General features: G+C 34.7%; 3 protein-coding genes across 3 annotated transcripts; all 3 read right to left on the bottom strand.

Moving 5' to 3' along the window:
* Positions 1-30661: 30661 nt before the first annotated feature.
* LOC145639997 (protein FAR1-RELATED SEQUENCE 5-like) lies at positions 30662-31892 on the bottom strand. The gene is made up of 2 exons (XM_081691305.1): positions 30804-31892; positions 30662-30712 (listed from the first exon to the last, which is right to left on the bottom strand). Exons 1-2 carry the CDS (start codon positions 31890-31892, stop codon positions 30662-30664), a joined length of 1140 nt encoding a protein of 379 aa, XP_081547431.1.
* An 18-nt stretch (positions 31893-31910) lies between these two features.
* LOC145639996 (protein FAR1-RELATED SEQUENCE 5-like) lies at positions 31911-32624 on the bottom strand. Its single transcript, XM_081691304.1, has one exon. The coding sequence runs from the start codon at positions 32622-32624 to the stop codon at positions 31911-31913; it is 714 nt and encodes a 237-aa protein (XP_081547430.1).
* Positions 32625-41254: 8630 nt separating this feature from the next.
* LOC145640909 (DNA-directed RNA polymerase I subunit rpa43-like) lies at positions 41255-47888 on the bottom strand. Its single transcript, XM_081692139.1, has 7 exons — positions 47613-47888; positions 45622-45776; positions 45199-45308; positions 45032-45117; positions 43996-44082; positions 43721-43891; positions 41255-41454 (listed from the first exon to the last, which is right to left on the bottom strand). The coding sequence occupies exons 1-6, from the start codon at positions 47720-47722 to the stop codon at positions 43780-43782; spliced, it is 660 nt and encodes a 219-aa protein (XP_081548265.1). The 5' UTR covers positions 47723-47888; the 3' UTR covers positions 41255-41454; positions 43721-43779.
* Between the last annotated feature and the right edge of the window lie 24201 nt (positions 47889-72089).

Here is a 72089-nt window from a genome sequence, read left to right as displayed (position 1 = left end):
TCAAGGTATGTTTAGGTGGCTAAATGTAGGGAATTATAGGTACTACGCAGCGGAAAAACATGAATCATATTCATACAGTACCTAATCCCAAGATCTAATGCATAACACATAAAGAACATATAATCGTACCTTTGAAGCGTGATTCCACGTGCGATCGAGCAAGAACAATGGGAGATAAAGAACCCCAAGCGTGATTCTTCTACTTAGTCCACGAGCATGGATTAAACCTCCACTAATGCTAGTTAGTTGTGACTGAACACTTCAATCAACCTTCAACGGAGATTTGAGACACGAACACACCACAACACCACCCACGCGCCACCACACGCGCCATCTAGGGAGGAGGGCCGTACGGACAGGGAGGAGAGAGAGAGGGCCGAGTAGAGATAAAGAGAGTTAGGGTTTTTGGAAAAAACTGGTTGCTTGTGTGACAATTCACTGTATGTCAATTGTTGTGTCATGCAACCCTAGGCATGATTTATATTTATAGATCATATCTAGAAATAAAACCATGTCAAGTCCAAAACCCATTAGACTCTTCTAACTATCCAAGCCCAATCATCAACATAGTATGTCATGAACTCATGAGGCCCAATAATGGGCCTCTAACTTGTTTAACCCAGTACTCTTATGTGTGACCTTGTAGGATCCATTCTATAAGGCTTTGGGCTATTAAGATAGCCCAAAGATCAATTGTCATATCTAGCACCAAACATTGACGACCCTATAGAATGAACTTATTATCTCCATAATAGTGATCCTTGATATATCTAGTAATTGCACTTATCGAAGACATAACTCCTTCAATCTCCCACTTATCTGAGACAAGTGCGCAATATTCAAATTCCTTAAGTCAATGTGTGTCGATTTGATAATATGATTGCATCTCATGTTGTGATCATATTAGTCTACAAATCTTTTCTGGAAATACTGAGTGAGATTCACAGAACAAATGATTACTATGTAATGCATTTGAGCACGACCATGCATTTTCTGAATTCTCCCTCTTCAAGGGGCCAAGACACATTCCTAATTAAATAGGTAGACTCAATCCAATCTTGTGGCAACCAAAGCTCCCACTCAACTTCTGAAATAACCGGGAAACACCCTTTATAATCTCCAGTTACGGGCAGACGTTTGAGTATACCACAACCATAACATCCATTGAATGAAATCAATGTTCCACTCATGTCAAAGGAATCCACTAATATATCCGGAAGTTCTATACTTGAACTTCAAAGTTGGTCAATAGTTCGATCATGCATCATTCATGCATATCCATGTGATTGACCGAGCATCATCACTATGCTCCTATAGCCCATGAAACTGCACTATCCAATCAATCTTACATGCTAGTCCATTAATTTAAATCATTTATGTCCACTTTAATGATTTCGAACTAGGAACTTAAATAATGTATGAATTTAGTTCACCTGTGGGGTTTCATTCACCAGGTCATCAACCTGATGAGCCCATCAATTCATAATTATTTTGGACATTTTATTTAATCTTGAAACCACAATTAAATAAGATTGAAACTTTGTTTCAATTGATAAACATAATTCTGCAAATGAATGTATTACACATGTAACTTGTTTTTCCCCAAAAACAAAAACAACTTCTAATTACATCATTTGCCACAATCCAATTTCATTAGCATGTTTCTCATGCTTTGGAAATGGAAGGGGTTTACTAAGTAGAGTTCATGAGACATTCTCATAAACATGAATTTTGCAATTTCTAAATCTGATTATCATTTTCATCTCCATACACTAAGAATTTTCCTTCGTCCTTTTGCAAGGAACTTTGGAATTTCTAATTTGTATTCCAACGTTATATTGGATTTTGATTGAAATCTATCATCACTTGTTCTAAAACACGTGAATCAAATAGATGAGTATAGTCCATGGCATGCATGATGCATCCTTTGCGAATTGCATAAGGATCAGCACTCAAAACCTTAGTTTCATCAACCTTTCTCAAAGTATTGAATCATTTAGCAATGTGCCAGTTACATGGGATTGAAAATCCTTTCAATATAATGTTGAACCTTATAAGAATCTTATCAATATAAGCTTCTTAACCAAACTCAAACATCAATCAAAACCTATCTCTATAGATTTTGAATCCCAAATGTACTCATCATTCTCTTCAAGGTTTTTCATACAAAATGCACTACCCACCACTTGACTCTTCAAGCAATGAATAATTTTCTCTTTATATTAGACCAAGAAGACTTCATAGCTCCCACTAAACATCTTGTACACACAAGACCTTTTCTTCATTTTACGAGAACATCAAACGATTTGATTTACTCACAAAATTAAGAACACTAACTCCATGATGCTATGCATCCCTAGGATTATTGGATCTTCAAACTTTTGATTGTATCATATACAAATATTCTTTCATGAACAATTTCAAGAAAGTGTTTTGAAATCCATCTACCAAATCTTATAAGGTAGAAATCACTGAAACATCTTTAATAGATCTTTGCAACGTGACTAATGTAAAGGTTTCATCGTAATCATAGTCATACTATGAATTAGTTGAATCCTTTAACAAGTCTTTGCTTACTTAGAAAACATTTTTCTTTCTTGTCTGTTTTGCTTATAATGGGTCTCACCCAATTAGGCAAATTATTCAAGTGTCATACACTTACTTACAGACTTAGAATCTATTTCAGATTTCCTGGTTTTTAAACCACTTGGAGTCATAACTTGTCAAAACATATTTATTACTTGCATAATCATCATGTTCCAAAATGAATATTTTAGAACTCTTAATCAATATGAAATCATATTTCTTTGACTAAGTTTTACATATGCTAGTCATTGTTGTGGGTTTTGATGCAACAATTGAAACTTATACAACAACTTTGTTTAGTTTCAATGAGAAACGACAATTGGGGATGTGCACTTGGAATGTACTACCTTCGACACATGGTTATTATTCCTATTACACTTAATGAGACCATGCGTTGTCACTTGTAACATGAGGTGAATCATGCTCATATTGTTGCTTTGATTCGATTACTTCTCAAATTTCTTCAAGATTTTTGAAATCACTTTTCTTGAACTCTTTCAAGGCTCTCGAACTTTTCGAGATTCTTATACTCCCACTTGCCTTTTTGAGGAGGCACATTTAGCATAGGGTGAACCGACCATGGTTTGAGCCATGTTTGTTTGTTGCTTTTCTCGAACTCTTTCGAGATTTATACTACTCCCACTTGACCTTTTGGAACAATTTCCATAAGGGAACCTACTTGAGCAACAAACATTTTGTGCTAAGTATGATTTGTGTAGTAGTACCCCGTGCTCTGTATAGGAATTGATCGTGCATTAAACGATTTAATACAACTTTTATTCCTTGCTTTGTAGAAAGACTTTATAAGAACTCTTCTTATCCATATCACATATGGAGTTTTTGCTACACTTGATTTGACATATATAGTTTGTTTAATTTTGTAGCTTATCTTAAAAGTATATCCCTTGAACAATGGTTGGAAGATAGGTAATTTTCATCCATTATCAAAATATATCTTATATAGATTGATAACTCCCTTCATAAACACTTCACAAGGTTTTCTTTCGGAGTATGTTGTAAAATGATTTCACAACTCTTGGATGTTCATCAAGGTCTTAGCTTAAATTCTCATTATTACGATCATATCACAATACTTTGAATGTGTTGCCAAGTAAATATCTTGACTCAAATTTTCACAATACAATCATATTGTAATGCAATTATTATCTTGTCAAGTTGATACTGAACTTCATACTGAACATTTTGAACTTTTCAAAAAATTTCACTCTTATGCTTCAACTAAGAACATGTGATCATATCACAAATGAAGTGTCATTGTCCGTCTCTAGCCTTTGAACCTTTGGTTTTCTTACATCGATATGTATTCAACCTTGAGTTCTCATCATCATTTCTCTAAATGGTGACTTTGTCAATACTTTCAAATTAGAACGATATATACATATATCAATGGATTCATAATCCAATGATATTGAAAGTCCATCCCTTTGGATCTTTCGCCTGTAATGTTCATTTTTCATTCGAATTAATTGACATATTAGAGACAATTTATATATAGAAATGGTTTAATAATTTCTATCATATAGAACTTTGAACCTATTTAGCAATCTCAAAACATATTATGACTCAATGAAGCATATAATAAAATTTATTCCACGTTTTTGAATCTTCGATGCTTAGTCAGTACTAACATTGAATGGTGTTTTGATGATGGCAAGAATGAATAACATTTATTTAATTCTAGCCAATAACAAGGTAAGGTGAAATATAGGTTCTACTTGTAAAGTTGCAACTTTTGCTTCCAGACTTGTAGATTCTACTTTTGAAGTAGCAACATTTGCTTCTAAACTTGTAGATTTATTTCTCCCTTAGCCATACTTCTTCATTTAGTTCAAACTCATTCTCAATGAGAGAGAACTAAACAAGACATCATATGTCCAAGAAGTAGCAATGTGCTAATTCAATTTCTATAATATACTTCTTAAATTGGAACATTTCCATTCTTTTACCTTCCAACTATATGAGATAGTCTCTAATAAATTGGAATTGGTCCATTTAATTTGAAACATTTGTTGTTCATAACAACTTTTAGCATGTAAGTAGTTCTAGGTTTGAGAAGTAGCAACTTGTTTGCATTTCTTGGCCTATAACTTCTTAATGCAATCCTCATATATTCCTAAACCTTTCCCATTTGAGCCACTTAGAACACTTCTCTTAGGTTCAAAATGATGCTTTGCTTAACTACTTTAAGCTCTTTTCATGATTTTGCTAAGTCTATTCAATCATAATTTATAATAGAGTTTAATCAACAATTTAACTCTTATATAAAGTGGGTGAAGAATAGCGTCATTTGATCAACTTTTGATCATAGAGATTTCCAATCACTTTCTTATATTCAATCATATTGAAGATAAGAGATTTTATTGGACTTTTATACTTGTCTTTTAGAGGGTTTGTACCTCCCATCTCATTATATCCCTTGAAACACTTTTCAAAATGAAGATGTGTTGGTAATTTACTCAAACATTTTGAATAAAGCCAACTTCAGACATATGACATGGGTTTCTAAAACTTGCTTTTTAGATCCATCTTAGCAAAATTGGAATATAGGTTTATGGATTATCTTTTAACCTTTTGAGAACATTTCTCAACTTTATTTTCAATCGAGGAGATTATATATAATAATAAAATTAGAACGACATGTTACTTGTAAGTAAACGCAAAATTCAATTATGTTTAATAAAATTTAAAGTGCCATAAGCGAATTAAATTGGCAACTTTAAAACATTCATTCAATTTAATTGATCCCTATTGAATAGAATGATTCCAAGATCCTTTATTTGTGCAATAATTGACCGGACTTTGGCCCTACCATCAACTATTACATTTTCAAGGTGAGTAAACTCTTTACTGATTACAACTCTTTGTAATTCTTGGTTGAATAATTATCCATCACATGTTTAATTATTACCCTTAGCTTCAAGATTCTAAACTCTTTAGGTAACCTTGTTGAGTATAACCAATCAAAAGTGTAAAATTTGTTTTACCCCCACTCCCCTAAGATATAATATGACACCCTGCTTTGGCATGACCCATCATAAATATCGAAGGTTTCATCGGGTTTTTGATTGGAAAAGCAACCTCAATATTACTGGGACCTAGATTTATTATGTTGTGATTAAATAGTTAACTCTAGCGCATCATCACAAAACATCAATAAAATCTAACATGCATAATAAACTGAATGCATAAACAAGACATAGCATGGCCCCTAATCCTAAGAAACTAATAAAGCAAAAAAAAAAAAACTCTCACTTGAACCTTCATGGATCTCATCCACCTTGCTCCTTTGGGCCTTCACTTCATGGGCTTCTTGGATTAACTGCAACCTGTAATTTTACTCTATTCTATCTACTACTTAAATAAAATGAAATAAAATTACAAAAATACTTTATCAGTACGTAGACCGTATTAAGATTACAAAAATACATCACGATGCGTAGATCGTATTTAGTAATCTACTGGGCCATACTAGTCATTATATAGCAATAAATAACATCATATATTATAAAATTGCCACATAATAAATCACTCATCATGCTTTTCTAAACTACAACATCGAATGTTCATAATTAAGGAAACATGGCACCAAAATATCTCATATTTTAATTAATGCGATTAGATAATATCATATATTATTCATGACCATCATTAAAATATCATATATTCTAAATTAGTCATGAGATAGAATCAAATCTTATTTTAATCTTAAAAGATAAATCATATTTATCCTCAAAGATTATCCTAACAATGTTAGGAAATTCTATCCTAATTACTAGCCAATCACAAAATTTTAAATCAATTATTATCCAAAAATAATTATGGGATAATCACATTATTTAAATCAATTATTATCCTTTTGGAATATGCTCAGAATATCCTAACAAATCTTATCCAAAATTAACCACTTTAATTATGGATAATTATCAATTTAACAACTTTAAATATGGATAATATCAAATATAACAACTTTGGAATATTTGATTTTATCCTAAAATAAAAGATTTTATCCAAATAAAATTGATTTTATCTTTCAAAATAAAAGATCATATTTTCAAAATATTTTATCTTATCCAAAATAAATCATATTTATCTTGAAATATTTTTAAAATAAAATATTTTTTTTTTGAAAACCGTGCACCAGCCACCGTGGTGTGGCCATCCGAAGCCGGCCACGGTGGCCGTACACCGTGAGGTGTACGCTGCTCTGCAGCGGTGCACAACAGCAGTAGTATTGTCGTGCAACTGTTGCACGGTGCTGCTGTTGCTGCACCCCTGACCCGACCTGCTGCCCTGCCCCGCCCTTCCCTCCGGACCACCTGTAGCGGCAGCCGCCGTGGCTGCGCCACCCAGCCGCGGTTGTCGCTGCTAAAAAACTTTTTTTTATTTTTAATTTAAATAAAACAAAACATATTTTGTAAAATTAAATTAATGTTAGTGTGGTCCAATTAATTTCAAAATTAAATCACATTCAATCTTGAAATTAGGATTCTTCATGAAATTAATCCCAATTTAATTCTAACTTTTAAAATTAAATTGATGATCATACACAAAACGCTTTTATGCATAAATCAATCCGATTAAATTTATGAATCATAAAATAAATCGAATTAAATCAAAATCAAGCACAAAAATCATATTTTAGGGCTAGGATTTTCGAAAAAATTCGAAAAAAATAGGGTGGGGTTTCGAAATTTTCGAGTAATCTAGGGCAAAATTCGGATCTCTTCATGGCTATTTTGAGCATTATTAAATCACATTTAATCAATTCCAAGAGTTAAATCACATTTAATATAATAATTGACCCATAATTAAATTATTCTCCTTCCTAATTGAATTAAAATTGTGGACTATCAAAGAATTATAGTCAATATGCGTAAATGCAATAGGCTAACTGATACCACTGTAGGGAATTATAGGTACTACGCAGCGGAAAAACATGAATCATATTCATACAGTACCTAATCCCAAGATCTAATGCATAACACATAAAGAACATATAATCGTACCTTTGAAGCGTGATTCCACGTGCGATCGAGCAAGAACAATAGGAGATAAAGAACCCCAAGCGTGATTCCTCTACTTAGTCCACGAGCATGGATTAAACCTCCACTAATGCTAGTTAATTGTGACTGAACACTTCAATCAACCTTCAACGGAGATTTGAGCCACGAACACACCACAACACCACCCACGCACCACCACACGCGCCACCCAGGGAGGAGGGCCGTACGGACAGGGAGGAGAGAGAGAGGGCCGAGTAGAGATAGAGATAGTTAGGGTTTTTGGAAAAAACTGGTTGCTTGTGTGACAATTCACTGTATGTCAATTGTTGTGTCATGCAACCCTAGGCATGATTTATATTTATAGATCATATGTAGAAATAAAACCATGTCAAGTCCAAAACCCATTAGACTCTTCTAACTATCCAAGCCCAATCATCAACATAGTATGTCATGAACTCATGAGGCCCAATAATGGGCCTCTAACTTGTTTCACCCAGTACTCTTATGTGTGACCTTGTAGGATCCATTCTATAAGGCTTTGGGCTATTAAGCTAGCCCAAAGATCAATTGTCATATCTAGCACCAAACATTGACGACCCTATAGAATGAACTTATTATCTCCATAATAGTGATCCTTGATGTATCTAGTAATTGCACTTATCGAAGACATAACTCCTTCACTAAATACTTTTGAAAGTGATTGGTTTAAATAACATGTTTTGAATGATTTTATGATGATTGAATTAAATTGATTTGAATTATGATTTATGAAATAAATTATGTTTGGAGATATTGATTTAAATATTTGTTTTAATAAAAGTATTTTGAATGATTGAGTTTTAAATCGTGTTTTTAAATGGTTTGAATTTTTTTTATCATGTTTAAGTAAAGGAATTGATTTGAAAATTTTGTTGAATTACATAAAAGGGTTTTCAAAGAAAGTTATTGATTTTGAAAAGTTATTAGACGCTCTCCAATGCTGAGACTAAAGTGAGTATTTTTAAGAAAGAGAGCGTATTTTTTGCAATGTATACTAATAAGTTGGTATCTAAACTTAGAAACTCCAAAAGAAAGTTGCTAAGTTTAGATTCTCAACTTTGAGTCTCATTTGACAAAAAATGTGGGCCCTTGTTAATATTCTAATATATTTTGTAATTTATTTAAGCTTTACTTTTTTTATTTTTGTTTTTTTATCTTACAATATTTGATATTAAAAATAAATGGATTTGGTGAACCATAAATTGAAAGTGACATTTGTATACTTTAGAGAGTCTCACCATTGAGAAATTAGACTTTACATGAGTTGCTAAATTGAGAAGTGGATATGGTATCACTATTAGAGGTTAAAAACAACTCATTTTGTATTTCAATACTTAAACTTGAGTCTCACCATTGGAGATGGTCTTAATATGAGATTTTATTCTCAAGTATTTATTAAAAGGTTGATTTTGAAAGCATGATCGAATTGAATAAAAAGGGGTTTGATTTAACCTATTATAAAGGTTGATTTTATTTAAGGAGGAATTATTGAATTAATACTAAATTAAAGCTTTACAAGAAAGCATGCTAGTAATCCCAATATGAAAATTTGGTTTGATAAGGCCTTAGACTTTGTATGACCGGATCTTTCCTCAAGACTAGCCTTGAAATAGTAGGCAACTAGCTTGAGGGTTGTGCACACTTGGGTGAGGAATTGGTTTTAAAAAGAAGAATTGGTTTTATAAATCATATTTATTGAATTATTGGAATTGTTTTGAGAATATTGAGAATTGGTTTTGAATCATGAGTTTTGGAATTATTGGATTAATTATTGAAATTGGTTTTAAAAGCATATTTGCAAATAAATTGAGTTTACATCATCTTGCACTTATCATACGTAATATATTTTTCTAATTCGTATTTTTTAATTGTTTGGTTTGCCCTTTTTACCACAATGGTAAAAAGTATTGACTATTTTCATGTGGAGTCATGAATGGGCATATGGGAGTCCCGATATTTGCTTCACCTAGTTTAGGAACGTTGGTCTCGTCTTTATTTTGAGTACTCATAACAATGTTACTATTTTTATAAGTATTAATAAAAGAAAGTTGAGTTTCTACTACATGTTTTGTTATTGAGTTAAGTATTTTGAGTGGCCTTGCGTAATCACGCGGCGGTAATATGCCTAAATCTATCTCTACAGTATAATTATATGTATTATACTAGTATTTCCTTAGAGGGAGATTTTGGGGTGTTACAAAGTGGTATCAATTTTAACGGTCCTAAAAATATTAAAATTGGGAATAATAAAAATTGTGGGTATACTTAAGAGGGCATATAGGATAGATAAAGTTTCGCATTTGTGTATGAAAGTCAAAAACTTTATTTTTACTACCTCCGGTCCAATTTACTCATAACAAAGGAATATTTTATGTCTCACAAATAATACCCCTTTGTTGCGAGTAAATTGGACCGGAGGTAGTATATAAAACTATTTTCCTATTTGAGGAAAGATGAATGAGAAAAGGATTCTCGAGTTCTATACGGAGGCCTATAATGGGCACGCCTCTATGTCTAGGAAAGGCTCGCCTCAACGCTGTAGGTAACTTTCCTGGGAGATGCGGGCTCAACCGTCCTATAATGACTCAAGTATGTTATTATTATTTTCGAAAACAAAAAGAATTGAAACTATTTGAAACTTGAATTGTGTGATTATGTGTGAATTAAAGTTGGTGTTAAAACACCTTAGAGTATGGTCATAAGGTCTTTTTTTTTATTTTATTATTGAGTTATTACCCATGGTTGGGTGATCTTGAGTAGGCTTGGTTTATTATTGAGTTATGAATTTCTTAATGCAATTGGAATTATGATTTGAGTTGCTTATGTGAAATACCATTGAATTGATAATTTAAATGATTGATGTTATGAGGAATAAATTATTTGATTTGTATTATTTGAAAGGTGATGGAAGGTTTGAAAATTATGGTGTCTTGATGCTAATAGTTGAGTCATCGATCTTAAGTTATACTTGTTAATTTATATTTATTACTTCATATACAAGGAATTCATTGAGTTTTGATTTGAATAGCTTATGTGGAATAACATTAATGTGTTTATTGAATTAATTTATTTATATGTTTAAATAGATTTTGGATGAAGTAAAGATGTAGACTCTTTAATATTTATTACTTAAATAGCAACCTTGACTCGATTCAAAAGTGATTTATACTACCGTGAACGTGAATGTGAACCTAGGAGGAGAGTTGTCGAACCACCAAAGTTGAGGAGAACCAAAACTGGAAAGAATTTGAACAACTTCATTACTTGAACTTCCAACTACTCTTTTGTTTATCCAAGACTTCACAAGGAGTTTGTTTCCTCCATTGATGAATCCATACCACCTTCTGAAAGGCATAAGAATTATCCTTCTCCTTTTCTTACTCCAAGTTATGAGACTCCTACCTCGTGTAGGCATCCAAGCCCAAAAGCCAATTTTTACATTGTAAAAGGCCTAAAGTTCATGATCTGATGCTTCATATTCATATATAAGATTACCAAGTCTAAAGTACCATCCACCTCCTCCAAAGGTCCAACGTTATTTCTTCTAAGCCAATTTGTGGATGTGCTAGCCTACACTGTAGCCCAATTTTTAACCCAATTCAAAGCTAAAGCCATACTCCAAATTATAGTGATTACAACACATTTTACCAGCTAAAAATCCTACTACACTAGACCCTGTTATTAAAGCTTATTGAATGAATGGTAAGGCAAACTATAATGATTTAAATTATGATCTTTTCAATAAATACTTTTATTATGACAATTTTGATTAAGTGGTTGAATTACTTTTATATGTTTTCAATAAATGTCTTAAGTGAAGTGATTATTATTCGATTTTTCTATATTTTGGAATGAATTAAGTGTTTTCATGGTGTATTCCTTTTAATTTTCAAGAATGGTATGAATAACCAGGAATTATGTTTTCAAGAAAGGGAAATAAGCGATCTGGTTCCAAAGTAGGCAAGGGCCTTAGAAAGTTAACCCATAACACTGAAAAACATCACGAAAGTGGTGAACTATGAGAAATCAAAATTATGGACTTAATTGTTACAGTGAAGTCTTTAAGAGAGTTGCTGCAACAAAACCACTTGTTTACTTAGGAAAGGAAGACCCGACCAATATTGAAAACTGAATTAGGGAGTTTGACAAGTTGTTTGACGCCATCAATTGCCCAAGTGAGTTGAGGGTGAATAATGGTGCTTATTATATAAGGGAGAAAGTTGAATTGTGATGGACCAAAAAAAAAAGGTTGAGTTATTGAAAAGACTAAACTTTGGGTGGGATGAGTTTAAGGAAGCCTTGAGGGAGAAGTTTTACCCAGCCTACCTAAGCTAAGAAAGAAAAGTGTATGGAGTTTACTAATCTAAGGATGGGAAGTATGTCTATCAATGAGTAATACAACAAATTCATTGACCTAATGAGGTTTGCACCTAAAGTTATCCTAATTGAAACCATCAAAGCCCAGAGATTTAAGCAAGGCCTAACCTTAACCCTTCAAGGTAAGTTAAGGGGGGTGACTTTTGAAACCCTGGGTGAAGTATATGGTCGTGCTGCCCATTTGTAAGGGATTAAGGGAAAGGAGATTGAGAGTAATGGGGAAGGTGAAAAGAAACGCATGGGAATTCTCAGGGGAACGGAGGCATTAATGGAAGGAGGGAGAATAAGGAAACTTTGGGAAGGGAAATGAAGGACAAGAAACCAATGTTCAAGGAATATGAGGATCAAAGAAACAATGAGAAATCCAAGAGATTGTATTTTTTTAGGTGCGAGAGGAACCACCATGGGAAAGATTGTGAAGGTAATCCAGTGACTTGTCATTATTGTCAAAAGCTAGGAAACCGTGAGAGTGCTCTAAGTAGGAATTTGGTGTCAAGGCAAGGAAATTTCAAGAGAGTAAGAACATATTCAAGCCAGGCCACCTTAGTCTAGTGGACCACAAGATGGAACCATTAGCAATGGAGAGAATGTTCAATTCCAAAGGGGCGTGTTTGTAATGAATAAATATGAATGTGAAAGCTTTAAATGAATTAATATGTCCTCTATGGTGCAAGATTTTTTAATCCTTCTATGAGACTCTCATTAATAAAAATTGAATTATGATAGCATTTGAATTTTCAAGGTTCATGTGAAGTTTTCATGAGAAACATAATTGTTCGAATTCTGAGTGCATGTTGAATTTTTACGGAAATTTTATTCCAAGGTGGAAGATACATATTTGCTCATATAAAGTGGAATTTGGATATAATTATTTTATGTGCACATCATGAAACTGTGTGTATATATGATATTTACATGATTTATATGACGGGATATATGAATTCAAAGATTGTTGGTGGAATGAGATTATTTAATGAGTGTTCCTAATGTTGAAATTGGTAAATAATTTCCTTATATGGAAATAGATGTTATGTATTTTTGTGAAATATTTCTTTCGTATTTTGGAATGATTGTGGGTTCAATAAATTGTTGTATTGTTTTATCCATTTAAATGTGAATTTTGTATAAGTTCGACATAGTCTATTGACTAATTTCTTTGATCTTATGTGATATAATTAACTATGTGATATGTGGCAAGTATTTGGATCATACGAGTTTTACATGTGGTCAATATGGTTGAGTTGTTATTTTGATATTAAAGGATTTGATGATTACCATTGAATAAATGAGGGGTTATTTTGGATTGTTATCATGAATATTTGGAGGATTTGTGCTATCAAGTCTTTACTAATTTTTGGAATATGATTTATGTTGAACAAGGAAATATTATTTGTGGTAATGATAAGTTGAATTAGTTCTATATAAAGTGTTGGAATAACGTATGTATTTTTGGGAGATATGAATTGGATATTAGCGTTAATTCATGATCGTTTGTATCTAAAGGTGGAAAGTATCCATATTGTGTGATGATGAGTATTGTGGTGATTATTTAAAGCAAAATTGTTGATGGTTGAATCTTTGAAAAAACTTAATACAGAAGTTAGAGAATCTTAAGTCAATTCAGGTGAAAGGATGTATTTGAGATAAAGGTATTTGTTTTAAATCGAAGTTTATTTTGAAGAAATTATACCTTGTGAAGGGAATTATTGAAGTTAGTTAAAGGAATGATTGTTTGGATGATTACTTAAAGGATTTTACTCTAAGGGGTTGATGACTAGTTAATTGATATAGAGAAGCTATTAATGATGGAATAATCAATGATTGCATTGAGATATTAATGAATTGCCTTAAAGATGAGTTATGGATTATAGCAACCAGGTTGAGGAATTTGAAGTTATGAGAAAAGATGATCGAGTTTTTGAATGTTTAAAACGAAGTATTATGAAGTGACCAAGAGTTAATGATTTCGATTTAAGGATGTATTATCAGGATTTATGAATGTGTTGGGGAAATTGTAAATACTTTTGGAGGATACCCCGAGACAAGTTATTTATGGCCGATAAGAAGGTCAAGATTAGATGTGTTCCTTTTATGCTTAGTACCTATGACAGTGTTTGCTATGAAGTTGAATATGTGATTATTGAGTTTCTTTATGAAAAAGTAGACTTTTATTGAAACAAGTATATTACAACAAGTATGCAAAATGAATTTTCAAATATACAGTTTTCAAAATAAAGTTTTGTATTCCTTATTTTTAAATAATTGTTTAGACTGTAAATTTTCATAGATCATTTAAAATCTTTTATTAAGTATTTTGATTTTAGTTCATACCTTGTAATTAAATATATATGAGACTTTTATAGTGTTTTCAATGATTTCTCCTAATTATAAGTATTTTAAATTTTTTGAATGACTCATAAAAATATTTTACGAATTTTCTCACTAGCTACTTTTGTAAACAAATCATTTTAAAACCTAAGCTCTTTGGATGTTTAAAACTTTCTAGCTTTCCTTACATTTATTGATGGTTGTTTATAATGTGTTAATATAGTTGATTCAATGAGTTAATGTGTTGGTCGAGATACAGGGACATAACTCCTTTTAAGGGTGGTAGAGGGCGATAGGTTTCGCGCATTTACTTTTAGAGTCATTTTTGAGTAATTTTGATTCTTTCTTGAAGTTAATTATGATCTTGAGTCTGGTTATTAGGATGTGCATGAGCTTAAGAATTTAGAATCAATTTCTTTTTATTTTGGCTAAGATTTGGGACGAAACTTCTTTTAAGGGGGATAGACTGTAATACCCCGTATTTTTTAAATGTATTTTTTAATTAATTAATTAATTAAATAGTATTATTTAAAAAAGAGTATTTAAAAAATTTATTTTACTATTTGAATTTTAGAGCCAAAAGGATATTTGAATTATTGGCGCCAAAAGTCTTTTAAAACTCAATTATCATTTTGGATTTTAGATAAGATTTATTATCTATTTATTTTATTTAAAAACCAGATTATTTATATATATTTTGAATATTTTAATTAAACAAAATTATATTGTATTATTTTTGTAAAAGGGCATAAAATTCCTAAATTATTTACTATAATTTTCAGATTTTCTATGTGTAGAAAATCTGATTTTCTTAGTTATTTTATTTAGTGAATAATTGGTATTTTCTTAAATTAATTATTTTATACAATAAATATTTTTTACACAATTATTTTTAATTCCTTAAATATTGTAAAAACATTCCCTAATTACTACAAAGGAAATTCAAAAATTTGGAGCATGGAAGCTCAAAATATTCGGCCACCCTAGTTGCATTTTAGGTAAATTACTTTGGTAATTTGTATTTTTAATTATCTCCTTAATATCTTATTTTCCTTAATTTTATTTTTCCATCTCCTAAAAATTTGATCATCTTATTTTCCTACCTAATATGTTCCTTTATTATTCTCCAAGTAATATCTTTTGCCATATTATATTTCATAACAACCCACCTTCCTTAAATTAATAATTCTTAGTCACTTTAATATTAAATTTCCCATAATTCTTTAGCTCTCTTCTCCAAGTAATTTTCTTAATTCTTTTTACCATAATTCTTTCTACATTCTCCTACCATAATTCTTTCTACATTCTCCTACCATAATTCTTTTATTCATATAAATACCCCCTTCATACCTCTCATATTCTTCACACCAAAACCCAATTCTCTTCTTCTTCTTCTTTTCCCTAAACCTTTTCATATTTTCTTCTCGTCTTTTTAGACAAGTCGGCCCGTATACCTTTGAAGCCACTTTTCGGGTACTTTTAGTCAGTTTTTGAGGTATTGACATTTCACTAACGCAGAAAGACTTGCGTGGATTATTGTGGACCTGAGATTTATACACACGTAACTAACATTATATTGAACATAGTGACCCTTATGTTTAACATAGTAACCTTATTTTTTAACATAGTAACCTTTATTAAAACTTGTATAACGTTTAATATTATTGTGAATTTGAATACGATGTTATAACCTATTTGACCATAGTGACTTTATGATTCATATTAATCAGTATATAAAATGTTTCATTAAAAAAATTAACCTCCTATATAGTACAAAAATGACTTTTATTTCAACATAGTGACCTTGTTTTTATTATAGTGACCTTTTTTTATTGATAAAACAACCATATTTTCTCTAATACTAGTGGTCCACAATGAATTAGTGTGAACCAGGTTCATTTAAGAATTTGTGTCACTAAAGATTGTTCATCTCGAAAAATCCTTGAGGTTTGGCTCAAGAATACTCAATTCGGAGTTATATTGAAGGAGTTATGGCCTCTGTAAGTTTTGCGTATTCTTTCCAACGAAAATTCAGTTCTCTTTAACCCTATTCCTTTATCTTCTTCATTGTTAGTTTTCTAAAGTACAAGTACCTAATTCAAAGCTATAATTTTATATTAAATTATAAATTTAAAAGATTTTTATAGTCCATGCACATTAGATTTGAGTTTATGTTGTGGTAACCTCATGGTTATGTTATTTGCAAAGTGTATTCGTGATTGAACTTTGAAAGTGCGAAGTGTTGATTTATATTCAAAATCAAGGTACGTTTAGGTGGCTAGATACCTTTGAAAGTGATTGGTTTGAATAACATGTTTTGAATGATTTTATGATGATTGAATTAAATTGATTTGAATTATGGTTTATGAAATAAATTATGTTTGGAGGTATTGATTTTAATATTTGTTTTAATAAAAGTATTTTGAATGATTGAGTTTTAAATCGTGTTTTAAATGGTTTGAATTTTATCATGTTTAAATAAAGGAATTGATTTGAAAAGTTTGTTGAATTAAATAAAAGGGTTTTCAAAGAAAGAGTTATTGATTTTGAAAATTTATTAATATGAGGTTTTATTCTCAAGTATTTATTAAAAGGTTTATTTTGAAAGCATGATTGAATTGAATAAAAAGGGGTTTGATTTAACCTATTATAAAGGTTTATTTTATTTAAGGAGGAATTATTACTGAATTAAAGCTTTACAAGCAAGCATGTTAGTAATCCCACTATGTGGATTTGGTTTGATAAGGCCTTGGACTTTGTATGATCGGGTCTTTCCTCAAGAATAGCCTTGAAATAGTAGGCAACTAGCTTGAGGGGTGTGCGCACTTGGGTGAGGAATTGGTTTTAAAAAGAGGAATTGGTTTTATAAATCATATTTATTGAATTATTGAATTGTTGGAATTGTTTTGAGAATACTGAGAATTGGCTTTGAATCATGAGTTTTCGAATTATTGGCTTAATTATTAGAATTGGTTTTAAAAGCATGTTTGCAAATAAATTGAGTTTACATTATCTTGCTCTTATCGTACGTAGCATATTTTGCTAATTCGTATTTTTTAATTGTTTTGGTTCGCCCTGTTTACCATAATGATAAGTAGTGTTGACTATTTTCAGATGGAGTCATGAATGAGCATATGAGATCACGGGGTTTCCTTCACCTAGTTTAGGAACGTTGGTCGTCCCGTATTCATTTTGAGTACTCATAACGATGTTACTATTTTTATAAGTATTAATAAAAGAAAGTTGAGTTTCCGCTGTAAGTTTTGTTATTGAGTTAAGTATTTTGAGTAGCTGATAGGCCGTCGTCGAGCCTACCAAAGATAAAGTCCTATCTTAGTCTCACTAGCTAATAGCAAGGGTAAGAAAGGGTCGAACCCAAGAGAGGCGTTGAATCAACCACCGAAATACAACCGCATAAATAAGCTAAATGAAGTCGAAATTGGTTTGGTTTTATGTAACAAGTGCTAGTTCAAGTCAACTAAAGCTAGGGGGAGATTAACAATATTTAGAGAGTTCTAGGGCTTGGGATATACCACTCAATTTCGTCACAAATCACAATTAGCAAGTAGCAAACACTGGTAATTAAAGGGGATAATATAGGGGAAGTCATCTAAAGCACCCAACTACTCTCTCAAGCTAGAGGGACTACTCGAATTATGAATACAACCTACTCTCGTGGTTACAAAGCATAAAACAAGTATTAAAGCATAATCACGATGACAAAAACATTCCCTTGACTGGAAATTCCTATTCTCATGGTATTTCAAGTCAATTAAGCATAAGGGAGCTAACTCAAGTTCATCTCTCGATCCTTCGTTGAGAAAGCTTAGATAATAGTTCTAGCAATGGCCATATACAAGAACTAAGAAATTAAACCACTTAAGCTCAACTAATTAATACCCAACAATTACCAAATTAACACATGCATCAAGTAATTAGTGACTACATTGAGGGTTTTACCCAAACCCTAGAAAATTAGACTACTCACAATCCATGGAGACTAAAGCAATTAAGGATTTCAAGTAACTCATGAACAAGAATTAACTAAAGATTAAGCTAAATAACAATCTAAGCATACAAGAATTAAGCAAGATAATTAACAATCAAAGCAATTAAAATGGAAGAGAAGAGTGAGAAAATGTTACTAGAAGCTTCAACTTGAATATCAATGGTGGAACTTGTCTTCTACAATGATTGAGAATGAAATTTCCATGCTAATAATTATAATCTAACTAATGATTTGAGAATATTTGTGTTTCTACAATTGCAAACTAAGAGGAAACACTAAAAACTTGGATGCCGTGCAAATGAGCTCCCAAGGTTATTTATAAAGACCCCCAAATAAAAAGGACGGAGAAAACAAGAGTCAGGCACGGCTACAGGTCAGCACGGACGTGCTGAGGTTGGCACGGACGTGCAGCTATACCTGCACGGACGTGCTGAGATTGGCACGGGCGTGCACCTGGGAGGCAGAAGGTACTGTTTTTGTCAGGGCATCCCGCACGGACGTGCTGATATTGGCACGGGCGTGCACTTGGGAGGCAGAAGGATCAGTTTTGGCTGAGCAACCTGCACGGACGTGCAGGATCAGGCACGGACGTGCTAAATATCCTGCACGGACGTGCTGAGTTCTGCACGGACGTGCAGGCCTTGAAAGCAGTAGGCAGTAGCTTCTGGTCGTGCTGGAACACTTCTGCACGGACGTGCCATTCATTGCACGTCCATGCAGACTCTCTAAGGCCTCTATCTTCACTTTTCTTCGGTTTTGCTCCATTGTTTCGCCTTCTAACCACGGTTTATCATCCAAATGCCTCAAATGGTCGTCTTTGAACCTAAAAACCCGACAAAAACACTAACAACCCGTGAAGCAAGGGATACACAAAAGTTGAACAAAAATAGAGCAAAAGTGAACCAAAATGCCAATATACCAAGTAAACAAGGTTCGAAATCACTCTAAAATCGTATCAAATAACAAGTTATCAGTAGCCCTGCGTAATCACGCGGCGGTAATATGCCTAAGTTTATCTCTACGATATAATTATATGTATTATACTAGTATATATCCTAAAAGGGAGTTTTGGGGGTGTTACAGAGGTCTTTTGTTCATTAAACTTGATTGGATTGGTATGAGATCTCATACTAGGTAGATATAAATTCTAAACCCCTAAAATAGTCTAAAGTTGTTTGGTTTATTTTTTAGAATGGTTTTTACATTTCCTTAAAGAAATGGATTGTGAATATTAGGGGATAAGGTGGGTTTGGGTTTCCAGGGAATTGATTGAAGTTAGAACCTCTTAGTTTGAGATGTCATACCTAAAATGCATGATGCCCAAATAAAACAATAAACAAATGAAGCGGACCCTAAGCTAACTCCGAGGCCTTCCAAAGGGAGGTTAGTTATGTATGAGTAAATGCATAACGAGGGGCATGTGAGTCATTTCAAGTAAATGCATTTATGAATTTAGAGTAGTACCACTGGGTGATCAATTGTATCACTAGATGATTAAATGGTATCATTGAATATTTCAGTGGTACTATTTATGTATGTAGTGGTACTATATATTCATTCAGTGGTACTCACTACGTGTAGAAATAGTATCACTACGGTAGAAATAGTATCACTACAGTAGAAATAGTATCACTACATAGTCAATGGTAATATCTAAGCTTTCAACAGTACATTTAAAAAGTGGTCTCACTTACCCATCTCTCTCCTCCTTTCTCTCACCCCCCATGTGCTTTTTAATATTTTAGTATTTGTTATACATTTGCAAATGCATAACTAACCTCTCTCACTACTTCCTCGGTAACTCCATTCCAATCCATTTTAAAAGGTCCAACCAAATGACCCCTAAAAGATAATTTCAAAAACTACATCTTTTGTGTGTAAAATTTTCACATAAACATAATTGTATTAGACACTTAAGAAGCTACTGTCATATATAGAGCCAAACAATACCTTAAGAGATAATATATAATTATAGTTCTAATTTAGCCTATTTAAACATCTTGTAATTAATAGTTCAACAATGAGAATTGAATTATCAATAATAAATAGATTGCAATCATCTTGGACAGGATTCATACCAGTCTTAATTTTGTTTGTAAGCTTAATTCTGTATTAAGCTGCCTCCTGTGTCACTAATCATAAGCACATGGCATATATAGCAATGCATGTAGCTGCTCTTCAATTCCTAATTATTGATCAATGTTAAGCTATCCACCTAATTATGTCACTTATTAAGTTACATGTATCTTACTAAAAACTTAAACTAATTAACAATAATCCAACAATTAGAAAAAATAAAAAAAAAGTTGATTGAAACATTATCAATAACCACTACAATTATGACACCTATCAATCCCAATAATTTTAATGGGTCTACCCAAGATCGAGATTCAGAGGCGCAGTCATTTATGTCAGATTATATGATCTTGCATTCATGCATAAATATTTTGTTTAATCTCAACCATTAAAAGTCAGGTTCTTTTCGATTGTTTTTTTTTAGAAATATAATTAATTTTACTAAAATGAAATTACTTTTATTGAAACATAAAATTGAATTAACACTGTTAACATAACTTATTTTTACTGAAATAAAAATATATTTATTGAATTCTATTATGAATAATGTGAGAAGAATAGGACCTACGGCTTATTTTGACATATTTTAAATAAAATAGTTTAAATAAGTGAAAAAGTGTTTTTAGATAAGTTTTAACATATTAAATTTTGTAAAGACTAAATCATCACACACGACTTTTGAGTAATTAAGAAAGAAAAAAAATTCTGAAACAAATAAATTTTCTCACAAGTTCAAAAGTAGGGAGTACTAACTTTGAACAAGTTAAAACAATTTCAAATTCTAATAATAATTTTGATAAAATAGGTTGAACCATACAGAGTTTCCAAAATAAAATAAAATTATAAAAGATATATTATAAATCAAACAACCAATTATTATATTCGGTAATTTATAGTTATTGCCTATTTGGTTTGGACAATACCCTATGTCATTACATGTAAAAGAAATTAACAATTTTTAGTTTAACACTATTGTTGAATGTTGTTGGAAAATAATTATAAATGATCAAAAACTTTTGTATACATTCGGTTTACACTAATATTAGTGTACATCGAGCAGTATAGGGGTAACTTTAAGCCAATTTAGGGTAACTTTTTGCCTTTTTTTGGGTAACTTGAACATAATATGATTTTTTTTATAAATCGAACAAGAAAAGTTTTATAAGGGTGATAAAATTACTTTCAATCACTAATAATTGAATTTTAGTCATTTAAAATGTGATTCCTTACCAATAAAACGTAGATTATTTTTATTTGTATTGGGTTACTTTTATACATATTTGGGTAACTTTTATTCATTTTAGGGGTAACTTTTGATCACTTTAAGAGAGATTTAAAATGGATGTACAATAATTATTGTACACCCGATTTTTTTAAAAGTTTGTGATAAATGATACACCACCAGAAATAAAAGTGTAACTAATAAAAGCCAATAAATGTAATGAAAAATAATTATAAGTGTGTAAAATCTCCGAAACACATAGTATAATTTGGGTGAGGTGTTTATACTTGTTATATAACTAATAAGTAATAACCATGACTAAATTACTTTGCAATAGTCATCTTATATTAGTACGTCTTTATAACTATAATAACTAAATCGTAAATATATTATTGAACAAAAGGAGTATATACTTTTACAGTACGAGCATTATTTAATACTTGTATAATAATGTATAATGTGAAATAATTTCTGCTGCAGCGGCAGTGTGATGAATAATAGACCATTACATAAATTATACAACTATATATGGGTGGATTGACTGTATGTAGTCTAACTGTAATAAGCAACTTGGTGAAGAATTCATGCAATATGAACAACGATAGTATGATACTTGTATTATTATATTTTGTTTTTTTTTTTTTTGGGGGGGGGGGGGTGTTATTATTGTAAAGTTATCTAATAATCTTATCTTCATAATTTCTTTCTGAGTCATAAGATTCTACTTGTGCATGTATCTATCTATTATGATAATACTAATGCAATGAATTTCTTAGGTAAAACAAGTTGGATGCATTGCCTGGATCGAGCTATCTAATTTTAACCAGATGAATTATTTTTTTATGGATGACTTGATTAAAACCCCTGGCCAATTACCGGGGCCGACCCGGAGGGGTAGGCCTCGAGTGCGACCGCCTAGGGCCCACGCCAGAAAGGGGCCCAAAAATTCAAAAAAAAAATCAATTTGCATAGTGTAGAATTTAAACTGTCTAAACTGTAGTTTTACTCGTTAAAAAATAAGCTACTTTTAAAAAAGATAATAAATGCATTTAGTTAGCAATTAATATTAAATTACTTAGATGTCAATTAGGTGGAGATAATTATGCAATATAACCTCCTCTTCTTCTTCTAATCTTCCGATATTTATGAGTATCCGTTTCAAAATATTAATCTTTTCAATTACACCGTTTCATATTTATTCAATTACCGAAATATTATGCAAAGTTATTACTCCAGTATTGTGTATGGAGACTTACTATTCAAATAATTTAAGTTATTTTCATTGCCTTATATTTAAAGCTATTGCGTGTAAAAAAAAATTGTTTACGTAAGGGGCCCTTTTCTTACATTATGCCTAGGGCCCATAAATTTCTAGGAACGGGGCTGCCAATTACTACAAGTCTACATTGGTTGTACATAATTCGGCTAATGGTTGTCCAAATAAAAAAAATGAACACACTTTAAGAAAGCTTTTCCTAAAATTCATGACAAAAGAAAGAAAAGTGTAACTAGCATGAAAAAGCAGACAGAAAAAAGAGTGTAACCAACAAAAAGGATGGGATGTAGTAGAAATTTGTAATACTTATTACCATATACTCCCTTTGTCTCAAAATATCTGACACAGTTAACATTGTATTTATGTCAATATGCACTACTTTAACTTTATTTTTATATAATTAAATATTAATGATTTTTTTTTAAAAAATTAGATTATCAAACTTTATATTAAACATCATATTTAATGATAAAAAATGTTTTGTTGTTAAAAAATATGGTTAAATCTAATACATGAATAGTGAAAAAAAAAAAAAAAAAAACAATATCCCGGATATTTTGGGATTGAGGGAGAATAAAAAAATTATGAAGTATTACCCTTCAAATTTTGCATATCCTCCAATAGTTCTTGATAGATAGAGTTATTATTCGTTGTCAATCTCATTGAAAGAGGACACATGCAAAGGTTAAAAATAAGTCATTTTGATTAGTCAACCAAAATGTATTATTCAAATTTGAGTTCGACGACCTCTCATTCCTTGGATTATTACAAATTTACAATCATCATAAAATGTTATCAATGTTAAATCATAGTCATGTTCTTATCTAGTTGAATTACTTAATTCAAATCAGAACTAATGAATTTGCATTACAATCATTAATCACAAAATTCAATTATATAAAAAAAATATCGACTAAATTAGGTTATTTCGAGCCAAAATTAAATAACTTCAAAATCATTAGAATTATTATATAATGTCTAGTTAAATGCATCCCCTCTTCCTCTTGACAAACCTTATAGTATATACTCATAGTAGCTAAAAGCCATTTAAAAGACATAATATTGCCTCCAATTATTTTTGTCAGGAGTTTTGTAATTCTATTGTATTTGACCAGACTCCTGAGATTTTAATTTCTACCAGATTTTAATTTATTAAATTCCTTTTAAATTTCAAATTTTTATTCTTCAAATCTTCCAATAAATCAAGAAATTTTGTAATGTTACACCTGACAAATCACATGTTCATCATCCTCTTTATACTGTGAACCACAAAATCTTTGCATAATCTTCACCCAATTATATTTTATCATATCACATTCGGTTTATTCCGTTACTCTAATAGTCTAATATCACCTTTTGTTGTTTTCCTTTTTCAATATTTAAATTAAATATAAATTTAAAAATCAAAGCTGCTCATTCACTAAAAAAAAATAAAAAAATTGTATCCAATAATGTACAGCAGTTCAGCACCTAAAAGGATGCGATCTCAAATAGATACAATACAGTAGCTACAACAAATACAATATTATCTTACTTATTGATTGCCAAGTACAAAATTCGTATTCTCCATTTAATACTATATGTATTTGTAGGGAAAGTGTATTTCCTTCGTTGTATTCATTGTCATTTATCGACTGATTTTGATGCTAGTCGGTAAAATCGGTCACTAATATTGTCAAGAACTACTCTAAAGGTAGGCAATTTCGTTAATAACTATCCGGGTTTTTTTTTCTTGTTATAATCTATAAACAATTACCTCTAACCTCTAAGATGTCTAAAGTTTGTTTAGTACTATCCACTAACAAATTTTGTCCTATTGAACCGTTTTGTAGGGCACACACCTACGTTTTTCTATCCAATTAACTTTTTTCCCACTTATTTAAAGTTATACAGTTGTTCTTTCCCTCCAAACTTATCCAACATCCAAAATTTTGAGCAATTGAATACAATTTCTCACCAAATCAAGTAATGTTTTACGGTGTTGTTGTAATCGCGGCCTATTGAATTGGTTTAGGGGTTTTAACTAACTTCAATTATCATAATTGGGGATTCAATTTAGGATTTATGACTTCAATTCAGTTTGGGAATATTAATTTCTAGGGTTTAGGATTTAAATTGAATTAGGGGCTTTGCTTTAATTATTGGGGTGTTAGGGCTTGAATTCAATTATGTTTTGATTAATAAGTAGGAAAGAGAGAGACCGTGTATGAGAGGAAAGAAAAGGATTTTTGCATAAGAATTTCCTTCTCTAAGAATCGCTTTGGTCAAATAAAAATGGTGAAAGGCTAAAAGAGAAGGAAAATGGAGGGAAAATTTAATGAAAGAGGACAGAGGTAGTTGAGAAGGGGGTTGATTGAGTGAGAAAACGTAGGTGTGGGCTCCAAAAAGGCTCAAATAGACGGAATTCATTAGTGGGTAGTGCTATATAAACTTAGGCATTTTAGTGATAATTGTTCATAAATATAAAAAGGGTAGTTACTCATAAAACGGTCCATCTTAGGGGGATTTAGTTCCTGAAAAATTTTAAAGACAACCTACAGATTGACATTGGCCCTGTTTGGGAGAAAGCTGAAAGCTGAAGCTGATTAAGTTAGCTTATTTGACTAGCTGATTTTATTAACTGATTTGACTAGCTGATTGTATTAACTGATTGTATAAATGTGTTTGGTAAAAAATTATTAACTTAGCTTTTTGGGTATGTAAAATTACCAATATAGACATAGGCATAATTTAATGTTATGGAAATAAAATTTACTAATGTTTTTTTTTTTTTGGTATAATCATGTACATTATTAATAGTCTTATGTGTTAATTATTATAATGAAATTTTACTAATACTCTTATTGAATATTAATCATTATTAAGAATGTTTAAATATACGACTGTTTGTTTTTGCAATGACTAAATTATTCATTACTACAAATTTAGGATAATAGTTTTTTTTTTAATTTTTTAATTATTTATTTTTATTACAGAGTATTATTATTATGGTAAATACTATGGAGTATTAATCAAGTGCCACCTAATCCATACATGTCAAAACATTGAACCCAACCCTCCTAAATAATAAAGCCCATTTTTTTACGCAATAAATAAAGCTCATTAGATGAATTTTATTTTACAAAGAGAGTAAAAAAAAGTGAAAAAAAAAAAAAAAAAAAAAAACCTTCAAACCCCACACCTCAGCCATCTTCTTCCTCCTTTCTATTTTTTTAATTAAAAATGAAAATGCAACAAAATCATGGTGCTGAGTAATTTAATACGGAGTATTTTTTTTCATCATAGATTTTAAAATTTCAAGTATTCCCCCTTTTCTCTTTATTCCAATTTTATTAATGTAGACATTAGCTAATTTTTTTTGTTTCTGATTTTTTATTTTTTTTCCAAATCAGATTTTTACTTCATTCATGCTTTATTCATGGAGTTTTTCAATTGAATTTAGATGGTTATTTATCTCTGATCAAATGGGCAATGTTGTAAAATCTGGTCAAGATTTCAATCAGCTCTTCCAAAACGTTGCTAAACCCAACGTTTTCAAAATTAGCTTATTTCATACAATCAGCCTTTTTTATCCGCCAGTTACCAAACACCCACAATTAGCTGATTAACTTGGTCAACCCTCTAATTTGAGGCGTATCCGCTGAATTTGGCTCAATCCGCTGAACACCAAACACCCCCATTATTGTTCCACATTCTTGAAAAAAGGAGCACTCATGGAACAAGTTCATTGATAATCTCACCCCATAGGGTCCATATAGGGACAACATATACACAACATAAGCTATATTAAGTCTAATTTATTACAAGTAATAAATGTGTATGTTCCACATTCTTGAAAAGGGACGCTCATGGAACAAGCTAATTAAAAATCTCGCTACATAGGGTCCATATGTTTAACCAATGACTCCTTCATAAGAAATGACCCATAATTAGGGTAAGTTTATTGGGGTCTTGGAGTGAGTCTTGAGTAGAGTCTCACTCAAGACTCAAGCGTTAATGTGCTACAAGACTCATGTGAGTCTTGGAGTGAGTTTGTAAAATTAAGACTCTTTCCAGACTTTGCATGTGACCAAAAATGCTGCAACATTTTCTCATTAGTCAACCAATTCTTGCCAACTCATCACCTAATGTTTATAATAATTTTTGAAAAAAATAAATAAAGATATTTAAAATAAATAAATAAATATATTTTTGAGAGGATAAGTGAGTCTGAAGTGAGTCTTGGGATAATGTGTGAATTTGGAGAAACTCTTGTATAGATCTGAATAATAAAAAAATATTTTAAACTTAGTGGAAAGTTGACGTGACAAAGTCTAGAGTCTGGGTCTGAGTCTGGGGATAAACTCACCCTTAGCTTAATATTTGTACCATACATACTACCTTCCAATAAATAAATTAAAAAAGTTCCCCATTTCACCAACAACTTCAACACACCTAGAGTCCTAGACCAGTAGACCACCTATAAGAGATGAACAAGACAACATAGAAGATCAACCAATGATAATATAGCAAATTATCAAGATAGCCTTGGCAATTTGGCCGGTGGAAGACAGTGCAAAATGGAGGTGCACCGCCGCGTACGGCATGTACTGCCAAATATAGAGCAACAAATATTTTGTTTTTATTATTGAAACAACACCTTTTTTTAAATTAAAAAAAAAAAAAAAAAAAAAAAAAACATTTTTTGAACTCAAAAGTTTAAAGTCACACCAAAGCTGAAGCTTCCCGCATAGTATTTCCTAATTCAATAGTCTCATGATCATTTGCACAAATTTTATGTAAATGAGGCAAGTTAGTTAGGACACCCCTAATAGAAAATGGAGCGTGTAATTCGGGACATGCAATACGATTTATTGCTCATTATTAATAACTCTTTGTATTGAAGGTTAAAGACCTTATGATATGAGTATTCTAGTATTGTACGTATTAAATTAAAGGTTGTCAATTAATATTAACGTGAATAAGTACAAACCCTTAATTAAGAATGCTTGTTGGAGATGGTGGAGAACGAACTCACGACCTTGTGATCACCTCATTCGAGTATCGATCGCCATATGCTTATACTTGGGAGTAAGTAATTTTCTTACCTTCCCCTTTACTTTACAACATTGATGTGTGGCGTTGGATTCGTTGACCTATTAGTGTTTTTAGTTTTGTAGAATCCACCAAAAGATAAATATATATAAATAAGGGCAAACCCTCGCTAATACTATTTTTGCCCCTTATGGACGAAATAGGTGTTACTAAGAATAAATATTATGTGAATTTTTTTTTTTTTTTTTTTTTTTTTTTTTTATCATGTCCAGCCCAGGGCTTAGGGCGTTGGAAAATTTTCATGTACAATTATACCTTATAGATGGTACATATTCATGATTAGATACAACCGATTATTATATGAGGAGAATTTTCTAAGGTGTCACTTAACAAATTCTAAATATGCTGTAATAATTTCATTCGGGTCACTACATGAAAGGGATGGATGACCATCATAGATTTAGCATAATTCCTAAGAAGATATGTGTTGTTGATACTTTGATTAAGACATGGCCACAAATGATACACAATATGGAGCATCGATTAATTTACAAGGGCCTTATTTCAAAGGAATCTTTGTCTATTGTGAATTGTGATAGCTCTTTAAACTTCTCTCTTTGATTATTATTCTAGCCCTAATTAAATTGCACATGGAAAAAACATCTTGTCCCTTTCCATTTGGGACTTTTTATTTACTACCCCAAGATTAGTCATACCCAAATATATTCACAATTGTTATGGGCCTATACCTTTTGTTCCAAAGATAATATAATTTTGTTTATATTTATATCTAATTGATTGTTTCAATTAAATTCATCCTTTCATACTTGCAAATTCCACATATATTTGCATAATAGTCAATCAAATGATTGTTGCAAATATTTATTGAGCTTGTCTGGATGTTTGGGAAGATTTACTTAAGAATGATTGATTTATGGGGTTTAGTAATCCAATGATTCTGTTCCAGAATTTATACTTTCCATGTTTATATTATTTGCAGTATGTCTCCTTTAATCCTTGATACAATATTTGAGGAAATGATAGAGAATTAGAGAAGATAATTGGAAATATAATCTAAAGTAATTCAAATTATAAAAAATCTAATAATTTTTTTTTTAATCAGTGATAAAGATATTTTAATGTAATGTATCCATTTAAGCTCTAATCTATTGCAATGCTTGAATCGTATATATGCCGATTGAGGGTGTTATATATATATATATATATATATATATATATATATATATATATATATATATATAGGGATATATGGGATTTGCTAAAATGAGAAATAAGAAATGAGAAAAGAAATCTCCACCCTTAGATTTTAGTAACCACCAACGGCTCAGATTAGAACATTAAAAATTCACCCTTCTCTTTCATCCCCCTCCCACGTTTCTATTTCATATGTATGGCTAGTTTCCTTTCTTTCTCTCTCCTCTCTTTTCTCTTTCCCTTATTTCTGTTTCCTTTAAACTTATCTTTTTTTTCATTTACATTGGCTCTTAATTTATGCAAGCAACAACTCCCACCGTGAAGACCAATTCAAGGTAAATTTGACGGTTTTTTTCCCCCTTTTTTCACAATTTTACTTTTAGGGGTTCCCAATTAAAGTTATTGGGGTTCCCAATTAAAGTTATTGGGGTTTCCAATTAAACTTTTCTTATTGCTTTTGATCAATCATAATTTTAGTTTCAGGGATATGCAATTAAATAAAGTTTTGATTTTTATTTTACAAATTCTACAATATTTGTTAATTATGGTTTTTAAAAATTGTTCTTTTTTACCCAAAATTTGTGTTTTTTGATTCATTTGTTACGAAACCTATGATACTCTTGGAAATGGTTAGTGGCCTAGTGCCTTGATATATTGGTTGTTGTGCTTACTGATTAGTGGAATAAGAAACATATTAGCTCCTTTTTTTGAGATCTAAAATATATACTACGTAATAGGCAGAGTTACTCTTGGTTGTATCATTTTTTTTTTTGCATTCATAAGTTGAATTTTCGGATATTATTAGATAACAAAAAATGATTTTGTGAAACCTATTAGCTCAAACGGTAGAGCATTGTGCATTTGCACAAGGTTGTGGGTTCGATTCCCTCATGGGTTATCAGTTAGTCGTAATTTGTTGTTTCCTGAGTTATAGTTTTGGCATTATTGCATTAATCGTATACTGAAATCAATATAGCAATGGAGCATGTAAAAATGGAGCTGAACCAAATAGAAATGCAGATAATAATTATTCAAGATAAATATATATCTGTCATTCAATCCCAATCACAAAATCAATTACATGTCCATGTGAGACAAAAAATGGAATAACTCTGCAAACATTCAATAGCCAAATTAAACCCAACACCGTCTGAAGTGCCTATATCTTGATAAGCATCACAAGCACCAACCTGTAAGGGCAAAAGATTATAAAATAGTTTAACATAAAAAAAATAAAAAAATAATGCTAACATCATAAATAAGAAATTATATTGTTAATAAGGAATAACTAACCAAAGAAGAGAATCAAGCCTCTTTCATAGGGCAATTGCGACTATCATGTTGTGCATATTTTCCACATGATTTACAGAGTCTCTATCGCTTTTGCTTATCTTCAATAGCCTTCTCTTTCCCCCTTGGAATTCTCTTGCCACTTCCTTTAGTTATTGAATGCTTTGGTGGATGAATATCAATTTTCACTGGAATGGTAGACTCCACATATGCTTCCAAATCATTTGTCTTGTTATCTACACAAACATTGGTACTCTCGAGCAAAGATTTTTTTAAATCTATGATCCCATTCCTTAAAACACGAATTTTATCAATATCATAACCGACCAATTCTGCACAACCATGAAAATCTTTCCATAACTCAGATATTTCTATATTAGCAAGTTGAATTTGAGAACAACCTTCATCTACAACAGTATCCATATCAAATATAAGTGAGCAAGTTGCACTTTTAGTCCATCTGTGAACAATATAATATGATGGTATTGCATCAATTCCTCTGCCTTTGAAAACACAAAGAATATGACGACATGGAATGCCATCTTGTTCAAATAACTTACATGAGCAATGAGCCACATTGTCCAAAGTATTATAAGATACAATTCTTTGCTTTGGTTTCCAAGGATTACTGTCATGAACTTCAAATATTATACTTCCATTTTCCTCTTTGGTCTCCTTAACTCCACAATACATACAAGAACACCAAAATTCCTTTTGAAAGACATAAAAATTTGCATGAGTATAAATATCTCTTGCATGCTTTTCTATACTATGATTTGTCTTCAATATAGGAAGTGAATGTGATGTGTCATGATCAGATTTTTTTTGGTTATGCCTCTGCCTGTCGATAATACTTTCATATCGAACCCAAAATTCAACCAAATTGAGCCACTTATCTGTAAGACTACCAAATACTGAATTTTCACTTTCAGAAATAGAAGTTGTTCTAAATAAACCAGCCAAGAACAAGTCTTTGAAGTATGCAGGTATCCATGAGTGTCGTATCTCGTACATAGAAGAGAACCACTCGTTTTTTGTGAGCTCAAACTCATTAACAACTTGTGTCCAACTATGCTCAAATTCCTCTGGAGTCTCTGATTGCCACACACATGATTTAAATTTATCTTGAAAATCCTCGTTACTATTAAGACTTCCACCTACCTTCTCATACACTTTTTTTAAAATATGCCACATGCAAAATCGATGAGAAGAGGTATCAAATATATTTTTTATTGCAGATTTCATTGCTGGATCTTGATCGGTGATTATGCATCTAGGTTTATGACCACCCATTGCTTCTAAGAACTTCTCAAACAACCAAGTAAAGGATTCAGTTTTCTCATCACACAAAAATGCAGCACCAAATGTAATGCATTGTCGATGATGATTTCTTCCGGTAAATGGAGCAAATATCATTGAGTATTTATTTGTTCCCTATGTCGTATCAAAAGAGACAATATCACCGAAAGTGGCATAATTTTTTCTCCCAATGCCATCAGCCCAGAAAAAATACTTTAACCGATGTTCATCATCTACCTCATATGCAAAATAATAAGAAGGATCAAGTTCTTTTTTTCTTTCAAAATTCTCTTTAAACATCTGTGCATCATAATCACTGATCATAATTTTAAGTCCTGTTTGATAATTTTGAAGGTCTTTTTGCGTACATCCAACTTTATCATATCTTCCAACTTGATGTTTAATCAACTGATATGCTTTGGCAGGTCCTATATTGGCTCGACTACATGTGAATAAAACAGCCTTATGCATAGAATTAACCTTTCTTGCCGATCTCAAAAGGTGTCTCTTTGTAGGAGTTGCAAGTGCATGGGTATGGTGCTCAACAAACTCCTTAATCTCATATTTACCCTCTTCCGTTCGCTTGATTTTGATTTTGGCACCACACCCTTCTCTTGTTTCTTTCAACCTTTTAGATTTACCCCCATTCATAGATTGATTTGTAGGTTGATTATAACCTTCTTTAGAACACAAAAAATATTTCCATATAACAAAACCAGTCTTCTTATCTTTCACCTCCGTCGAAGACCTAACGCTAAAACCAATATTATGTGCATACCGTTTGTAAAATTCTGCTCCTTCATCTAAGTTATTAAATATCATTCCTAGTGATGGCCTGACATTATCCATTGCCTTGATTGCCTTCATAAGGGGTAACAATAAACATGTATCGAATAAGTAAAAGATATTATAATTGATGATGTAATTAAAAAATACATTAATGGTGTGCTATCGTTAGATACTACAGAGTATGAAATTTTAAGCATTTTTTATTAATGAAATAAAAATTGATGAATGTATGTACCTATTCCATATAAACACACAAAGACAATAATCAATCAAAGAAAACCCCAAAATCATGTACTATCTAGTTAACCACTTGATTTGATATTAATAAAAAAAAAATGCAAACAAACGAACAAGAATTATTCAAGCCAATAATTATCAAGTCTAGGTATTATTAAAAAAATTAAAAAAACAAATACCAGTCCATACCTCAATTGTGATTGAAATTGTTGGTCAAAGCAGCAAGATAATGCTATTGTAAAGGTGCAATTTTTGTCGTTTTTGCCGATCACATAATTTTTTGGTCAATTGATCAATTAAAGGAGAATGAAGAGCTTATTGAAAAAAAAGGAACTGAAATAGAAACGTGGGAGGGGGATGAAAGAGAAGGGTGAATTTTTAATGTTCTAATCTGAGCCGTTGGTGGTTACTAAAATCTAAGGGTGGAGATTTCTTTTCTCATTTCTTATTTCTCATTCTAGCAAATCCCTATATATATATATATATATATATATATATATATATGGTTTTTTATTTTATTTTTTTAAGGTAAGGAGAAATACCCTAAGCGTACCTCAATCCTCACGAATTTTTAAATACTCGTATTATCTTAGCAAAGTTCATAAAGTGTTAGTTGATGTTGTACGGATCCACAAAATGGCATATATTGGGATTACTGAACATGTGGCAATTGATAATTTGATACTATACCTATATAGTAAAATGATTATGTGATTGTTTGAACACTAAAAGTATCATTTTCTAGGATCCTTGCACTAGTAGAATAAACGTGATGGGAAGCCCCAATAGGCAAGCGGTTTTAAAAATCCGCTTGCCATTCACCCTTTTTTTAAAAAAAAACTTGTAATATGAAATGGCAAGCGGTTTTGGTGCGAACCGCTTGCCAATATATATAATGACAAGCGGTTTGGGGTTGAACCGCTTGCCATTACATATATTGGCAAGCGGTTCAACCCCAAACCGCTTGCCAATTAAAAAAAAACCCTAAAAGCGCTTACCCCTCCTCTTTTATTTCTCCTCCTCTTCCTTACCCCGGGTTGCTCTCTCTCTCTCTCTCTCTCTCCTCTTTCATTTCGGCTGCTCTCTCTCTCTCTCCTCTTTCATTTCGCCCCTTTCTTCTTTCATTTTCTACTCTCGTTTTCCCTCTCTCTCCTCTTCCCTCTAACTCGCCCTTTCTACTTTCATTTTATCTTTTCTTTGTTCTTTCTCATCTCATCAAATTTGAACATAATTGGGTATTTTCGAGCTAATTTCGAGGATAATTTCAACCAAATTTCAAACAATTTTGAACAATTTTGAGCAAATTCGTGCATGCATGTGGGTGTATAAGTTTTTTAGGTCAAATTCGACCATGAAAACTCTAGATCTAGAGTTTTTATGGTCGAATTTGACCTTTAAAACCATAATTTGAAGCCAAAATCGGGTTAGATTGATGGGTTTTTTTAAATTTTTATTTCGATTTTAGTTTTATTTTTTATTTTAATTTTAATTTGATTCGTGGTGGGTGGTGGTCGTGGGTGGAGGTCGTGGTGGGTGGGGGTCTGGTTTGGGTTAGGTTCGTGGGTGGGTTGGGGTCTGGTTTGGGTTAGGGTCGTGGGTGGGTGGTGGTCGTGGGTGGAGGTCGTGGGTGGGTGGGGGTCTGGTTTGGGTTAGGGTCGTGGGTGGGTGGTGGTCGTGGGTGGAGGTCGTGGTGGGTGGGGGTCTGGTTTGAGTTTTTAGCTTTAAAATTTTGTTGTTTATAATTTAAGATCTGATTTTATTTTTTTTTTACACAAAAGATCTGAAATTAAGTTACTTATTGTTGTTTATTTTTTCAATATATTGTTTGGCAGATACGGTTAATCGGGATAGGGTGGTGGTGGTGATACTGGTTAAGGTGGTTGGTGGTGTTGATACGGGTTAAGGTGGTTGGTGGTGGCGGCTGGTGGCGCGTGCGGCTGGAGGTGCGCGCGGCTGGTGGTATGTGCACGGCTGGTGAACAAGAGCAACATCTAATATGCTTGAATTATTTTTTTTTTTATGAAAATGTAATATTACAACAATTAATTAATAAAAATATTAATGTTTTTGCATATATTATGTTTGTGTTTCAATTTAATTGGAAAAACTAAAAAAAAAAAAATTTATTTTTTATACCCATAATGGGCAGCGTTTGGCGCCAAAACCGCTGCCCTTTCACTACAAATGGCAAGCGGTTCAGAACCGCTTGCCATTTAAAAGGCTAATGGCAAGCCCCCCAATGGCATGCGGTTCAGAACCGCTTCTCATTAGGGGGTTTGAACCGCTTCCCATCACGTTTATTCTACTAGTGTTGTTTGCCCATTAACTTTCAATTCGTAGAAAGTGTACACTTTTTATTTCTTTTCTCGTATTTTTAATTCATAAGAATTCTTTTAATTAGGGATTCTTCTTCTCACGATGCTAAAAGGTGTACATCTCTCCTCCAAATGAGAGCTTGTTGGAAACGGAGTATTATCTACCTTGTGCATGTTGCACCATTTTGAGTTAAATACTAGATTACTAGTTTGAGGCTATGCCACACATGTCATCCAATTCATAAGATTGAAGGAGATTCATCTTAAAATAGAAAGAGTAGTCCCTTGAGTTCATAAAATATTTTTCTCTTTTCTTTAATCAATGTGGGACACTTACACATGCATAAGATGTTTCATGAGGCTATGGATTTTTAATATCCCCCTCCGCCCTCGCACATGTGGTCTAATCTACTTTGGCCCATAATATTAAAGTGATTAATGGTTTAACCATGAGCCTAACTTTGATATTATGCTAAACAATCAATTCAATAAAAAGATTAGAGTGATGGCTGAAGTGTTTCGGTGAGTTTTGGTAACTGTGCTTTCTGGGGTCAATAAAGGTTTATTGTCCAACTAGATACCTACGCAGTCGACATGGATTAGCTAACTCAGGGATTTATTCGGGGATAACCGCTCCGATGATAAAGTCAGTAACAGGTTGATATGAGTAAGAAAAGAGGCGAGAGATAGTTTTTAGAGAGTGAGATAGAAATTTGGAGAGACAAATCGCACCTTAGAAGTGAATATTGCTTGACTATTTATAGGAAGATAACCAATCAATTGGTGACACGTGTTGATCCACGTAGCTGGCATGGCAATGGGCGGTGAATATCCACGTGGTCGGAAGCAGCTCTCTTCGTGGCTGAGAAGAATATGCCGATATGATTACTGTACCAATGTGTAACAAGACTTAAGGGGAAAGTTCCGGTCCATTGCCTTTTATCACATATCAAAACCAGTATCATCCCGTACATAAGTATCAAAAATGAATTTATACTCTATTGAGTTAAGTGCTTGAATTCCATGATAAGTCCAAACCATCTATATGTCAATTGTGTAATCAGCATTACACCTAAATATGTACAGTATTACTCTTATTTAGGGTCTGTTCACATTAACTGCACTGAGCTGCATGAGCTCAGCTGAAATGAGTTGAGCTAAGCTGAAATGAATATTTTATATATGAGAGAAGAAAATTAAGTGCTAAACTATACCGAACTGAACTAAAAATAAGCTGAAGTGAACAGGCCCTTAAGGTAACTTTTCAATCAAAACTACCAAAAAAAATTAGGAAAATTTGATTTTTAACTACTCAAAAAACACAAAAATGAATTTTAATAACCCTGTTTTTTTCACTTTTCTACGTTATGCCCCAACATATATCACTTTCTACACTGTAACCCCAATATATTTTTTTTTTTTTTTCCATACGGTAACCTTGCTGTTATCCTTCCGTTAAAAAATTCCGTTAGTGGGGCCCACTCTCCATTATTAGTATTTTTTTATCGATTTGCGCGTTGAAAAATATTCCGTCTAAGGTTTTGGGGGCTATTTTGTTCCTTAGGAAACCAAATTGAGCTTAGATTTGGCAAAAAAAATAACGTAAATGCCTCGTTTTGCTTATTAAGAAATGTCTCGATTTACGTGTTCACATTTTAACACACAAAACGAGGCATTTACGTTTTTCTTTTTCCAAATCTGAGCTCAATTTGGATCCTTTAAGACCAAAATAGCCCTCGAAACCTTTGATGGAATATTTTTTTAACGCACAAATCGATTAAAAAATATTAATAATGGAAAGTGGGCCCCACTAACGGAATTTTTTAACGGCAAGGTTACCATATGGAAACAAAAAATATATTGGGGTTACAGTGTAGAAAGTAATATATGTTGGGGCACAACGTAGAAAAGTGAAAAAAACAGGGTTACTATATAGAAAAACCCAAAAAAAAAAACACCTTATATCTTAACACCACAAAAAGTTCACAAATTGGATATTACCACCACTTAATTGACTCATCGATGGAATCCGTTACTGGAGCTCACAATGCCTACGTGTCAGCATATAATTAGTCCAAAAAAAAAAAGCCTTAAACTACCCCAGCCACTCTACCCCCACCGTCAGCCCCAACTCCGGCAGCACACCATCACCACTCCCTCCGCTTAACAGCCCCGTTTTCAGCCCCAGAAACCACCAAATCCCCTCCTTTCCTTTCCCCCTCCCCAAAACTAGCGGTTCTCCCCCAAAGCCCACCCAAAACAACCGCCGTTTTCCATACTCCATAAAAACATCCACCGAAAACGGCTGCACGTGGTCAAAATCGGCCGATTTAGGGTCGAAATGGTTGATTTCGACCATTAAACAGTCGATTTTGACCATAAGTGGTCGTTTTATAGCCGTTTTGTGGTTGTTTGAAAACCGAACAGCCGATTATGGTCGTTGGGGGGTGTGATTCTCGGCTTCTCGGAGGGGGGGAAGGGAAGGAGGGGATTTTTCGGTGGCTTTGACCTTGGAATGGGAGGGTAATGGTGGGACTGTGGTGGTGCCGCGGTGCCGGCGGTGGGGCTGGGGTGGCTAGGTTAGTTTTAGGTTTTTTCCTTTTTTTATTTTTTATTTTTTTAAAACTAATAATATAGTGACACGTGGCACAATGGACCCCATTTTAACGGAAACTGGGTAGTGGTGGTAACATCCAATTTTGTGAATTTTTTTTTTTTTTTTTTTTTTTTTTTTTTTTGTGTAGTGTAAAAACCATTTTCGTGTTTATTTGAGGTATTAAAAATCAAAATTTCCAAAAAATTTATAATCAATTATTTAGTGAAACTTTTCTATCAAAACAACCTATTTAACGACTACGGAGTAAAAAATATTATCAAGGTTGATAATTAATTAACTAAAGCGGAGTAGAAAGCGTTAATGCATAATCTTTGGTATGTTGATTGACTAACTACTACCGAACAATATATTCAAGATTACAATAATCTGGTTGAATTATTATTACCTGAAGTGCTCCTCGGTCTTTGAAGGTCCCCATTGCGCACCAATTACCAATCATTTTGGTGGGGTCCATTCAAGATTTACTATGATCAGCCTGTTTTTAGTAATTGCTTCCAGGCGGCGTGGAATATAAGTCTCTCAAGTCGGCACACAAATATTCAACCTACATTATTAATGTCCCAATAAAGAATATACCCTCAATTTCGAATTCAATTGTTACTGTACGTAGAGGTGTTAATTTAAAAAAATTTGGTTAGGTTCGGTGAGATTAGATTAAGGGCATGTTCTTTTACGTTGATATTCAGTTCAGTTCAGCTCAGCTCAACTCAGTTCAGTTCAGCTCCTCTCCTAATTTCCTTCTCTTATAAAATATTCAGTTCAGTTCAGTTCAGCTCAATTCAGTTAAGTTAAGTTAAGTTATGTTCAGTTCAGCTGAGTTCAGTCAATGAGAACATGCCCTAAATTAACTTATTTCTATTTTAAAATTGAGTAATTTTAATTAATTATTAGCCCATACAAGTTAAAATCTGAATTCGTTTTTTTTTTTTAGATAGGGTCCAATCAAGTTGAGTAAGTAAGTTTTTATCAATATAAAAGTTTATAGTGCGAGTCTGGTGCGACTGGCCGCGACATAGAGCCAAATCAGCAAATGACAAAGTAACCCCATCAACTTAATAACCCCTTCAACCAAGTAACCCCTGACCCACCTGGTAACCCCTGACCAGACCAAGTAACCTCTGACCGGAACTAGTAACCCCTGACCAGATCAAGTAACCCTTAACCGAACCTAGTAACCCCTCAAGTAACTCATCTAGTAACCCTCTAATAACCCCACTTAAGTAATCCCTCAAGTAACCCCTAGTAACCACTAACCAAGTAAGTAACCCCTAACCAAGTAAGTAATCCCTAAGCCTACACCACCTCAGAGCCTTAAACTCCACCACACCACCATCACCTATTGTACCTCACTTATCACACAAATCACTACCCCACACCACCACCCCGCGCCACTAGCCCCTAACCCACGCTACACCTCACTCGCACCTCTCAACCTGCATCAAACTCAAGCCACTAGACCACCGCAACAACCTCCTATCTCACACATCTCACCTACGTCGAAATTCAGCACAAAGAAGACAAAGATAATGGCGGCAAAGGTCACCAATTCAGTCACGAAAATTTATTTAATTGGAATAAATTGATGAATTTGTACCTGAATCTCTTGAATTGGGGGGGGGGGGGGATGTTAGGGTTTGGAGCTTCGACATTTGGTCGATGGAGGAGGTGGAGGTCAATTGGTTGATTCCGGCAAAGATGAAGACGACGACGATGACGGAGGTTTGGGTTAGTTTGGAGTTCGAGGAGCTTCGACGACAACAAAACGAAGACGGCGATGACAATCTAGCTTGGAGCTTCAAGGAGATCTGGACGAAGACGACGAATACGACGGCGATGGAAGACCTAGCTTGACCATTGATGGTTAGAGAGAGAAAGTTATGAAGAGAAAATGGAGGAGAGAAAAGGAGAGAGAATTTTTAAACCTGTGTTAGTAATAATTACTTTTTATAAGAAGTTAGTACTCTGAAACACACTCCATATCAAAACGAATATAATAAGAATTAACATGAATATATATCTCCTCACATATAAATTATAAACGATAGGCATAGTGTTATTTGTTAATTGTGATCTAAGTTAAAGTATAAAGAAATTAAAAACAAGGGGGTAGTACTAATTTTTGCCCTAAATTAAAGTTTTTTTTAACCAACTTTATCCCTACACTTTCCACTAGAACTTTCTCTCTTTCTTTTCTAATTTTACTCTTAATCAAACCAAAAAACCAAAACACCCCTCCCCCCCCCCCCCCATCAAGGAGCATCACTTCTAAATAATGCAACCAATAATTCTATTCTCAAACACCACACATATGCCTATATCCCCTCCGTGTTTAAATAAAAGATTCATTTTCATTTGCGGTCAATCGACCATGTTTAAATAATTGAATCGTTTTTTTTTTTTAGTAATTTCTCTTTATTTTTTAACAATATTTTTCTACTTGTTTATAATATTCTAATAACTAATGATCTCCATAAAACTCCTTACTTTCTTCTCTCTCCTCAAACTTATAACCCACTATCTATTATATTAATAAATTCAACTAACCTTTGTACAACTCCGGAAAAGTCAAAACATTTCATTTATTTGAACACAGAGGAGTTATTATTCTCAAACTAGGTCGTGTTCAAATCGGAGATAAAGTTGATTTAAGGTATCATGTTGGCTCAAGCTGGATCAAAAACGATTTGGTTTGCTTGGGTTAAGTCCTTAACATGACAACTTGTGAAATCGTAAGCTCTATCGAGTCGAGTAGGTTGCAAATTTGCCAAGGTAGATTCACGCTATAATCGAACCTAACGTGGATTCGAGGTAATTTGTAGCTATTAGGTCCCACCTTCTACATCAAGTTTCATTCTATTGGTTCCATATGGAATATGAATACTATGTTAAAACCGATATTAGGTAAACATCACATTAGTTCAAGTCAGTTTCAAGAGTCCAATGACTCCAATTCCTTGGGCATACTAAGAGTGGATAATCGTCTATTTCTACTCAAGTTGTGCCTTGGGGCCACCCAGACTAAGCCCACTTACTATGTACCGTGTCTTACCGTGGGGGTATGGCCCAAGCAAATGGCCAAAGTACCGCGATGTTCATGCATGCATGACGCCATATAAAATGTTTTAGCATGCATGACGCCATATAAAATGTTTTAGCGTGTTTTTTGTGTCAGGTCATGCCGTGCCATGCCTATATGTGCATCGTTACAAAAAAATAATTGTGGCTCAAACCCAACCCACTACTCTGTAGTGCCATGCCTACGCCGTGCCCTAATTTTTTTTTTACAGCCCAGCCCAGCCCAGCATCATCCAATCTTATACAATTCCAAACCCCACATACATGCGAACTACAAGGTAATATATTAACAAATTCGACTAAACTTTGCATGGGTCAAACTGTTGCACTAAAAAAAAAGTTGGAAGTATGGAGTAAGGAGCAAGTTAAATTATAAGAATATACTAAGATTGTTAAAATAACCCAGATAACAAAGAACAAGAGTTAAGAGCCGACCAGCCGAAGTCGTTGGGAAGGAAACATCATACTATATATTACAGGACAATCCGTTGGATATAAAATTGATAAATTACATGCACATGCAGATTTGAGTTTCCTATATCACAAGAGCCCTATAATATCCTAGTTTTGTTCTGCATGTTCACCCAAATTCTGGTCCTTTCATCAAGAGCTGGATTGTGTATCAATGCCAACAAGCAAAAAATATCTGCAATAACATTAAACATTACTCCATGACAAAAGCAGACTCATCACTTTACACCAAGAAACTAATTTCATGTGGAACTGAAGACTGTTGAGATAAATTGATATTTTTGACTTCCTGAGAGAACTAGGTTATCACAATCACACCATTACTTCATATATGGCGAAATGTTAACAGATTACACCAGAAAACAAATAAAGACTAGTTAATATAAGGAATTACCGGTTGGAACTAATATGGGCGGACAGAGTATAAAGTTGGGATTATTTTGAGCGGACAGAGCAAAGTTGGGATTATTCCCGTCAATTTTTCCTTAATATAATTCCATTATCTTCATTTTATTAACAACCTAAACGAAATTTAGGGAAGGAGCTAAGAAATTAAAAAAATGAAATAAAGTTGTTACATATTTTAATATAGCCAAGCCGGATGGGCATGTCAAATTTGTGTAGTGTGTACAGACTGTACACAAACCCATCCAGCTTCAAAATCATTATTAATCCTTCTCAGGATACATTATAATAGGAGACATTAAAAGAATCCCCTTGTCGAAGTTTAATGGAAAATATAGACAACTGGAAAAAAGAAAGCTTCCTTCTATTCCCCTCTTACCTTAGAACTAGTTATTTCTATCTACACTATACACAGGTAGTTATTAAAAAAATGCCTTGTAACTTGCCAAAGTTCCGATATGATAGTCATGCCTTTGTGGTGGAAGGCAACGGGCCCTAAAAGTGAGTAGCAAGTTGGTAGTATTGAGCAGTATGACAGCAATGTTGATTTAGTTGTGGAGGCAAGTAGGGGAAAGGGAAATATGGAGATGGAGAGGGTTTGAAACAGATAGGAGAGCCAAATTGATTGTAGGAACATTTACTGAATTTTGAAATTTCTGCTTTTCACAAATTCATTGCCAGGTAAGATGTATTGTGATAAGTTAGAGTTTTGGCAGTAGCAAAGCAAGTTCTTCAATTTGATTTGTTCATGAATATTTATTTATAAAATTTGAGTACAATATAATAAAAACCATGATCCCGGCCGAACATTGCAATTACACATTTAACAGTAAGTTGAAAAAATAGTTGACAATCTGGGTTCGCATACCCCTACTTCCTCCCTATCCAGAACCCCCTGTACTCAAAACAAAACCCAGCCACCATCACCCCCTCTTTTGTCTCCTAGCAAAATTCCCTATTCCTATTTATCATCGGCTCATTGCCCATCAGCCCTTTGCAAAGATGAATTTAATTCTCCTCCATCAACACCACACAACACCTATCTGTGTACCTATCTTGACCTCCGGCACAAGTGACTACATCCAACCATTAGATTTTTGTACGGGACTCGGTTACCAAAATTACAAAAGTTAGTGGTGACAATGGGTTATGGAGGCGGCAAGCAGTGCTCCATTGTTTTAGTCCCTGGCACAGCATGATGGTCTCTAGTGGCCGCTCACGGGTTATAGAAGTGGTCAATAAACTAAATAGGCTATGGGCGCACCAAGGCGCGCCTCTGTGCGCCTCATTGACGTAAGGCGCATATACTAAACATAAAAATAAAAAATAAAAAATCTGAAAAAATCTTTCAGCGCCTTATGCTACGCCTCATCAAAATCTCCTTGCCTAGACCACAAAAGGCACATGAAGTGGTCAAAAAATCTTTGAGCGCCTTAGGCGCCTTTCAAACACTGAAGTGGTCAATAAATAACAAGGCTCAAGGTGCACCAAGGCGCCTAAGGCGCGCCTCGCTGACACAAGGCACATATACTAAACAATAAAAAAAAAATTCTGAATAAATCTTTGAGCGCCTTAAGCTGCGCCTCATCAAAATCTCCTTGCCTAGACCTCAAAAAGCGCATGACCCCTAAAGCCTTGCACCTTTCAAACACTGAAAGTGGTGTTGGAAATTGGTGGGAGTAACTTTGGATAGTTCCCCATGCATAAGACCAAGACTAGGAAAATCAAAATACTTAAGGGATTAATCAATAAACCATGATTTGGGATGAACCCCTTGAGCAAAGGGGCGTGAGATTGGGAAGAAAAAATTAAAAAAAGAGGACAATCATGAACAAAAGGACTCAGGGAGTAACTTGTGACCGTTCACAATCCCTTTCTTGAATATTCCTACCCAAATGTACCCAAGACGTAAAATATGCAAAGGACTTTAATAGCATATGATTGGGCAACAAAACCACAAATAAAGCACAAAAATATAAGACGGAAAGTAAAAGCAAAAATTGCATACTGCCAATCGCAATAGAAAAGAAACTTACCATTACAATCATGAAATCATTGGGAGTCTTTAATCCTATCGCATCCTTTAGGATCCTTGTTATACTCTTTGTTTCTTTGATTTCTTCAAGACATGATAATCATTAGATATAGCACCTCCATCAATTTTTCCAGTACTAGAATCCTTTAATACTTCTCTCCGCTTCCGGGAACTGTAAGACAAGCTACAATTTTAAATAAGCACTAGAAATATAATGCAAACAAATATTGCCCACCCCAGAGTAAAAGGTTTCAGGGTAATTTTGAGCCAAAATACCTGTTAGCTAAGGATGATTGCCACTGAATGTTTCCAGTGCTCGATGGAATTAAGGACCCAGATATGTACAGTATTTCCTCATCAAAGCTGTGTAAACATAGATACAATGTCAGAAATTTGAATGAAGAAAACAGAGAACAACAACAACAACAACAACAATAATAATAATAATAATAATAATAATTTTTAAAAAAAAAAAAAAAATTAAAAAAAAAAAAAAAAAAAAACCCAAAGAAAATCAGAGAGAACCAAAAATAATCCACTCAAAAACTTGATTAACAAACAACTTTCACAACACAAGCATATTATTGCTCATCCTGAGTCAGCAAGATCTAGAACATCCCTGCAAATATTCAGGGTATCTATAAAAATCAGTGCTCACAGGCAAGCAAATTAAAATGCATAATTAGATTTCAACAGTGTGATATGGGTGTGCTGACACCATGCAAACTAACCATGAGATGGATTTAAAAATTGCGTGTGTCAATATATATTTAGATAGCCATGACTCATGAACCCTCTTATAGTACCATTATACATGTCAAAATTCATCTTCATGCAACGTCCTAGACATTATGAAAATCATATAAATTAGTATGAGATAAAGTTTTTGGTTAGGAAAAGATTAAGTTTGACACGATAGAGGTAAAAGATAGAAGTCCGTAGACAATTTCATTAATAATATTATTGAAATGTTTATCCAACGTTAAGCCATCTAAAAACATTAGATAAGTAAGCTCAATTGTACTCAGCTGTGGGATAGTTATAGTGGCTTCTTCATTCATTCCTTTTTTCTTGGGGAGTTGACGGTGTATGATAATTAGCTTGACAACAAGAGTAATTTAGGCAGCTTAGCAGTTAATTAACTTTTCAATCACATATCTGCATCACTTACCGTATAAAATATTCATCTACCAAGACACAAAAACTAATACCTTTATGGCTTTATCACAGTGTTAAAGTATAGATTAAAAATCAAGTGGGCATTTTATTACAAGTTGATCCTTTGAGTGATTGAAAGATTAATGTTTCTCACCTCTTGACTAAAAAGCGTATCATGGTTCCAACTTTAATTACATGCCGCTTGTGTGATGTGCTTCGGAACATTTCTTCCCCACTTTTCTACAGCAAAACAAAATTAATGTAAGTTCTGTAAATTCAGAAGAAAATTAAAAGAATATACAACAGCAAATTGTTACATACAATCTTATATCTAAATTCATCACGAATGTCATCTACTGTTATAATGGCAGCTGAAAATCCGAGAACAACAACATGTATGGACTCCTGCCCAACCTTCACAACTTTACCTTCTGGAAGATACAAAAACAAACAAAGTATGCTATGTCAATTGACTGAAATAATAAAGATATAAAATCATGTTCTAAGTACTATCAAAAAGATTAAATCAAGATCATCATTTCTTTTTAAATAAGTGTTTTTCATCTCCAAAGAAAATACCAACTAAATGGGAACATAATTTATAGATCTTTATTAGGATTTTGAATACAGGATTTATACACTAATCTGTATACTGCTGCAAAGGATGTATGACTCCAGAACTCCAGAAACATCTATATTAGCACGCCAATATTTGAATAGATGAAGTCGAAGGCAACGGCATACCTAGATATGTATCTGGCTTTGGAGCAAAAAGTAGAAGATTAGCAGTCAGTCGAACACCGACATAAGGAAAGAGCCCAGATAGAATTTTTCCATGTCTACTTGGAACATCAGCAATCTCATGTGCCAACAATACACCATCATAAATTTCGCTGAACCTGACAACAACAGCATGTAAAGAATATGAGATCATGAGCATAGTGCACGAGCATGACTCCAAACAATCAGGCTCTTATGTGCAAATCATCTATTACACCACCCAACTAAAAATATACAGAATGTACATCAGATAGCTAAAAACCTATCAATTTACACACATAAATACTTTAATCATATACTAAATAGTTTCCGCAACACAATCACTTCCATCTTAAACAATGAGTTCAAAGCTGAACCCAACTCACCCAAATAATCGAAACGCTGACCAAACGAGTTCATTTTTTTATCCTCAACGAATATAGCAAAAAAATGGCATGGTTTCAATGATATACTTACTAAATAGTTTCCATAACACGATCTTCCATCCTGAACAACGTTCACAAAAATGAACCCGACTCACACGACACAATCAAAACACGATAAAAGGAGTGTTCACAAGAGAAAAAGGTGTGGCAGCAAAATGTCATCGCTGTGATAAACTTGTAGCCTAATGAATTATCTTTTCCTGCTCTAATTGTCGGATTTTGAATTGAAAGATGTTTACCTGTTGATGGAGATCAAGCTGTTAACATTTAGCAAGACTAGTTTGGACTAGACGTTGGACTCTAAACTCTGCTTGTTTCTGTGGCTTGACAAAGTATTGAAGTATTTGCCTATAGCCCTATACAGCATCTTAATTTATTATATCCTCCTGAGTTCTGACATTATTCATCAACTCGTACAGCAAACAAACGATACTAGTTTTATAGCTAAGGTGATAGGAGTGGTAAAGCAGTATGATTACGCAAAAAAAAAAAAGATCGTCCAACCTAAACAAGTTCATACACTTACTACTGGAGTTCAACCAGGCCAGTATTCACTTCGTAAAAAAATAGGCTTTGAGATGTTATTTATTTTCTTGTGATAAATACGTGGTGTTGCATTCCCAATTTTGCGTCTTGCTTTCATTATCCCAAACAAATCTTATACCCAGATATTAAAAAGGTGAGTGGCAACAGTTTTTGGATCTAGAAGTAGCGTAATTTGTAATGCATTGTATCTTCATACTATATGGTTTTTGATGCCACAATATTCATATGGTTGACAGCATTCTTAAAATAGTCAGGCATGTTTACCAAGAGACATTGCTACACACAAAAATAACTCTAATTTGTTTACTGTTCAATACAAATGCTCTCGAACCACTCCCCTCTCCCCCACCTCAAATACTCAAATGTATCATGAAGTAAGAACGATTAAACATTGTACAAGCAAAGGTAGAGTTGTCAACTGATCTGGTTATGGGATTATCCTAATATATTAAACCGGATTCGCCCGGAGAGCCATAATGTGGATTGAGCGAGACAAAATACTAAAATAGCTCCATCAAAACAATGAAAAACTGCTAAGTCAAGGGTAACTTCCTAAATTAACACTATTAACAAATAATTCCCTGAAATTTCAGCAACATTATTAGTAACAATCAAATTCAATTTAGATCAAGTAAATTAACAAAAATTAAAAATCCCCTGATAGAAATGAATCAAAGAGATTAAAAAATAAATAAAATTAAGATCAAAACGATAATCAATCGAACCAATTAGTACCAAACATAAAAATAAAAATTGAACCAAGGTCAACGAATCAGTATTTCGATATGAAACACTAAATACCTACTATATGGTTGTTAAAGCAACATAAATCAAACCCAGAAAAGCAAAACTTTTGATAAACACGTTAAATTAAATCTTCTTTGTTCATATCAAAATATCAACCCTAACAAAGAAATTAAACATATAATTAATACCCAAATCAGCAATTAAAATAAAAATTAAATAGATAGAAAGTTGAATTACTTGAATAGAAGAGAGCTAAGCTCGCGAGTAACGGCTTCATTGACGTCTTTAGTTTGAGAAGGATGAAGATAAACAGTCAAATTAGCCTTCGCAACATGCAATGCTTCCATAATTACACAGAATTCGATGAAAAATACTTCAAATTTGATGAAAATAGGGAAGAAATTGAAGAACAAGAGGATTAATGAATGTTTTGTTCAACCACTAATAAAGGGAAAACCTAGTTCTTAAACCCTACGAATGGTTTTAAAACCCTTGTTTTATTTTAACACAAGAATTTGATGAAGTGTAAATGTTGTTGGAGGCCCGTTACAAACTTACGGTAGTAGTTTATGTGTCCAAACATCAACTTGGCCCTTTACTTTTTAATTTTTAGCTTGTGCTAGGGCCTGTTCTGATTTTCTGAATTGAGCTAAACTGAACATATTGGAGCGGAACTAAACTGAATATTTTATGAGAGAAGAAAATTAAAAACTGAACTGAATTTATTGGAGCTGAACTGAAAATAAGCTGAAGAGAACAGGCCATTAGTAAAGTAATTATCCGACAAAATCCTTGATATGCCCTACACCCAGGTGTATAAAAAACTTCAAGTTTTAAAAGTGGAGTTAAAGGGGATTAAAAATAAGGCAAATTTGAAAAAAAAAAAAAAAAAAAAAAAAAAAAAAAAAAACCTGTAAAAGCTTTGTTCGTTAAAAAAACACGAACTTACAAAAAAAATTTTCAAAGAACCTAGTATCACTAATTAACTTAATTAACCTCTGATCTCTTCTAATTACTCTCTAACTCTCACTTAACTATTTAATACTACCTCCGTTGCTTTTTAGTTGACACGTATTCCTCTTTAGGAAGCTTTTTTTTAGTAGACATGTTTCCTTTTAGGGTAAATTTTTTACCTTGCATTTACAAGCCACCCCACTTGCTTTTTCATTCTCTCTCACTCTCTCTCCTCTCCTTAATATATGTGTCTAAATCAAATGCGTCAACTAAATAGAAACGGAGGAAGTATATAAATTAAAAAAAATGACAAAAAATAAAAATAAAAATAAAAAAAACACCGCCACCACTCTAACCACCAGCCACCTTCCTCCCTTTCCTCTCCCCTGGCAGCAGTCCTATCCCCCAACTCAACCGCCATCTTAAACCCTCCACCTTCGGTGACCCACCTACACGTCCGGCCAACCCCCTTTCAAAACCCTAAACCTGACAACCACCTTAAGATTATAAAAAAAAAAAAAAATCAACAACAAATTCCACAAATAAAGTAAATCAACCCTGTCAAAGGCTATTTCCGATCTTCGACGCCATGTTTTCAAGCGTCGTTGCGAGCTTAGTTTCCTCACTCATTTTATCTTTTTCAAAATTAAATGATTGTAAATGGTTTGATGTTGATGGTGGTTGAAAAAGGAGGAAAAAAGTGAAGTAGAAGAAGGAGGAAGGAAACACAATCCGTTTGAAAATTCCAATCCAGGTAGATGTTTGTGGGTGGTGGATCGAAATTTTGGGAATTTCTGCCGATTGAGTGGGTGTGGCTGGGGTAGTTTTCACGGCTGAGGTGGTAGGTAGGAAGGTTGTTAGGGTTAGAGTTTTAGAGGGGGTCAATCGTAGGTAGGGGTCAGGCCATTTAGAGGTGGTTTTCGTGGCTGAGGTGGTAAGAGGGAAAGGGAAAGGGGTCGACGCTCGACGGTGGTGGAGTTGGGTCACCGGTGATGGGAGTGGTTTCCAGGGGAAGGGGAGAGAAAGGAAGGTGGCTAGGTTGGTGGTTAGAGTAGTAGTGGTTGTTAATTTTTTTTAATTTATAAATTAATTTAATTATTAAATAGTTAAGTGATTGTTAGAGAGTAATTAGAAGAGATTAGAGGTTAATTGAGTTGATTAGTGATACTAGGTTTCTTTGAACAACAAATTTTTAACTTCGGGGTTTTTTTTAACGATAAAGCTTTTAAAAGGTTTTTTTCGCAAAAAATGGTGCATTTAAAAGGGTTTTTTCTGACAAATTTGCCTATAAATTAAAGAAAAGAGATAGTGGGTAGTTTTTTTTTTTTAAAAGGGAGGTAAAAGAAGAGAAATAATAATAATAATAATAATAATAATAATAATAATAATAATAATAATAATAATAATAATAATAATAATAATAATAATAATAATAATAATAATAATAATAATAATAATAAGTGGAGATCGACCATGTAACGAGAAATATAAATAAACTAGGTTATCCCCGTGCGATGCATGATTAAATATAATCTCTTTTTTAATTTATGTTAGTTTAGTTGCATTAATATACATTGTATATGAATATTATAATTAGATATAAAAATAATTTGAAGGAAAGTAAAAAAACAAAATTGAAACCACCATCAATTATCAAACAACTTAGGTATGTGCAACATGAGTATAATTTAGGAGAGAAACTTGATTTATTAAATTCTATATACAGTTATAAATGTAGATAAAAAATAAAAAAATAAATAAAAAAATCATTAGAGATTGGATTGGAGGGAAAGTTTTTAATGTGAGGATAATACGTAGGATAGTTTAAAGGTTGATGATGTCAGTAGTGTTTTGTTTTGGTAATAGTTAATAGATAATATGTCAAAAAAAAAAAAAAAAAGTGGTGCACTTAAAAACAGCCGTAAAAGGAAATTGATGCACTTGATAAAAATATATACTCCGATAAGGATTATTTCTCGTCAAAATAAGGATTATTAAAAAAAATAAAGGTGATATCCCTACCTTATAATATAAATAAAATTATAAAAAGTGGGAGAATACTTTTATGAATAGCATGAAGACTATTATACCCTTAAAAAAGTTAATTGACATATTTACCCCCAATTAAAATTAATTTTGATGCATTTAAGTATTTAACCTTTCGTATTTTTGTCCTCTATTTTGTTTGTTTATCTTCCTTCTTATCATTCCACTGAAAAGGCCAAAACTCTCATTTCTCAATTTCCTCTTTTCTCACGAACTCCTTTTCTGGTTGCTGGAAAATACTGCTAACATGTTAGTTTCCATTCCGATACCCCCGATCACCACCCACCGCCGCGATAATTCTATAAGGATGAAGACCATGCTGGTTGTTTTTTTATACTAAAGGAAATGTAAAGTTTTTCGCGATAATTCTATTTGTTTTTTTTATGTTATTCGGAGACGTCTGTATCCGGTTAGAGTTAGGGACAGCTCAAGATTGGTGGAGTTGACAAATGAATGCAATAATGGTACCTTCGTAGTAGTGGAGTGTAAAGTGTAATTGCTTGGATATCATTAAAATGATAAACCAAAAAAAAATAAAATAAGAGTATTACTTTTAATGTAATCTCTTTTAGTTGTGTTTATAGGGGAGTCAAACAAAGCTACTCTTTTGATGAGTCTTCTACTGAATGTAGCAGTTATGTCTCACATATGAGGTACTATAGTCTTATTTTTTTATTAAGAGGTTGTTAGAAGATGTATTTTGCTTTAGTTACTATGTCATTGTCTCGAGCGACGTGACTTTTATCCTAGGAAAAGCTTATAGTTTATGATTATAGGAAAGAGTTAAGATGTACTCATACATTATCAGTTAGATACTCGTAGCTCATAAATGCTATTTCCTCCATTATACGGTCCAAAGACTATCTAATTGCAGGGGAATATACTAATTCACATAGCCTTTGTGCTAGGGTGTTCAATGTGTAGGAGATTATAGGTACGAATGCGGAAAACATAAATCATATTCATATAGCACCTAATCCCAAGATCATGCATAACACATAAAAAATTAGAATTAATACCTTTGAAGCGTGATTCCACGTGCGATCGAACAAGAACAAGGGAGATAAAGAACCTCAAACGTGATTCCTCTACTTGGTCCACATACACAGATTAAGACCTCCACTAATGCTAGTTAGTCGCAATCGAACACTTCAATTGACCTTATATGGAGAAGAACGAGCAACGAACAAATCACTAACCACCACGATCAAGGGGGGGGGGGGAGGAGATAGGCGTGGGACAGAGAGAGAGAGAGAGTGAGGGTTTTGGGATTACTAGTTGCTTGATGCACAATTAACTGTTAATTGTGTTGTATCATACAACCCTAGGCATGGACCTTATTTATAGATCTCATCTCTAAATAAGAGTCCATGACAAAGCCCAAATCCTTACTAGCCCAATCCAATTCATGATTAGTTACTTGTTCATGAGGCCCATAAATGAGCCTCTAACTTGCTTAACCCAATACCTATGTTGTGTGACCTTATAGGATCCATTCTAGTGGGCTTTGGACTATTTGACTAGCCTAAATATCAATGATCATAGTCCAGCAACAGATAATGACAACCCAAAAGAACGAACTTATTATCTCCATAATAGTGATCCTTGATATATCTACTAATTGCACTTATCGAAGACATAACTCCTTCACAATGAGGGTTTTGTCCTCTCCATAACACTCCTAGCCTTTGTGCCAGGGTGTTCAATGAGGGTTTTGTCCTCTCCATAACACTCCTATTGTAGTTATAGAATGATGCAATAGCTTTGATTACCTTTTTATATAGTAATATGTACATTGGCGAGTTATAATATATATGATCATTTTCAAAATAAATAATCATAACACAAAACATGTTTCTACAATTAAATAAATTAAGATATAATCTCTTATTGATCGACCTAAGACAAATAATTATTTAATTGTAGAAACAAGTTTTGTCTTAGGGAATATTTCAAGTATTACCCCAAACTTGAACCCCACTATGATCATACACTTAAGCATGGTGGCGTCCAAAGGGAAAGAAGCTAGAGCAAAAGAGTCGCCAACAAGTTTTAGGAACTTGTAAACTGTTCATAGGGTGAAGGTTACACCCTTTAATGATCCAGGAGATCGTTAACTCCAATAGGTCTGGAATCAAGACTGGAAAGTAGTTCGGGGATGAAGGTACAAATCCAATCTAAAAGAGAAAGAACCTGCCCTAATAATAGTCCTCTACTTTATTATTCTCGTATTCATGTATGCTTTCTAACTAACATGCAATCAATATGCTTACCCTAAACCTATTTATCTATGTTGGTTGAATATTAATGCACAAATAAATCTATTATTGGCAATCACTTGAATTATAATCAAATTAACCCTAAACAAGATTATTAATTATCTTATTAAGCGTGATTACAAGTACCAATTCCCTTTAAACATGCATAAAAGACGTGATCAAGCAATAACAATAGCAATTATCAAGCAACATAATCATAATAATAATTATAACAATAATAATCATAATAATCATGTTAAAGCATAATAATAGCAAGATCATAGGCATGATACTAATAAGATTAATAACAAACCCTAGCATGTCACTAAACAATAAAGATCAAAGCTTTAACCCTAACATGATACTAACATGATATTAAGAAAGAAATAGAAAGCATCATAGAAATCATAATTGACATTATATTCTTTACCCTAAACATCATACTAAGGAAAGCATCCTAACATGATACTAGGGAAAACATCCTAACATTATAGGAATCAAAATAACAATCTAAACATGATTTTTATATCATAATATCAATTAAAGTACTTACTTGGATGCCTCGTATCTCTTTCTAATAAAAAAATACATACGTTAGTAACTTCAAGGAAAATAATAAAATCAAAGAATTAAATTAAATAATTAAAAGAGAGATTAGGGACCAACCCCTCAGAAATATCAAACCTTTCACGTCTAGGGCGAAGACAACTTTGAACTTGGCTAGGTGTGTCTAGTGCTAATGTATGAGGAATTGTGTTTGTAAAAGGCTAGGCTTAGATAGAGGGAGAGAGAGAATAAGCTTTAGCTTAGAGAGAGAAGAGAATTAGAGAGTTTTGGTTATTTTTTATTAAAAAACGAAGGTCAAAGGACGCTATTTATAATGAAAACAGTCCGGATTTGATAAAAAAGAATCAGAGTTCGAAGAGGAATAAAACACGCCGTTGTCGCCACAACAGCCCCTGTCGCCACGCGACCAAGTCTGTCGCCGCGCGACAAGCCTGTCGTCCGGTGCTCAGGACAGTTTTTGCGGATTTTGTTTTTATCATATCTTTTGATCTAGAATTCCAAATAAGACATATAATATGTCGTTGGAAATATCTTGAAGTCTACTTTCCAACCCAATTAGAATCAGATTAAAATATTTTGTAGATAAAAATATATAGCCGAAATAGTGGAAGGATGTCAGTTTTGGATAGAGTTTTATATTCCATTCATATCTTTTTCGTTATAGCTTGGATTTAATATTATAATATATCATTGGAAAGATAATTTCAAGATCTACCCAACCATATAAGATTTGGATAAAGATTATGAGGCACGAAAATAATATCTGAATATGTACGGAATAAGGATTCTCAAAAGGAGTAGTTTTATTCAATTTCAAACTCTTTGAAACATAATTATCAACCTAACTCCATTAGGATTTAAGAGAACCTTTTAGAGTATTATAGAAGACTATAATCAATCCTAATCTCCTCTAGATCATTAGGCCATATGTAAGTAACAAACCAAACCCATTTTAGTATTTTGGTCATAACTTCTTCATTATTCATCGAAATTGGGCTTATAATATATCGTTGAAAAGCTCTTTTCGATCCCTATCCAACTACACTATTATTGGATCCTTATCATGGACCAAACTAAACTTAAATGCACGTTTTTTATAAATAGGGTAAGAAAAGAAATATTTTCAAAAACAGAAAGAAGAGATATTTTAATAAAAACATCCTCATCGCTAGACTTTTCACACTTTCGCCTCGTTCGATAATCAAATGAAATGAAAGGTATTCATCACTGGGTTTGGTTTTAGGGAGACACATTTGGGTGTCTACAGAAGCCCCCAGTTTGACTGAGTTTGGAGAAACGAAAGTTTCGAAAACAAAAGTCAATGTAGCGATAGGGACGGAGAATGATTCAGAACGTTATGCGATCCTAAATCACTCTTGTAACGCCGATACCTGCAAACTAGATTTAGTTAAACAAATAAAAGAGTTCAGAAACGTGTATCTTGCACCGTCGAGCACACGTCTCTGATAGTAACCGATTTGTTGCATTTGTTGTTGTGACAACCTTCCACAATCTAGGGAAGATGTTATGGTCGTTCTTTGCCGTTGTCGATGTTCACTCGTCTCTGAACAAAAGAGCTTCTTTTGTTTATTATGTCCACGCGTCTCTGAACAAAAGAGCTTCGATGATATGTACACGCGTCTCCAAACAAAAGAGTTTTGAATGATATGCCCACACGTCTCTGAGCAAAAAGAACTTTTTGATATGTCCACGCGTCTCTGAACAAAAGAGCTTTGATGATATGTCCACGCGTCTCTAACCAAAAGAGTTTTTATGATATGTCCACGCGTCTCTGAACAAAAGAGCTTTGATGATATGTCCACGCGTCTCTGAACAAAAGAGCTTTGATGATATGTCCACGCGTCTCTGAACAAAAGAGCTTTGAATGATATGCCCACACGTCTCTGAGCAAAAGAGCTTTGATGATATGTCCACGCGTCTCTGAACCAAGAGCTTTAATACTTGAATGTTTGTTGCAATCGTTCGGTTGGCTGCGAACTGGAACTTTGCTGAATAGTTGTATCCTGTAAAAATCAAAAGATTGCCAAAAGACTTTGCTAGTGCTTTTCTTAGGGTTGACCTAAGGCTCGATGTTTTTTATTAGGGTTGACCTAAGGTGATTGGACTGACTTGAGGTTGACTCAATGTGACTTAGTGACTTGAGGTTGACCCAAGGTGAATTGACACGTGTGACTCATGACCCGTGTGTGCTTTGTATTGTGGTGTGCTTGACTCAAAATGCGAAAAAGCAAAAATTTTCGTCATTTTTGTGGAGGGTACCGGCTTTCCCCCGAAAAATAAAGACGCGAAGTGACAGGGTAGAGTCGTATCCCCTAATCAAAAATAATTCCTAAAACCACTAACTAAAATAGATAGGGAAGTAGGGTCGAATCCACAGGGAAACGAGTCTTTTTATTCCTAACTAATTAATATAATCTAGATTATAGAGTAACAAATTATTATTATCGAAGGGAAACTAAACTACTAAAAGTAAAAGTGGGAAAGAATAAAAGTAGGAGGAGAAACAATGAATAAAAGGCCTAGGGCATAGGTTCACCAATAAATAATATTCCAGGGTAAAACATAATAATCAATCATCAATGCATACATTAATCAGATCATAAAGGGCTTTCGCTACGTATTACAATCACACAATTAATTTACCGGTATTAAATCTCATCTCTCGAATCTCGACTTAACCATTTATAAATTAACCTGCCTATTGAAACTAGACCTAAACATCAATTCTCATCTGTCGAATCTCGAATCAATATTTTCAAACTCATGTATAAAAGATCAGGCCTAATCTAGTCACAGAGCATTAAATCAATCAATAGGAAATTAATCTAGCATTGATAATTAACAACAATAAATTACCCCTTCATATTATTTATGGATCCCCACAAACCCTAGAAATAAAACTACTCACACATAATTAATATAAAGAGAATAATAGTATAAAAGTAATAAGGAAAACAAAATAATAAATCTTGTGAAAAAGTAGAAAAGAAAAAAAAAGAAAACTAAAACTAAAAGAAAAGAAAAAAAACTAAACTTAAAACTAAACTAAGAGAGCTTCCTACGTGACTACTACTATCTCCTTTTATAACAAAAAGGAAGTCAACATCCTAATCCCACTCAAACTCAAAGCTGCGGGAATTTGGAGCAAACCAACGAAGCCCAAAAACAACGAAACTCGATAATGCATAAACGAGCCCAATAGTTGAAGGTCCAACGTTGGTACTTCGCTGGAGGAGATCTCGCTGGGGCAAACTTTGGGCCATCTGTTCAAGCCTTTTCCACTTGGGCCAAAATTTCATTATTCTTAATTTATCTTGGACTTGCAACAAAATTAGTACTCTAAATAAACCGAGCCCTTAATCACCGAACCAAATTCCTTTAACTCGGTCTTGGGCTTAAATTATTCGATCATAAAATACGATCAAACTCCAATATCTTTGTAGTGGTCTAATAAGCTCTGAAATTGTCACAATTCTGCAAATTCCTACAAAATAATACCAACTCTACAAAAACACTAGAAAACGTATATTAGTAATAAAAATAGCTCCACAGAGCTCAAATAAGCACAAATATGACCGTGGGATGGGGAATAAATATACATATAAAATAGACTCATCACGAAGAAAGAAAGAAGCGAAGTTTTTGAAAGTGCATGTTGAATGAGCTTATTCTGTTAACGTTGTCTCTCACAGTACAAGGATTGTAACGTCTTAGACTATCCTAGTTGACTCGCTAATGAAAGTATTTAGGTAACTTAGGCGCTGAGGCTAAGTACTTCATACTTTGTGATGCAATGATGATTGATGATAATGAGTGATGTGACAAGGTATGCTTCGGCGTTGTGTTAAGATTTCATGACAGAGGGTTCCTAAGGGAAGTATATTTGGTCATGTATCTGTGATGTGTGTGATAGTGACACTATGGTTAGGCCGCAAGGGCTAAGTGTGTGAAAAAGTATTTTGGGAAGAGTCAAATAATGGTGACTCTTAAGCTAGGTAAGCTTAACAATGTAGGGATCAAGCCCCCAAGTCTAGCTCTAAATGAATAGGGATGAGCATTGGAAATTCTTAGATATGATCAATTATGAACGTAAATATGAATGCATTTTTATTACGGCCGCACCTCGATGTGAGGTTGCCTACGTATCCGTTAGGAATCAGGCCAAACGTAGCTCTAGCCGAACCTCGCACAAGTGTGTATACCTCAAAGAGGTCTTTTAAGGGCTATAACGTGGTTAGGCTAAAGGTCTTTTCTCTTCTTTCTGTTTTTGAAAACTTTATTTTAAGAAAACAGCCAATCCAGCTTGGTTGGTCCATGATATGGGTCCAATAATAGTGTAGTTGTATGGGGCTTGCAAAGACCTTTCCAACGATATATTATAAGCCCAATTCCGATGAATATTGAGGAAGTTATGTCCAATTTACTAAACTGGGCCCGGTTTGAGCTTTATGTACGGCCCAATGATCTAGGGGAGGGCTTAATATGATTTATCATTCCTAATGCAATTAGGAATGGTTTTAGTCTTCTAGATTCTTCTAGAAGGTTCTTTTCATTCCTAATTCAATTAGCATTGATAAATTGACTTTTGTTGACTTTTTAGAGTTTTAATCAAAATCAAATAGCATTTTCGAGGAAATTATATTATTTTATCCTCTAGTACGGTAAACTTATCGGATTTTCGAAAACGCGTTGGAATCAGGCTTGGCTCCTAACCCCAAGCCTTGGCGCTTGGAACCAGGCCTGGCGCTAGCCATTGGCGCCTGGCGCTAGTGTTGGTGCCTGGCGCCAGCTAGCCAGGGTTGGCGCCAGCCCTGTTTTCTGAGCGTCAGACTCTGTTTTGTCTAATTTATCCTTTTGGCCGATTTTCTCTATAAATATCGTATTAAAAACTCCGTTTTCATTCACCTATTCTCTCGACATTCATTCATTCACTAATTATCATCATCTACATTCATTCACCAATTGATTTCATTCATCTCTCTCTCTTTCATTCTTCTTACTTTGTTTTCACATACAAAATTCCGCATTCACAAGACCTAGAAACACCTAGCCATATTCGAATTTGCCTTCGCCCTAGACGTGAAAGGTTTAATTTCTGAGGGTTTGGTCCCAAATCTCTCTTTCAATTATTTAATTTAATTGTTTGTTTGATTATTATTTTCCTTGAAGTTACTAATGTGTGTATTTTGTTATTAGAAAGAGGTACGAGGCATCAAAGTAAGTACTTTAATTGATTTATTGATCTTATGATGTAGAAATCATGTTTACATTGTTAATTCCTAGTATCATGTCTAGGGTAACTTTAGTATTAAATATGATTGTTATGATGCTTCCTATGTTCTTCCTAATATTTATGATTGTTAGTATCATGTTAGGGTTAAAGATTTGATTTTTATTGCTTAGTGACATGCTAGGGTTTGTAATTAATCTTGTTAGTATCATGCCTAGGATCTTGCTATTTTTATTATGCTTTAATATTAACATGAACATGATTATGATTATAATTGTTATAATTTATGATTATTATTATTTTGATGATTATTATTATTATTCATGTTCATTCTAATGATTATTTATTATCATGTTGCTTGATTATATATTGTTATTGCTTGATCACACCTTTATGCATGTTAAAGGGAATTGGTACTTGTAATCACGCTTAATAAGATAATTAATAATCTTGTTTAGGGTAAATATGATTATAATTCAAGTGATCGCCAATAATAGATTTATTTGTGCATTTATATTCAACCAACATAGATAAACAGGTTTAGGGTTAATCCTATTGATTGTATGTTAGTCAGAAAGCGCACATGAATACGATCAGAATAAAGTAGAGGCCTATTATTAGGGCAGGTTCAATCTCTTTTAGGTTGGATTTGTACCTTCATCCCCGAACCCTTATTTGGTTCTAGACCTTATGGAGTTGACGATCTCTTGGATCGTTAAGGGGTGTAACCTTCATCCTATGAACGATTTACAAGTTCCTTAAAAAACTTGTTAGCGACTCTTTTGCTCTATCTTCTTCCCTTTTGGACGCCACCGTACTTTAGTGTATGATCACAGTGGGGTTCAAGCTAGTGGGATTTTAAAGGCTTGAAATTATTCCCTACAGTTTTTGGCGACTCCACTGGGGAGGATTTCTATTTTAATTCCTGAATTTGTTTCGGCAATGATTTAGAATGAGTGGATGAGACTTGAAAAGTTCTAAGTATTTCATGTGTGTAATTTTGATTAACATTATTGTCATATGCATAAAAAAAGATCTCATTGGAAAGACCATCCGTAATGAGTTAAAAACATAGGATTTTACACGTAGGAAATTTGAGAAACGTCTTTCACAACTAGGACTGAAATAACACCGCGCGAAACTGGAAAATTTTATCGAGCATAGAAAGCTGCTGAGGCATGTGGGAAGTAGCGTCAGGGGCCAGAGCTTGGCGCCAGACTTTTAGCCGTAGAGCCAGACGGCAGCATTGGCGCTAGGCGCTACAGTTAAAATCTGGCGCCAGTCTCTGTTTGCTGGCGCCAATTTCCCCCAATACCGAGCCAGAAATATGCGTTCTAATTTCGACCGATTTTTCTTATTGTTTGCTCGATCCTACTTCCTGATTGAATTTTTTCTCACTTTTCTGAAACCCATATGTGTTCTACATATGGACATAACCCTCTGGGAATTCATGCTCCATCTACCTGATTGAACGCTCAGTGCAACAAAGGGTACATCCGAGATGTTGAATTCACCAAACCATGGAAGCGAGTTTTTTCTAAAACTCGCGGTGTCCCATCCACTCGCGCCAACCCTTCACGGTTAGGCTTCCGCGCGGTGCATCTGGACAATTAACCATGGACCCTCTTTGACTAAACCATATCCCAAACTTTAGAGAACTAGAGCCATGGTTAGGTTGCAAACGCATTGCATCATATTGTGCCTACTTGACTAATTGTGCATTATTTGTTGTGCATATATATTCTATGTTTCTCTTAACCGTTTGTTGACTTGTGTTGAGACTAAATAAATTAATGACTTAAAGAACTTTGCCTAATTAATTAATTAATTAATTAATTTGATTCAATAAAGTCTAATATTTTAATCAGAATTGACCTAGTACGACTTTAGGCATGCCCCAGTTGACTAATAACACCGAAAACAGTCCCAGACCGAAGCTCCAATATTGGCGCCAAGGTCTGAGCTGTAGCGCCACACTATGGAGTGTAGCGTCTGACGACAGCTATGTTGTCTGGCGCCAAGCTCTACAGTGTGACGCCAGTCCTGTCGCTTGGCCGACAGTTCGGATTATTGGTCGAGTCATCACCTAGGGTCTAATTAATCAGTTTTCTGTTTAATTCGGTTAATTTTGCTGTCAATAATGTTTAATTGAATCAATGATCGAGTTTAGGCACTACGTCCCATGGTCTTACACAAGAGTCCAAGCATGTCACTTACACTCAACGCACACACCAATACACATACTTTGACCATGATTAAGTGAGTCTTGTGTGCGCGTTTTTCCGTCATTTTTTTAGGCGGGTAAGTCGGATATTAATCCTCCAATATAAAAAATAATAATACTTAGTTCCCTAAAAATATGTACATTATTTTTGCCAAAAATATGCACCCTTTTCCTTTTCTTTTTCCTTTAAAATAAACCATAAAGTCAAGTTGATTCGAGTCAAGTAATTAAAACGCAAAATGGTTTAATTTACAGCGCGTGGTCAAGAAAGGAAGGACGATTAATCAAAGATAACCTCTTCGTACAAGTCCAACTTTTCGACAAACCTATAGCTCGCAAGAGAAAAGCTAGGGTTATAATGGCAACTCAAGAAGAAGTCAATGATCTTAAGAACCAACTGGGTACTGTGACTGAGACACTGAAGCTTCTCGCACTTAGGATCGATGATCCCGTGAAGCAACAACAAATGGACCTCATGCAAGAGAGTTTAAGCAAGTTGTCCAGCGACTACAAGTTTCAAGAGCTTACATCACAAGGGGTCTCGGTGGACAAAGATCTTCTTCCGCAGAAGTTCAACGCCAACGACATCCCAAAATTCAGAGCAATTGACAACCCTTACTTTCATTTAAGAGAATTTGAAACAATAATGAGTATCAAGGGTATCGATAAGAAGGTCTTTCCTTCTCTTTTCTCATTATCTCTCGAGACCGTTTGCCAACAATGGTTCTTTTCTCTCGAGAAAGAAAAGACCTCTACCTGGGAGTCTATAGCAAACGCTTTCGTAGATAGGTACAAGTGCAACATTCAAGTCAAGACTGACCATAGAGAACTTGAAATCCTCAAAAAAAAAGAGAATGAAGGCTTCACCTCTTTCTTTAACAAGTGGAGAGAAACCTCAGCTAAGATGATTGAGGTACCAAGTGAAAAAGAGTCTGTGAGACTGTTTATAAAAAATCTCCAAGAAAAATATTCCAAGCATCTTAAATATCAAAATAATCTCCATACCTTCAAGGCCGTTTATGACATTAGGATCATATTGAAGATGACTTGGCTAAGTCAAAAGCTGCCAACAATAACTCCAACAGTGGCTGGAAAGGAAAGAAGAACGACAATCCTTCTTCTTCCAAAACTGCCCACTCAAATAATGTTAGCACCTTTAATTTAGGAGAAGTTCTTGCCATGAACAACCAAGGACAGAAGAAACCATTTAGGAGGAACTTCACTCCTATTGGCATGAGTTATGACACCGCATTTGATCGGTTAAATGCAAAAGGTCTTATAACTCCCATTGGACCATTCGGGGACCCACCAGTTGAGAAGAGGTCGGTTAACTGGAACCTCAATGCACACTGCAAGTATCACCAAGGTAGGGGCCATTCCACTAAAAGCTGTTGGAAGCTTAAGGAAGCTATCCAAGACCTAATCGACAATAACAAACTGCCGTTGCCCCCTGCCAGTAAGAAGCCAAGCATCGACAATGCACCTCTAGCTCATACCCTGGCTATCTCCGATGAGGAAAACAAGGTTGACCCCTCCTCTCTCATTAAACATGTCAAAGAAATCTGTGCCATAGAAAAAGAAGAGGAGATCTTTTTCGATGTCAAGGATAGTCTTCCAGAACCGGCGAATAAGGAAGATATACAATTGCTCACACTGTCCATGAAGGAGGCATCGCAATTACTACGTGAAGCTCTCAAAGTTATGAACGAACTCCATAAGAAATATGATGAGCTTCCACTTCCAAAAGAAGAACCTAAAAGAGAATTCACACCAGTGAAAACGACTTATGAGGCAAAACACTTTCCCTTACAAGTCACTGAAAAACCCAAGAAGAGCAATAGAATCTACACTCCAATTGGGATCCCATATGTGCAAATGTTTGAAATGCTCTCCGAGAGTGGCGAGATCAAGCCTCTCGAACCGAGACCATTCGAGTCATTAAAAAGGACAGATAGATATTACTGTCAGTATCATCAATCAGGGGGTCACACTATAGAAAACTGTTTCAAATTCAAGGATTTGGTACAGAAAATAATTGATGAAAAGAAACTAGTCCAAGTTCAACAAGAAGAGGATACAACCATTAATGGAGTTTGGGACAGTGATGAAGAAGATGTCTATCTAAAGGATATAGTAGGACCTTCACCTTCTGTGTCATACACCACAGATGACATTTGGGCTGAAGAAGATTCATCAATAGACGTCCTCACAAGATCTGGGAGAATGCAACCTCCCGTTTCAACACAACCTATACCAACCGTACATCAAGTTCCCATACCTATCATCGAAGACAACGACATTGTTAAACAGTTTAAGAATACAAAAGTTGAGATGAATGTATGGAAACTTCTGGCAACATCTCGAGATCATAGGTTGGCTGTAATGAATGCCTTAGATAAAATCGGGATAGATTCTGACACTACTCCTGAGGGACTAGCCAACTTCCTCACAAGTGACCTTCCTAGTCCGATTAATTTGATCACCTTTTCTGACAAAGATTTACCCCCAGAAGGTGACAAACATTACAAGTCATTAAACCTCACGGTAGTCTGCAAAAGGATGAATGTTCCTATGACTCTTGTAGACAACGGATCGGCTATCAATGTCTGTTCACTTAGAACCGCGAGGATGCTCGGCATAAGGGATGAAGACTTAACTCCGTCCACACAAGGAATAAGAGCCTACGATAATACTCGTCGTCAAGCTCTTGGCAAGATTACCCTAAATGTAACGGCAGGAGCAATAGAACATGCTACTACTTTCCAAGTAGTGGACATCAAAGCCTCATTCAACTTGTTGTTGGGAAACCCTTGGCTTCATGATCTAAAGGCCGTCCCTTCATCTCTCCACCAACAAGTGAAAACTATAGTTGGAGGAATTCCAATCACCATCGATGCTTCGCCAATGAGAATCAAATCCATAGAAAATCCAATTATTAATGTGGAGCACGACGAGGATGATGAAGACTTATGGGGCTTTAACGAAGAAGTCTCCTTAATCCAGGAGGATGAAAGGACATCTCTTTGCCATGACCCCCATTCCAACATGACTGTCAACGCCATGCTGAAGAAACAAGGACACTTTCCTGGGATGACTTTAGGAAAGAAAAAAGGAATAGCAAAACCGCTGGAGTCACCTGGCCTCCCTAAGTTAGATACTTTCGGACTTGGTTTTGAACCGACTCGAAAAGATCTCAAGCGAGCCCAGGAAAAGTTGAAAGCACGTAGGGACGCTCGCATTCAAAAGAAAGCAATTCCAATGGATCAGTACCCTCTTACGCTTAATGGTCAGTTCATAAAAGAAGGAGAGGACTATCCATGCCATGAATTTCCCGAGCCATTTGTTGTAAACGGCATACAACAACCAGGATTCGAGATTTTCTTGGATTGCTACTTCACTGATGAAATCCCAACTCCCGTCCATAAGGAGAAAGCACCCCCATGCTTTGACTTTAACGTCATGGGATTACTGTTTGGGCGAGAAAAGAATGAGCCAACTTATGAAGAAGATAACTCCTCGCTCATTCAAACAGTCCTACAAAGTGAAAGCTTCGACCCCTCGAAGCTAATTAATCCAGCTGAAGGATTACTACAAGGGTGGCGCAAGACTATCAAAGTAACTACTCCAAGCGGAAGGAAGATATCAATCACGACAGGACAGGGACCGATGTTTGAAGAGTCGTCTGAGTCAGAGTCTTTCCCTTTAGAGTCTTCTAAGTCTTTAGTAGTGACACCTCCCCCTCCTATTTCTTCTCCTAGGATAGTTAGTGATCCAGTCCCTGAGGACATATCACTCTTTGATGTAATGATCTCAGAGTATAATAATATTTCTCATTCTCCTTACTTCTTGTGTTCCTCCCTAACCCAAGATGACGAGCATTGCTTAGCTAACGATGAAAAAGAAAAAGAAATTATTAAAGCAATGGAAACACTCGAAAAGAAAACACCGGTAATTGAAGAAACTGAAACAGTTGACATCTCAAATGATTCAACTCATAAAAGAGAAGTTAAAATCGGATTAACATTGAATACACAAGAAAGAACCGATTTAATTAACTTACTTAAAGAATTTATCGATGTATTTGCTTGGTCATATGAAGATATGCCAGGCCTTAATAGAGAAATAGCTCAACACACTATACCACTAATTCCAGGAATGAAACCTGTAAAACAAAAGTTGCATTGAATGAAACCCGACGTAGCACTTAAAATAAAAGAAGAAGTTCAAAAACAAATAACTGCAGGTTTCATCAAGGTATCCAAATACCCCGAATGGGTCGCTAATGTCGTCCCAGTTCCAAAGAAAGACGGAAAGTTAAGGATGTGTGTCGACTATCGAGATCTAAATAAGGCAAGTCCAAAGGACGACTTCCCTTTGCCACACATCGATATTCTGGTAGATAACACGGCAAATCACGCGCTTCTCTCGTTCATGGATGGATACGCGGGTTACAACCAGATTCTCATGGCAGAAGAATACATGGAGAAAACAACCTTTATAACACCATGGGGCACTTACTGCTACACGGTAATGCCATTCGGGTTGAAAAACGCGGGTGCTACTTACCAACGTGCAACAACTGCCTTACTCCATGATATGATGCACAAAGAAGTCGAAGTATATGTCGACGACATGATTGTAAAATCGAAAGACCGTCCAGGCCATCAAGTAGCCTTAAGGAAATTTTTCGAAAGGCTAAGAAAATATAACATGAGGTTGAATCCATCAAAATGAGGTTTTGGAGTCACCTCAGGCAAGCTCTTGGGATACGTCATAAGCTTTAGAGGAATAGAGGTGGATCCAACCAAGATTAAAGCAATCATGTCAATGCCACCCCCCAAGACTGAGAAACAGATTTGAGGATTTATTGGCCGGTTGCAATACATAAGTAGGTTCATGTCAAAACTGACGACGATATGTGAACCAATCTTCAAGAAGCTCAAGAAGAATGTACCAGTAATATGGGATGATGAGTGTCAAAAAGCCTTTGAAAAGATCAAAGCCTATCTCGCAAATCCTCCCGTATTAGCACCAGCACTTCCCGGAATACCTCTTAGGTTATATTTGACGGTTACCAAATAGACAATGGGAGCCATGCTAGCACAAGAAGTAGAAGGTAAAGAGAACGCAATCTATTACCTAAGTAAAAAGATGCTCGAATACGAAACACGCTATACACCGCTCGAGAAATTGTGCCTCGCCTTGGTGTGGGCCACAACTAAGTTAAGACATTACATGTTGGTGCATACCGTTTTCGTAGTCTCCGGATTAGATCCACTCAAGTATCTATTCAAGAAATCTACACTCAATGGACGCATTTCAAGATGGATAGTCAATCTAGCCCAGTTTGATGTAAGGTTTATGCCACAAAAAGCTATTAAAGGATCCGTGGTGTAAGACTTTCTAGCAGATTTTCCAATAGAAGACTCGACGCCAATACAAGACAATGAATTTCCAGATGAAGACTTAATGGTCACCGAAGATGATACTTGGACCTTGTATTTAGACGGAGCCTCAAACCAAAAGGGATGTGGCGTTGGAGTACTACTAGTATCACCTAAAGAAGAGCACGTTCCAATCTTCATAAAGCTTGATTTCGACGTTACCAACAATGCTGCTGAATATGAAGCGTGTGTGGTAGGCCTTGAAACAGCTTTGGCATTGGGAGTAAAGAAGTTAAGAATATTTGGAGACTCTTCTTTGATCATCAATCAGATATCTAAAAGGTGGAAAGTAAGGAGCAAAAGCCTAGCCCCTTACCAAACCTATCTGGAAACTCTTACCGATCAGTTAGAGAAGGTAGAATACACATATCTACCTAGAGAGGAAAACCAATTTGCCGATGCCTTAGCAAGATTAGCCTCAATGGTTAGGATTCCCACGGAAATCGAGCAAATGCCCCTAACTATCGAAAAAAAGCACAAACCAGCATATATCCAGGCTATAGAAGACGACGACTTAGTCCAAGAAGAGGAAGAAGAAGAAGAAGAACCGTGGTACATGGACATACTCAACTATGTCACCAATAGAGAATACCCTCCTCATGCTGACAAAAGAGCAAATCGAGCATTGAGACTTTTGGCTTCTCAATATGTACTCATAGACAATGAGCTACATAAAAGGGTACCTAAAGGCCGAGCTCTCTTATGTGTATGAAAGATAGATGCACAAAGAGTAATGAGAATAGTTCACGAAGGAATCTGTGGCACTCATGTAAACGGCAAAATGTTAGTCCAGAAAATAATGCGAGAAGGATATTATTGGACAACAATGAATAGGGATTGCCATCAATACGTAAAAAGATGTCTCAAGTGCCAAATTTATGCCAATTTGCAACATGTCCCTCCATCTTTGCTCTACACCTACACATCGCCATGGCCATTCTCTACATGGGGAATTGACATCATTGGCAAAATCACTCCCCCAGGAACAGGAGGCCACAAATTTATCCTATTAGCAATTGATTACTTTACAAAGTGGGTCGAAGCGCAATCGTACGCTAAACTCACTGCAAAACATGTAGCACTCTTTATCGAAAGAAATATCATTTGTCGATATGGAGTCCCACATGAAATGATAAGTGACAATGGAACTCACTTTCAAGCCGAATGTGAAGAATTGCTACAAAAATACGGCATTCAACATCATCATTCTTCCCCTTATAGACCTCAAGCAAATGGAGCAGTTGAGGCAGCTAATAAAAATCTAAAGACTATCATCGAGAAAATGACGGAAAATTATAAGGATTGGCCTGACAAGCTTCACTTCGCATTGTGGGGTTATCGCACGTCAATCCGCACATCAATAGGAAATACGCCATTTTCCTTGGTATATGGAATGGATGTCGTACAACCTGTCGAACTAAAAATACCATCTCTACGCATTGCGCTAGAGAGTAAACTCGATGAAGTTGAATGGACTAGGGCAAGATATGAAGAATTGGTTCTACTCGACGAAAAACGACTAGAAGCTCTACATCACACTTAGTGTTACCAAACTCGTATGGCTAGGCATTTTAATAAGAAGGTCAAGACAAGAAATATCAAAATAGGAGATTTGGTATTAAAAGCACTAAGGAAAAATGTTTTAGACCCAAGGGGAAAATTTAGACCTAATTGGTCTGGACCCTACATTGTCAAGACAATCCTATCAGAAGGTGCAGCAAAACTAACTGATATGGATGGCAATGAATTCTCAAACATGAAAAATCTTGACCAACTTAAGAAATACTACCCATAAGTTACTTGAGTAGGATACTCAAGAGAGCTACGTTCGACCTGATTCCTTAAGAAAGGATACGTAGGCAACCCTTTACGGGTGCGGCCACTTTATTTTTCGACATCTCCGCGTTCCAGATTTAATTAAAAATTCAACAGAAAATCGGCGAATTATTGGCGTCGCAGAACAGAACCTGGCGCCAGCCTGAAGTCATCAGCGCCAGCCGATGGAATTGGCGCCTGGCGCCAGACTTCAATGGCAGGCGCCAAATGCCAATAACTGGCGCCAATTCGGGAATAAAATCTGGGCGAATTTCGGTGTTTTTCGGAAAATTTTCGACTTCCGTACTCGAAGAATTTCTGGAAAATTAATTTTTTTTGATTTACATTGCTTTAATAAAATAAATTTAAAGTAAATAATTTAATTGAAAGCTAAAATTTCATTAATAAAATAAAATTACATTATTGATGGAATTTAAATAAAGCTGAAATAAATTAACTTTTAAAAAAAAAATAACAATCTAAGTCTAATAAATCTAAAGATAAGCAATGCTCTTAATCTCTCTTTTCCTTTCTAGCTTTTTTCCAATTCTTGTCTGCTTCCTCCTCTTCATTCATAACTTTAGCCAGTAGGCATCCTTTAGAGGACCTACATTCAATTTTGGAGTAGAAGGTCTCCCCTTCAGCTAACACTCCATGCTTCTTTTCCACCCAGGCCTTTTTATCTGTGGTGTTAGCTTTCCTTTTCCCTTTGTCTTTGGTAGTAACTTTCTTCCTAGGCATTGCCGGTGTTTTGAATTCAATTCTTGCACCTAAGCGTTCCTTGGCAGGAGTCACCCTGTCACTTAGACGATTCTTCACATCGTTTCTACCCTGATCAATCGAAGATTTCTTCAAAAACCACTTCTTTACATCATTGGGCAAAGAAGGAGGAACCTTTTGGGTAACCACTTCCCATAAAGGTCTAGCACTCTAGTAAGCATCAAATCTGTCTACTTCTTGAGAAATAGGGTACTCAAAGGGAGGACGAAGATCTCCGGAAGGAATATTCTGAAGCAAGCCGTATTGTCTTTTTACCCTGTAGGGGTAATAATAAGTTACATGGGATAAGCTTGGAAGACGGCAGAAAGGTTGCTTGTTAACACCAACCATCCTTTCTATTTTCCACCATGGGATGACCCACTTGATAGCAAAATCACGTGATTCAAAGACTTTTCTCCACCCATGGCGCCCAATTTTAGGGATGCGCTTCTTTCTTCTCACGAAGCAATTGGGGGTATATTTTTCAATATCGTCCGGAGGACTAATTAATCCTAGCCTCTCCATTAGCCACATCTGTAAAAAATTGCAATGCAAATAAATTATTATTACAATACAAAAATATATTTTTTGATTTCTATAATTAAAAATATTATTTTTCTACCTGTAATAAAATTGGAGAGCCGCGAAGAGGCGCTGTTGGGTCCCTTTTCTATTCATCTAGACTAATCATAGTCTCTCCAACTATTAATGGCATTGGATTTCTCCCTGATTCAATTTGTTCTAGTACAGTGGTTATAATTGATTGACCTTCATTATTTTTACCACTATTAATGCCATCTACTATTTTTGATAAATTCCTTTCCTTTAAATTAAAGAAGCGCTCAAAATCCTTATAATAATATGCATCTACTCTAGGGATTGCTATAAGGTCTATCGCAGGGAAGCCTAAGATAGCACCAAATTCCTCCGGCAAAGGGCTAATCTCATCATACCCTATTCTGAAACAATGAGTATCAACATTCCAAAATTCTAAAGCGGTATGTAAGAAGTCTAGGTCAAGATCTACCCCTTTGATGCCATAAATTCCCCCAGGTGAAATAAATCTAATTCTTTTCTCTCCCTCGCATTAAGAGATCGACACCATTCATGAGTGTATTGGGTGAAGGTTTTGGTGACTAAAGACATGATTATTGTTTTTCTAAAGCAAAGAATTATTTTATTCGCTGGAATTATGAGAAGAATCGACTGGGCAGGGGAATTTTTATACACAAATTGCGAGGAATTTCAATCAGACTGAAACACGGTATCAGCGTCAACTGGCGTCACAATCCCGTGATTGGCGCCAACCGCCAACGCTTGGCGCCACACGCTAAGTGTAGCGCCTGGCGCGTGGCGCCAGCTGGCGCCAAGTTGCCAGACCAGCCGCGCGTCCTCAACTTGCATTTTTAATATTAGACTCGAGTCGGTTAATGATTTTATGGCTCCGTTTAATTTTCCTAAACATCTTCTTTATTCTTTTTCTTAATTAATTAATTAAATATAGCTATTATTTTTAATTGATATTATTCCTGTTGGACTTTATTTTAATTTCCAAACACCCGACATTTCATTCGATTTTTTCCTTTTTTATTTTTTCTTTTTGGGGGGAGAGAGTCGCATACCCTCCACCAATAATAAAAATGACGGAATTTTTGCGCAAAATTGTTTGTCACACTTTTCTTGCACACACAAACATACACACAACAGTAAATAAACTCATAATAGCATAAATATACAAAATGTGTCTATAAATAATGAGTCTAAGGCAAAGTTCTATAAAAAAGTCAAAATAAAATATACACAGGAACAAACTACGGCGCTGGAGGACGTAGGCCCATCATGTCATAAAATCGCGCCGTACGAGGAGTCACCTCTCCACCAGCTCCAGTTCCAGCTCCAATCTCCGTAGGAGGAGGAAGACTCAATATAGGACCACTCCAGCCAGGATCAACCTGAGGCTGAGGCCGCGGAGGCTGCTGCGATGACGAGCCTACCTCGTACATCCCACCACCTCTGAAAGCCGAGGTAACCTCTCCTACTGGTGCAGCATGAGCACCCTCAGAGGAAGATCCCGAGCCCTCTGCAACGTTAGCTCGAGCAGCCTCAGAGCGACCGCCTCTACCCCCTAACGAAGTGCGACGACGTCTCGAGCTAGATCTCGCTGGATCCCTCTGCCCCTCAGGTCTCGTGCAGGTGTGAGAAGCGATAGGCTGACCTTGCAAAAAGAGTTAAATCAGAAATGAAGTAAAATTGAAGCAGCAATGCAAAAATAATGAGTAAAGAAAGGCTACCTCTCGGATAACGTCATCCCGACGGCAAGTGGCCGCATTCCTCATCCGGACGAGCTGGCTCCGGAAGGCATCTATGCATCGTGCCATCGCCGAAACCACCTCGCGTGAAAACTGTCAGAAAAATAAGTCAGTAAATATACATGATATACGAACACAAAAATTCTGAAAAAACTAGGCTTACTCTAGTCTGGTGGCGAGGAATTGACTGCTCTACGAAGCGCTCGCCCTCGGGAGCCGGAGAAATCATCTCCTCGATCGGCCCATACATCCCCTGATAGTGGATGGACATACGGGGTGGCACGAACTCAGTAGCACCATCCTGATAAAACAAAAAGGTCAGTAAAACATTACTTGGGGCTACTTAGTAGAAAGTAAAGCTAAGAAAATCTTACCCTCACATCCTCAGCCGGTACGGGGGCTGGAGCTAACAAAGGTAGTAGCTCCTCAGCATAACACCGCCCGAGGATCACATGGGACCGCCAAGGGGTACCAGCTCCCTCAGACATGCTCGACAACCGCGCCTCGTCGAACATATGACGTGGTGGAGCAGCAGGAACGACGAAGACATTAGAAGAATGCTGTCTAGCGATCCTCTCTCCTAAGTACGCAACCGCTCCATAAGTCCCCAGAAAATAGCGACGCTCAGCAGAATACTGTGCGGCTAACCCAGGGACTGTCCAACCGCCCCACGACCGGTATATCACCTCAGGTCCCTATAAAGAGCATCAATCAGGCAAGAATACATCTAAAGCACCGCGGAAGAGCAAGATAAACAATAAAAGTCGTACCGAGATGATCCGGTTCCGGACATGTGTAGTGGACATGTCCACATGGTGACCGCCCCAAGAGGCGCTCATTGGAAATCCCCGCGGCGATAGTCTCGCCGGCGCAACGGAAGGAAAGTACTCGTAGAACCAGATCTACAAAGAGCTAAAAGTGTGAGCAAATGCTAACTAATACGCAGATCTAAACTTTATAGGGAATAAATATTTACCTCTACGACCTTCCAAAAGGCAGACAAAACAACGTTCGTCCCAAAGGACCGGTGTCGACACGAGTCCCTCAGCGCACGAACAAAGTCAGCATAGGCCAAGCTGGCCCAGTC

Source organism: Chenopodium album, chromosome 7 (assembly GCF_948465745.1).
Source record: "Chenopodium album chromosome 7, dcCheAlbu1.1, whole genome shotgun sequence".
Lineage (NCBI taxonomy): Eukaryota > Viridiplantae > Streptophyta > Magnoliopsida > Caryophyllales > Amaranthaceae > Chenopodium > Chenopodium album.
This window is presented reverse-complemented; position numbering and strand designations above follow the sequence as displayed.

Bases quoted from the DNA above. Each gene is read 5' to 3' on its own strand.
- LOC145639997 (XM_081691305.1), bottom strand. From the start codon at position 31,892: ATGATATTTGCTCCATTTACCGGAAGAAATCATCATCGACAATGCATT. The intron at 30,713-30,803 runs GTCGGTTATGAT...ATGTTTGTGTAG, and splicing joins TTCATGGTTGTGCAGAATTG to ATAACAAGACAAATGATTTG.
- LOC145639996 (XM_081691304.1), bottom strand. From the start codon at position 32,624: ATGGATAATGTCAGGCCATCACTAGGAATGATATTTAATAACTTAGAT.
- LOC145640909 (XM_081692139.1), bottom strand. From the start codon at position 47,722: ATGGAAGCATTGCATGTTGCGAAGGCTAATTTGACTGTTTATCTTCAT. The intron at 44,083-45,031 runs GTGAGAAACATT...ATGTTTACACAG, and splicing joins ATACGCTTTTTAGTCAAGAG to CTTTGATGAGGAAATACTGT. The intron at 43,892-43,995 runs GTATTTTGGCTC...CTTGTCTTACAG, and splicing joins CAATCATCCTTAGCTAACAG to TTCCCGGAAGCGGAGAGAAG.